The sequence below is a fragment of the Scatophagus argus genome, chromosome 6 (genome assembly GCF_020382885.2).
Source record: "Scatophagus argus isolate fScaArg1 chromosome 6, fScaArg1.pri, whole genome shotgun sequence".
Classification (NCBI taxonomy): Eukaryota; Metazoa; Chordata; class Actinopteri; family Scatophagidae; genus Scatophagus; species Scatophagus argus.
In genome coordinates, this window is record NC_058498.1 from 17,245,616 (window position 1) to 17,317,704 (window position 72,089).

General features: G+C 43.0%; 1 protein-coding gene across 1 annotated transcript; it reads left to right on the forward strand.

Annotated features, from left to right (window-relative positions):
• Positions 1–4,055: 4,055 nt before the first annotated feature.
• On the forward strand, positions 4,056–29,612 carry midn (midnolin). The gene is made up of 8 exons (XM_046391403.1): positions 4,056–4,459; positions 6,748–6,976; positions 8,688–8,775; positions 8,913–8,975; positions 17,973–18,527; positions 19,950–20,073; positions 20,345–20,668; positions 27,576–29,612. Exons 1-8 carry the CDS (start codon positions 4,384–4,386, stop codon positions 27,836–27,838), a joined length of 1,722 nt encoding a protein of 573 aa, XP_046247359.1. The 5' UTR covers positions 4,056–4,383; the 3' UTR covers positions 27,839–29,612.
• The last annotated feature ends 42,477 nt before the right edge of the window (positions 29,613–72,089 follow it).

The following is a 72,089-nucleotide window of genomic DNA, read 5'->3' on the forward strand; positions in this document are numbered from 1 at the left end:
CCATCCCAAAAATTGAACACTGATCCCGCTCCACATTTGCCAAACTATGACCAAATTTCTTCGAGCTATAAAAGTAACAAAATCCCTAAGCACAAATTCGTTTCTACAACAAAATGTACAAAGAAATGGGTGTTTGTGGCTTGTACAGACAAATCCTGTACTTCAGACTGTTGTGTTCTCTTGATTAAAACTTGTGCTCAGTAACTTCTCTCCTCAGTACAGAACAGCATTTTGGAGGTGACTTGTATTTGTGCATGTATTCTTTTTCTCACATTGCGTACATTCACTTGTACTTGGGCAGATCTGTGTCTTCATATCTTCACGTGTTTGCATGAATACATTAAATCTGTTGCAATATGTGATGTAAGGCTGTGCATCTGTGAATTTCACTGACAAATTCTGCACTACACACCATATATTTGAAGTGTCAACACATGTGTGTTATGTCCTCCCATGTGCCATTACATGTATGATCACATCAAACCTGTGATGTGTGATATACGAGCTCTTAGCAATAGCCAATTACATAACTGCTTGCCGAATGACGAAGTCTATGTGATGAAAAGTGCCATTATGAAATTAAAGTCGTCTGGAAAAGTGGCATTGTGAAATGAGAACAGACCTGAAAAGAAAGGACATTTTGACATGCAAATGACCTGAAACAGAAAAAGATCAAAGTTTTAAGAAAATGGTTAATTTGAAATTCTTTCTTTGAACTCTCTTATTTTGGTGTGTATTGACCACTAACATTCACACACGCACACTCACAATCTGTCACATCTCTTGCCACATAACCTAGTGCCCCCATTATCGCTCACTACCAGGAACATGCTATTTCTGAATCTAGTTCAGTGTCTCTTAGTTTGAAAAACACTCTACTATCTCAATTCAGTCTCATTCACCAGTCTGCCTGTACAGACCCTTCAAATGGCTGAACGTCCATATAATTCAGAAACTTTATCCACTTACAGTAACAGGCACTTACAGGCTGTAGTCAATATCATCCCAAAGATAACATAAATTAGATTAGAGACACAGAATGATTTGGGCCTTATTCAGTCAAATGGACAGTAAAGGCCGGGACAGGAGTGCGTCGGTCCAAATCAATACCCCAAGAAGGATGGACATTACATCTTTAGATTGCTGCATTTTTTTCTCTGCCTTCATGTTAGAATTACAATAGGTGAAAAACTGTTCCAGCACACACAAAGCAGCCACAACACAGAGAAACGTAAAGCACTCTCCATGATCATAGATCCAATGTGCAGCATCAATGGTAAGATAATTTCACTTTTTCAGGTGACGAGACAGACATGAGTTTTACAGCATGCAATGACGATGTAACTTACATCAGACGGGTGGTACCTTGACTAAACTTGTACCCTGCATACTTTTCCTGTGCACGAGTGTGTGAGTGCACATGTCGAGTTACTTCAGAACCACCTTCGCACCTGTCAGAAAGAGAGAAACACTCCTCGTGATATCAGTTTTACAAGTATTAATTCACATTGCGTGTATCACCATGCAAGGAATGCAGGAATATTTATGTGTCAGCTTCCTGTGGTAGCGTTGTGAAGATGCCGTGGCGATGGCTTGTGAGGTGTGTCTGTCCCACTCACAGCCACTCAGGGTGAATCAGAAGGAAATGGTGGCAGGAGAACAGCAACGGCAGGCTGAGTGCGTCGGGCACGGTTCATTTTTCTCCCGAGGCAGAGGGCGGCCCACTTGTGACTTTGATGGATAGGAATGCTGCTCACCCACACAGACACACACGCCCACACATGTCCCACACACTCAGTCTCTCGCACAACAACTCACACGTTATTGCTCACACATGGACCCACATACACAAAATCGGAGACGGGCTCACATGCAATCACAGACAGGCTGCTCTGTCCCACCAGATCTGATATGTGACGAGAAATGTTTACAACCCGCCCACACAGCCTTCCTCCCTTGTCAATAAACTCTTCCCAGAAGTGTGTGTGTGATGCATTATCATATAGTTGCATATGTGGGTCGCTCTTGCCCCCTCCATCACAGGCTTAGCCATGTGCATCCTTCTGCAACATGCAGCACGCAGTGAAAAACATTAGATTTTTAGGCTGCGTGATGACAAATCTGTGCATTAACACAGTTCTTTTACTTAATCACAATGTGATTCGTCACATTAGCACAGACAGAGTGAGGGGACACGGTCTACTAGCTAATGTGGATCAAAACGAATGAAGCACTGAAAGAAAGTCTCCAGTCAAAATATCTAAAAACACAAACAACATCAAGATCAATATTACATGCAGTGAGAGTTTGTCAGAAAACATGTCAGATTGTCAGCTCAACTACAAGGTCTAACTGGGGCAAATGAGGTCGGGGGGTTCTGCGTGATCGGAGCTCTGTCGACAGCAAGACCTGCTGACGAACACAGCCAAGTCGTCTCATGGCTGAAAGCAGAACTTGACTCTCAAACGGGCAGAATGACAAACATCCCTGCACATTAGCTTCTACTCTGCAGCAACATCTCACAGGCACACACATCTACCTAATATGCTCCTGCCAGTGTGACAAGTGTCAAAACAAACTATGGAGCGAGCTTATTCAAAAGCGCAGCATTTGACTCAAACAAAGGGTTGTGTTACAAGTAGAGCAGGGAGTTTAACCAACGCCTTTCACTGACTCAGCATCTCTCAGAGAGAAACAGATAGGAGACTGATAAAGAGAGAGAGGGAGATGTTGGGGCAGGGCAAAGACAGGCCCCTTTGTTTGCCTGTGGAGTCACACACACACATACCAGGATGATTCAGTTCTCAGACAATGTGACAATATGCTGGTGGGGCACAGCATACCCTGCACAGTGGGAAGGAGTGTGTCTCTGTAATCAGACAGACAGTCTGTGCTGGTCCTCAGGCTGGAAGGAAGGACAGTTCTTGGCTGTTGCATATTTGCATATTCTCTGAGGCAGAGTCAGCTGCTTTTCTTTTCTCTTTGACACATTGCACAACATCTCTCTTGTCCAGGAGGTGAACCTTTTTGTGATGATTATCACACATCTGATCTACATGGTTATAATCTCTGTGTATAGGCAAATTGCAATAGTTTACCCTAACTTACAGTATATCTACAATCAGTACAAGTCCTGGGCACGTTTTCACCTAAGTAGCATTTTTTGCTTCTCTTACTCCACTGAGGGAACGACTGCACTTCTAACACCACTGTATTTACTTGACAATTAATGTTACAAGACATTTTTTTTGGATTAAAATGTCACAATATTACAAACCTAGAAAATAATTATAATATGCATTTTTTACAGCAGAGGAAGGAGAGAAACTATGGGGAAGTGTTTTAAGACGTTGGAATGACGGCCACCTGAGCTAACTGCAACGTGTAACTGCTGCTTAAACGTTACATATACCCAATAATAAATCTGATAGTTTTTTTTAAAAAAAATGAGTTCTTTTGCCTTTAATAGTGCAAACTAAATTCAAATTTAACTGATAATATGCCACTTTTAAATGCAGAATCCAAATACCTCCACTACGGTCTACGCGGGGATGCGACCAGCAGTAGGGTATGTGTATATGGATATATATATCTATGATAAGTATGTGCTGTTACAAGCACATGTCAATTTGCACAAAAAAGCAGTTTTTGACAAATGCTCATAATATTTCCCAGCAGCGTTGTTATAGAAAGTGCATTTCCTCAAACACAGAAGCAAATCCTACCGGTAAAGTTTTGTTTATTGATGTACGTGCTCTCGTATCCAGGGAGCCTGTTTACCTGCTCTGTTGCCCGGTGACATTTTTCTCTATGTCGTCAAAGACTGGCAACACCCCACATACAGCCAAAGCGTTCGTTTCATTAACTTTTTTTAAGGTGGTAAACAACAAGCTGGTGGTGTTTTGTTTCAATTCAGATATCTCCCCCCTTTAGAAGCCTCTCCTGCAGCTCGGAGAGCCTGAACATTGACACAGTTGGATATCTTTATCTGTCGCGGCTTTGCGTAGGCACATTCTTTCCCACAGACGAGGACACGTTGAACGTAGAGGCGGATACAACGACGCAAGGCCACCTTAAATTAAGTGCTGACATAACAACAACGCTACACTCCACCCCTGTCCGAGGGGAGTCTGTTAAGAGGTGTCTCACCTTCTCAACCACACTCTTATTACCAAGAAAGACGCCGGTGTAGAAACAACACGCCGAGGCGTCTTACATAAGTGCGGCTTCTTATTGGTCAGCAGTTTCGAGGTCTGGTGCGTAACGCCACGCGCTGGACACGCACGGCCCTGTGAGAGAATTTACTGAGAAAACATTGTGGATATTCAAGAGTTTGGATTTCTATCTGCGAGGCTTCTGTGTCACTGACTGGGTTTATTTTACATGCGAAAGCTGGGGAGACAGACTGGAACACAGCAGACCACAGCGCGAAGCTTTACAGTTTTCGCCACGATAATTGGTAAGTGCACTCGAATATCAAGTCCAAGTTGTCAGCTCTGACATTTGAACATTTTAGCATGTTAGCTGCGACGTTGACGCCTTAAACAAGTTTGACATGAGCTTTAATGCGTTGGTGGGTGAGTAATTGATTGGAGACAAGTAGTCGATCGCGGATCGATAGAAGCATGTTGTGCAGTGATAGGGTGAACCACCTTCCATGTAAATTCTGTGGACCTGATTAATTTAATGAGGCCGGCATCGACGACAAGAGGATGTCACTGTTACTGTAAATTATAATTATTAGCTGTCTGTACGTCTTTGCTGATGTTGTCCATTTAGAAGCACAATAACGACCTTATTAAATGATAATGCAATGATCACAACCGTCATGACTCTAATAAGAACGTTACGACTGAGCTTGAATAAATAAAAATAAAAACAAAAACATATGAATTTATATTTTAAATGTTTGTTGTAAAGTCCGAACTGAATGATCTACCAAGTAAACTATGAGTCACTTATAAGTTTTGATAGCCACAGTTTTCCTCCTTGACCACTGGGTGGCGACCGAGTATCTTCTTTTTTTATGTCAAAGCTCCTACTTGTGTGAAGAATCTGTCGAGGTGGACGCAGTCTGTGAAGATGCACACATCGTGTTTTTAATCGTGTTTCCTTTATCCGGTTACTTCCATCTCCTGTCGGTGATTTCTCTCCTGTGAGAGTGTTAATTGCTCTCTAATACTGGGAAGCATGAAGTTGTGCAGCACCACTACAGTACGGATGAACACATTGCGTCATGTTTCATATATGTCATTTGCGTTTACGCATTTGTTACCGGCATGCGTAGGCTTACTGCGTTTATTGCGAATTACCCGGCATCCTTCTTCCCTAAGAGAATACCCTTTCCAATGTGTAATTTGCATACTATTCGCGATCGCTGGTTTCTGCTTGTTGCTGAGGTTAGGGGAAACAGGATGGCGTCAGCACTATTAATGTTATCACAGTCCGCCCGATAACTTAGATGTACCAACGTAGACTGTAGCCACCGGTCTTGATACCAAGTCGTTAACATACCGACATCCACACTCGTGCTGTTTGATTACTGGGCTACTGTAACAGAGCCTCTGATTCAAAGTTTATATGCATAAAGGGTCAAACGTTCACTGGCTGTGATGAATCATTTGAACCACTAATCTAAATGTAGTTTATAGGTAATCTGTAATGCTCCTAAATATATCCTTGGACATATAAAGTCATTTAGTTCTTACTGTTGTGTAGGCTAGTTGCACCTTTAATGGTGACTGCACGCATTTTTTTGACCTCGATCAGATTAAAACCGTCTCTTTGAGTGGGAAGGTTGCTAAAGTGGAATGAATAGAAGACAGTTCGTTCATATAAATAGACGTCATGAAAATAAGTAATTCGTAGTGATAGCAAGAAGTAAACAAATGGTTCTTCTTGTTCTCCGTGGCTTTAGGCTACTGTGGTATGGGCACGTATTTTGTTCTATCCTGTAATTTATTATGAATGGCCTCAACTCGCCTGCCCTCCACGTGGGTGTGGATCTCTGCTTGCTATTGGCTGAGATCAGCAGCGTCCTGAAGGAGCTCTTCTGTGATTGGTCGGGAGGCCTCGGGTCTGTGGGCGTATTTTATCGATGGTGGAAGTGGGATACTTTGTGACACTGTTCATTGTCGATATTTCACTGGAGCTGCCGTGGGTCTGAGAAGCCTACGCAGCGGAGAGCCTCTCACTACTGGCCGTATGAGGCTTTGCAGCTTACGGACCGTGTGTTTTGTCACCCAAAGCTTGCAAAAGCTTACAAAACACTGAGGGGAATTTACATTTTTTTTTTATTAGAGCTCCGGGTTTTTTTGTTTTAAAGGTACCGCCTGCGTAAATTAGCGTCCATGGCATTTTTGCTGACATACTTGCGTTTCTGCCTGGCGTCTGCCCATCTATGTAGCATTTAGGAAGACTTTTGTTTGCACGTCGGGAAGGGCAACAAAGAAAAAGATCAAACAAAGAGAAAAGCGAGCCTTATGTAGTTGACTTTCCTTGGGGGGAATATTCTCATGATATCGACCGGAGAGAAGACGGACTGGCTTTTATGCTGACTCTCGGAAAGCGAGAGAAAGGAGGCACCAAGAGCTAGGGAAAGAAAAGGAGAAAGCTCTTTGAATGCTGCCTTCAGTTTGCAAGCTGAACACGGGACGGTAGCCAAAGCGACGGATTTGCCTCACCATCCACCTCACCCTCTTCACCCCCGGCTCTGCTCGTCTTGTCTCTCCCCCTCTCTGACCACAGGTTATCGGATGGACCAGCATCCCAGCGCCCGGAGCTGCACCAGTCGCGGGGCTTCTTCCTGCGAGGCCGTCCAGACTGAGCCCTCCATGAATCTGTACATCCACTCCACTACCGGCACACGCTTCGAGCTCTCCCTGCCCCTGGAGGAGACCGTGGAGGGACTGAAGAGGAGGCTTTCGCAAAAACTCAAAGTACCAAAAGAGAGACTCGCTCTTCTGCACAAAGAAACGTGAGTAAAGCTGATACAGTCATTACTGAAATTTGTTTACCAGAAGTGTTGTAGTATTTATATATGTGGGTAAGGATCATATCAAAATTCGTTTACGCTTTTTGTCCTCAAAGACCAGCCTGTATCTGTACTACACACTGAGAACATGAGCCGTAATGTTGAGGCTACTCCGCAGATTAAAAATGTGGATAAACCGAGTTCAGGTGCCTTTACCCTGCGGTGATATGTTTGAATCTATACTTTGGATTTATGCGTAGTTGAGCTCTCGGGAGCTTCTCAGACAACCTTGGCTGCTCTGGTCATCAATACATTCAAGGAAACTACAGACCATCAGGACGCACGATATTGGAATTACGCATAGGGGACGCGCCGGTCACTGGAACAGTATTGACGAGGCGATCTGCAGACTTGCATTGATTTGTGCTTCCTTCATTAAAAATACCAAAGCCTGACTGAATTACTAATGCTGCGGGAATCAAACACGTTAAACATTTAGGAGTAAAGTCACAGGACTTGGTAGCTTGTAATTTATTTACTTTGCCGGCGCTCTGCACGTATATGTTGTTCATCTTTGGCATGTTACTGTATAATAGAGGATGCATGTATTCTGTAGTTGACCGAGGCTGTGAGTGTGATTTCACGTAGTTACATGGTAATAGCAGGTAGCCTTGTAAGCAGAATAACTCCTTAATGGTTTCAGTGGATTTCTTGGTGTGAGTTGATGGCTGCCCGGTTTCTCAGGAGCTCAGAAAATGCTGCTGTAATAGCACATTGGGGCAGAATTACACAGGCGAGGGAATAGTTAAAACCTTTATGATTTAAAACCAACTGCAGCCTACAGTATTAGGTGGTTCACAGATGAAGCAGACCCAGGTTAAATGAGCTAACAACAGCACAGGTGGTGTTATGCAAAAATGAGAAGGGAGGCTTTAGTGCATGCAAACAGTCAGCATTGTTTTTTTTTGGCCCCCATCCCCTCCCACCTATTGTAATCACCCAATAAATCTCATCATCCTTTAAAACCTGAAACCCCCTTTTTAATCCCCCCCCCTGCGTCTCAAACTGGAGACCTACAGCAACTCAGTGTTGAGGGCCTTTGTTCAGTTGCATGGGGTTAGATTTGGGTCATGCCTGTACAGCAAGCTGTCCTAAACATCCTTCATCAAACTGAAGGAGGCAGAGAGTCATAGAGATACTTGTAAAAACACACAATTCTTTCAATGTGCTGCAGAAACCGCTCTGCACCAAACATTAAAAAGTAAAGTCCTGGAAATGTGTTCTGCATTATATAGCTCAGCTTTGTTCAGATAGCTGCCAGCATTTTCTGCAGCTCAGTGTCAACAATAGCTACTTGTCATAGTGTTTATCTTTTCTTATAACTGTTGTGGTTTTGAATTCAGTTTGGAGTTTCTGCTCCTCATTTGTAAAACTCAAAATGCCAAAAGAAAATGCTTACCTCCACTTAGGCAAGTGGCAGTGGTGCCAGATATCCACTGTGAGCAGTTGTCAAGCTCCACTATACTTGAAATTGAAATATGACAGCCCAATCAATACTTCTCTTTCATGGAGCTTTTCACCCACGGCTCTTTTCCAAACTAGTTTTGAAGTCTGTCTGCCCCCCCCACCCCCTTGGCTGAAGGGTGTTTGTGAGTCTGAAGAGAGAAGATATTGTCAGCACAGTCTAATTATCTTGTTCTCTCTAACCCTGCAGGCGACTAAGTTCAGGCAAACTCCAGGATCTAGGCATCTCTGATGGGAGCAAGTTAACACTTGTACCAACAGTCGAAGCAGGATTAATGGTAAGGCTCACATGACTGTGACTCTGATGTTATTTTAGTCTGCAGTCCAAATACTTATAACAAATACATACTTTTATGTCTGCCTCCTTTGGTCAGTTTAAACTGATTTTTAATGTCCTTTGGTTCTTTCTTTGCAGTCTCAAGCATCAAGACCAGAGCAATCAGTAATGCAAGCGTTGGAGAGTTTAACAGAAACTCAGGTAAGAGACAGTTTCTCTGTGTTGATACCACAGTGTCAGACTTAGTATCCTGCCATGGTTACAGTCTAAGCTGAGCTTTGGGAGTTTTGTGTGTGTGTCTGTGTGTCAATATATATGTGTGTGTGTGCATGGTGGATAAGGGCAGTATAACTTTAGTAAAGTACAGGGCAACACCCAGATATGTCAGATACAGAGAGAAAGAGATGAGATGAGCATGCTGCACAGGCACAAACCTCTCTGCTTGTCTAATCTCAGCCTCTTAAACAAGCCAAGCTAGACATCCAGCGCGTGCTGTTAGGATATAATAAGCAGCAACACCCTCCAGTATCCTAGTAACATCTGTGATAGCGTGTGTGTGTGTGTATATGCTTGCACGCCACTGCAGGAAGCCAGGACGAAAGCAATACAAGAAAGGCCTATTTGTGAGCTGCTGAGAGGACCACCACATAACACTCATCTCCACCTTTATGTTTCCACCTTTATCTGTAATCTCGCACCGCTTCTTCTATATTTTATGCTCTAACACACACATTCACACACACATGCACAGACAAGTTTCCAGGAAGTGTGCTGTGGCTGCATGAAGTTTGAGTGTAGTCTCACTCACTCATAAATAGAGCACTGGATCATCAGATGGCGGCCTTCTCACTCATTATTAGCATAGAGTTCCTGGAAGCTTGGCATACGTACACACAGCCGGAGTGTAGCATACACCCTGTACTTACGGTGAAACAACGCTCTGGGCCTGCTGAAATACAGTATACATTTGAGTCATTGTTGCATGACTCACAAAAATGATCAATAGTGAGAGTAAAGTGAAAAAAGGCAAAGAGTTCTCAGCACTGGCCGCAGTTAGAGCGCGAGCGAGAAGAGAGGTGATAAGGCTGGCTGCACACAGACAACAGTGTGACGTATAAAACACTCTGCAGCTGACTGACTGACTCAGATCAACTTCCTTTTGTAGTGTTGGGTAACACTGAGATGTACGTAAGTGCATCAGTGATGCTCCGCTAGCTGATGTCAAAACAGCACAAGATGGTGAAACCGGACTCCGATGTAAGGAGTTAAATATGTCAGCCATCCAGCCGTTAATTTCTGATGAATTCGTCCAAAGAATGACACTCTGTAGTCAGTCACATTTTTCATCAGAGGATGTGGGCTGTTCAAAGATAGCAGAGTGTGGTTTGGTATGGCTTCATTCCCTGCTGATAATTTTATGGTGGAAATCCTGGCCTTGTTGTGTGTGTGAACCCAGCATGCGTCTCGTAGCACTGACAGCAGATGACTGCATGTGTGTAGGTGTGTGTAAGGGAACGTCCTCATGTCTGTTACTTGATGTGTGTGTGTGTGTGTGTATGTCAGAGTGGTGATGGACTGGATGTGAGCACTGCCCATTGTAAGGTACACCTTTGCTGGGCAGCCATGAGTGACTGTCATTTTCACCAGAGGCAGATGATAATTTGATCGCCGAGCTGGAAGAGCAGATTTCTCACTCTCCTGCCTGTGTTCTCATTACTCTTAGATTCATTATGAGTCAGATGGTTTCATTTTCTCAAGAACTGCTTACTGTACCACACTGTTGCATTCGTATTTATTGTGACAGAACTGTAATCCTGCAGTGGAGATAGAAGTAATAAAGAGAATAGCAAGGGTAAAAGGTTAAAAAAAAAAAGCATAAAGCTGCTTTAGTGTGTTTTTATCCAGAGAAATTGATTCCTCTTTATAATTCATGAAGTGGAATGGAATGATATAGATTGCAGAGAGATTAAGGATCTGGGTAAGATTAGAAAATAGGAATAGGAATACAAAAGACCCCCCCCCCCCCACACACACACACACACACGCACCCACACACCCGACTCTGGGGCTATCAAAAATCAATCAATGCACTTAGCTGTTAAAAGTGTCTGACATGATAACTGATATGCCCATACACCCAAAAATAGCCTCAGGGTGGAAGTTAGCCTAGGTGGTCATTGAAGAAGCTGGTATGAACCCCTGGACATTTTATAACCCTTCTCCACCCACCTTTATTTTGGTCATGTGAGATCTCAGTTCCAGATGGGATGTTTTTCTAGGAAGTGTGTGTGTGTGTATATTTGTGGATGACAGGGTGAGCGGATCATCTTATGTCTTCTCCTTTATCAGGATTCTGGGGGAGTTCACAGTCAGCAGCTAGCTGGCCAACCAACCGAGCAGATCATGACAGCCTCCAGGGTTGTTTCAGACTTTAGTGGAGCAAGTTAGATAGAAAATGTTTTATGGAAATGGAGCCCCGGCAATTATCGAAATGGGTTTTCTTTTTCCTTCGCTCCGTCTACCCCTTTTCCCCATTCTCCCTCTCGTGTTTCTGCTTAACAGCTCTCCCAGGGCACTATAATTTAAATGTGCTGTGGTTTGCAAGACCAGCTAGCTTCCTCAGTTTGACCGTGATGGCTGGCTTCTTTAGCAAGGACAATCCTGGTTGCCTTAATTCCTCCTCTGGCATCTCACTAGACTTTTTGCATGACATCTAAGCTGTATTAAGCCACTGCCTCCTGACAGCCCATCAAAGTACAGTTGTCTGCTCTACTCTCTTCTCATTCTGTCTGCTATATGGAGGTTGTGTCTACAGCTTACATATGCACTCATGCACACACACACACACACACCAGAATTGAAAGGATATATTTAAGAGGATTTCTGATCCTGCTCAGAGAATGAGAAAATGTGTGATCCTTGTAGTAAAATGAATGTATACTTATGAGACAAGCAGTGAAAGGGAAATGAAAGCAATATACTCCATTTCTGTGCATATAAAAGCAGTGACATCAGCTCTCCATCTATTGATCTTGGTATTTGACAAAAAGAGAAGGATTATATGTCGCCCTCAGCTCACAGGGACTATTTGCTCATTGATGCACATTGATGTTAGAATAAAAGCCAACCAGGCAGGCAGGCATCACCCTTACCATCCCCCCATTGCCCTTCCCCCATGCAGCCACCTCTTTGTTCCTGTCTTAAAGCATGAGCACCAGACCTGCCCAGCTGACAAACCCTCAAACACAAAACAATGATTGAGGGTCACTCTTTAAGTTTGGCTCTCCCCCACAATCCCCTTTCATCCCCCTTACATCCATAGGCGTCAGTTATACCCAGTTGAGTGCAGCTACAGTGGTGCATACTGGTTTCAGAATCAATGCACAGCCCAGCTGGAGCGATGCTCAGCAGGCTGCAGATTGACAAATTTCGAGGAGGCTGTGAGAGGAGGCTGTGTGTTGCCATTCCATATGTTGTTGCAGAATATGCTTGCATATCTGCTCTACTTTTCTTGCTCCCGCCGACAAGCACCTCCTGTCCTCACTCACTACCCCCCCCCCCATCCTCTAGGAACGATATGGCACAGTTTTGTCATTGTGTCTTGAAGCAGACAGATGCAAACTACTAGAATCTAACAATCTGTGAGGAGTCACCTCTGGGTCACCCTCACCTCATTTTCCTCTTTCTGCCTCCCTCTGGGAGTGCCACATTTGGCCAGACAGGTGGAGGAGAAAAAAAGAAAGGGGGAGCTTTGCTACGAGTCATACTGTGACTTGCCACGTCGATGTGTGTGTGTGCAAGTGTAGATTTGAGGTAATGGGGAGGGGAGATGATATATGCTTGGGGTAACTCACAGGTGAAGAAATACAGGGAAAAGTCTTAAGAAAGGAAGAGAGATGACATTTGGCTCTGGCAATGGTGGAAAGTGTTGTGCATGCCTGTGTGTTAAAACAGCTCAATGCAGATAGTCAATGTGTTTCTTTTTCCAGTCCTGCAGCCCTGTATACCCACCTTATCTAGATGCTATTTAATCAGCAGGATTGGCATTACTGGAAATCATTGGAGAGTGATTGTATTGAGGATTTGTGAGTGCAAGGAATTGAAAAATGCATCAGTTTGTTGGTCAATATGAGGAGATCCTCCCCTCTTTATAGCATGCAGCTCCCTCTGTCCTTCCCACTGCCATTGAAATGAAGGCTTTTTATATGCATGCAGTATAAGAGAGGCAGCCTTTGGTCTTTAGAATGGTAATTTGCTTTTTTGTTACCTAAATGAAAGCTACAGAAATTAATTTGTTGCTGGATGTGTAAATCAAATTGTGTATGCAATAAAAGACAATGCTGATCTAAAGGCCTATTCTTTCACTGCTCATGTAAATCCTGGCCTTGAAAATTGCATTAATAAGCTGATCACGCAGTATTTTTGCACCTGTGTAATCCCCTTTGTGATGCTTAAATGCACAGCAGGAGGGGGTGCTGGGATGGGTGGAGGGAATCAAGGTGTGCTGTGGGGCAGTCAAGGGAGAGATGGATTTTGCAGGGGATTTCATTGTCCTATTGTATATATGCATCTGCTGCCCGCATGTGTGTGTGTGTGCATGTGCCAACATCCATTTTTAATGTCTGCGTCTTTTGTGTGTTCCCTCGTTCAGCAGCCAGGGGAGTCTTATTTCTCCATATTTGAGTCGTGACCATCATTGTTTGCCATTCCCTGGTGACACTAAGCTTTTGTGATTCAAGTAGCAGGCATCGTGACTAGTGGGGCTACTGTGTGGGAGGATGGAGGCCAGGAATGTCATGTCTGATAGCCACCACCAAGTCTAATGAAGTCAATTACGCATATGCTACTTGTGAAACAGGAATACAGGGGTGAAAAGATCTAGGCAGATACAGTAAGCTTTATAAAAAAACATACAGACGAAAAGGGAAGTTCACCGAAGAAGGACAGCATGCTTTGCAGCTTTACGGTAGCCTTTTTTTTTTTTGACTGCCACACTGCTTGCTGTCTTTCCTTCTTTAATCTCACTCCTCTCCTGCCTCTCCATTTGCCCGCACCCACTTACTTTATCTCAAACAGATGAGATGCTATTTCCTCAGTCCTTTTTTTGGTGTATCCCCAGATTTGTCCTGCTGGGTATAGAAACTGCTCATCGTTAAGTTATGCTGTTCTCCACCAACACAGGATTCTGATTGATTCGTATTAGTCAGCAGGTAGAAAAGGCATTCGGTGCAGTGAGAGCAGTGTGAGAAACAATTGGAGCTCCATGTAGCTGACCAGTTGTTGGTGCAGTTGGAGTGTGAGGAGGGGAGCTGGAATCTGATCATCCTGAACTTTGCCATTCTGATCTCTCTTTTCACTCAGCCGATCAAATTCAGTGATGGCCAGCTGGTCCTCTCTTGCTCCTTTCAGCTCCTTCTGTTTCTTATCTGGCAGTATGGGGCCTTTGAAGAGCCCCCTGGCTGCTTTTAGGATTTGGAGCATGATGCAAGTCATTGATTTTTTTTCCCCTTTCTCTCTTTTGAGAGTGTGTTATTGCATTTTTAGCCAATGTGCATCTACACAGAGACTATCAATTGTGTCCTGGTGCGATCAAAACTATCAAGGTCGATAGGTGGGTTAATAAGCAGGTTTTTGAATCGAACCTTTTACACAGCGGTTCGACAGGTGAGCTGCTGCATCGGAAGCAGAATGGCTTGAGGAGACTGTTTCCTCCTCTTGAGGCTTCCTTCTCTCCACCCTCCTGTCCCGCCCTCCAATCCTCTATCCTCTTTGCTCTGGCACAAAGTGGCTCAGTTGTTCATGAATGTCAGCTCAGTGCTGCCAGCACTCTCTATCTTTCCCTCCCTTTCCCTCTCACCCTCTCTCAGTCTCACTCCCTCTCCCTTCCTCACTCACTCCTTATCTCCCTCCCTTAGTTCGCTTAGTGTGCAAAGGAAGAGCGACTGCAAATGAGTTCCTTGAACCACAGGGACCCCAATAAATAAAACTGTCAGCCAGAGATGTCGAAAGAAAAAAAAGAGGGAAGGAGCCAGAGGCACACTCTCACTGAATATTTCATCACCCACCACCACTATGACACCCTACCCCCATCGCCCGCATCCCCCATCCCCCCTCACCATCCATAATCCCTCCACCCCTCCTCCCCTGGCTGCCCCTTATCATATTCTCCCCCATCGCTGCATAGCGACCAAAGCCTCCTGCTAAACAAAATATCACCTTCCGGACCCTGACAACTAAAACAAAATGGCTGATGGCGCTGACTTTGGGGTCAGTTGTTAAAGAGGAGCAGTGCTGGCATCTTAGATGGACCAGCTCTTTATCAACACCTGTTTGCTGCTGAATAGACATTGCTCCTGCCGTTCACGTTGATTATAGTCACCTCCGTGTGTGCTGTTTTCAGCAAACCCACATCTTGTTCTTCAGGCATGAGCTCCTTTTCTCTTTGCATAGCAGTGCTGCAGCTTCAGAAAAGAAAAACAACGAATGCCTGGTTTCTCTCTGTCTGCCTTGACACAACTAAAATGGGGCCCTCCACTCCCCTTGTCTCGTGTCTCTCATAACAAACCACAACAGACCAGCCGTAAGAAAGCTTGATTCTCTGGCAGGCCAATTTGAAGCCTACCATGTGGTATTGGGAGCTCAGTAGGAGTACATGAATTTCATCTTGGTGGTTTTGAATAATCCACACTAGTCATTATAAGGGTAATCAATCCTCCTCTCTGTTTCTCCTGCTGTCACTCACAGTCTGCCTTTTTTCTCACATGTGCATGATAGAGCAAAGGCCCTGTTCAGACTTGACATTAGATGGCATCTCGGGTGATTCCTTCAAAGGAAAGGGATATAAACAGCTATGACTGCTCTCAAAATGGACTCTCACTGGGTTTCAATATGTGTACTGCAGTGTGAACACAAATGTGTCCCTGACCATATTTAGACAGATTCCCTTAGGTTGATTTGCCTTCTCCAAACAACTGTGACAAGGTGTGGAAGTGCTGTGTAGCCACTGCAGTCGTCTCTTTAGCTCTCTAGCTGTAAGTTGTTTCTTCACAGATACAATCAAATGTGAGCAGAGGAGTAAAATCTGATTTCAAGCAGTCACTCGTCAGTCACGGATTGTGATGCCAGATGTGCACTGTGACCTGTCTCAACTGGATGTTGACACAGAGTGTATATATGTGGATACAGGACTAGAGAGCTGAACGGTACCATAGACAAACAGAAACTCACACCTTGTGTTTTACCCATCTCCCTCCCTCCCTTTAACTAAACACTGGGTTGATGGTCTCCCTCAGGGCCTCTGACTTTGTGTGCCTGTTCCTTTTGTGTGTGTGTGTTGTGGGTTGGCAAACTGCCGACTCATTCTCTTGACAGCTGTCAGTCACAGACACAGTCACCGTCTCCTCCCCCACCTTTTCTCTTTTGTCTCTCTCCCCCCCGCCCACTTTTGGGATTCTGCCTCAGCCTGAAGTCTCAAACAGACACACACACCCTGTTTATCAAGTGACCTTTAACACATGTAGTTTCCACGGGCCCTCTCAGGTAGCACCCTGCCCTGCTCTCTTTCTCACTTCACACCCAACCTTGCCGAGTTTATTGTCTTACCACAGTGGTGTAATCATGGTGGGTGTGGACTTGACTATCAACAAGCATTGATGACTGAAATTACAGTCAGAGAGGGTTGAGTTTCTGTTTACCCTGCAGCAGCTTTTATGCTGATTTGTGCTGCTTTAGCTGTTGATTGTTTACATGCTGAAATGCAGCCATCAGATCATCCCAACCCCCTCGTCCTTTCACCTGCCTCTCCTCTCCCTCCATCCTCCTTTCCACACCATGTCAATACCGATGTGCAAAGGTCACCCTGGCAACAGAGAGGCAGCGGTCGATAGAGAAATAAATAAGCAGAAGAAAAGGGAGCAAAGTGATGGAGAGCAGAGCCTGGCGATTCACAGGGTTAACTACAGGCCAACATCTCACAAGCACACTCCAAAGGCTCCTGGTCTGGGGGGAGTTAGGCCTCCGCTCTTCTTTTTCTGTCTTTGTATGTATGTCTCTATTGTTGTTTTTTCAGTTTTATCATCATTCTGTCTTTCAATCTCCTGTCCTCTTTTTGCTTCCTCCTTCCCTTGTGTAGTTTATTGGTGCTGCTTCTGTCTTCCTGTTTACCCCTCCCACCGGCTCTCTTTCGGGACTGAAGGCACACAGGCTGCAGGGTTTTGTTCAAACCTTTTTGGATAGAGGTGTCACTTTGTATTTGCTGGGTGCTGTTTTTTTCTGTTTGCTTCTATTTGGGGAGACTCTGAAATGTCGTTACTGCTGAGTCTTCAAGACCCAAAGAAGCTTTCTGACCCCCGAGTGACTCTCACTAGAAAATACACACATCCACCTACACGCATCCACAAACTTCAGCAACGAGTGGCAGCACACAGCAACAAAGTCGCAGGCACGCAGGAAAGGGACAAAAGAACTTTTGTTGTTTAGTGTGAATCCTTCAGTCAAATCGTGACAACTCCACTATCCAGTGTGTACTTGTGTGTGTCCATCCGGGCCACGGGTGGGTCAGTGAAGGCCTCTACAGTTGGCTCCTGTTAGCCGTTGCCAGAGCTCCAAAAATGGGCAGCCTTTCCAGATCCGCTGCAGACAATCGGCCATTCTGTGTTTGGTAGGCAGGCGGGGTGTATTTCCTGGACGTGGGACTGATTTTTCAGGCCGCGGGCCAGACAGAAGGGTGGCCTCTGTCTCTGAGCTGAATGACACTGCTTACTAAGAACAGACTGAGGGGCAGTGGGAGGCAAGCGAGAGTGGGCTCTGTTTGTATGTGTTTTCCAATAGGTCTCCTCATCCACCACTCCCCAGCAGATGTAAATAGGCCAGTGTTACAGAATAGTGATTGATTGCATGATGGGCTAATGTGGTGTGCCTGCGTATCTGTGAAAGAGGGATCTCAGAGCTCTGTTGTGTGCATTTTAACTGCCATCCATGGTGCAGACTGTTCATTTACAAGGAGTGAAGTCAATATGCATGGGGGAGTTTTCCTCACAAACACTCTGCCTTTCAGCACAGTACCTCGATGCAGGCTTTATTTGCAAAGTGTTGCTCACCATATATTGTTAGATTCTGTAATTCGTAAAATCTACTGCATGTTATTGACTTTTCTGTATGTCAACATATAAATTTAAACTCTCTTTTGTCTATGTGCAGGTCAGTGACTTCCTGTCTGGCCGCTCCCCCCTCACCCTGGCACTGCGTGTTGGTGATCACATGATGTTCGTCCAGCTCCAGTTGGCGGCGCAGCAATCCGGCGGTCCCCAGCTTCAGCACAGACACCTCATTACCCGGGGCAATGCAGAGACCACAATGGGACAGCCCACGGGTCAGCCCCGTGTTCCCCACCCTCACCCACACTCCCATCACCACCCCCATCATCCACATAGTCACACCAGCTCCCACATGTCCCAGCCTCACCTGGTCCCTTCCTCCCCCTCTTCCCCAGGCTCCCCCTCCTTCCCCCTGCCCTCCACACACCACCAGCCACTCCCTCCAATGTACCATCAGTCACCCTCCTCTACTCACTGTAGCCCACCAACTCCTCCTCCTCCACCCCACTCCCCTCGTCCGTCTCACATCCCCGGAGGTCTTTTCCGCTCTCCAGCCCATCACCATCATCACCACCACCACTACCACCAGAATTCCTCAGGCCAACCCAGCCATGACATCGGCCAGGCCAGCCCTGTAGCCCCAGTCCTCTGCCCTGAGGTAAGCCTAACAAACAATCAGTCATCAAAAAAACAATCAAAACATTCTTAGTAATCCATATTTTTATGTTAAACCTTTTGTGATTAGTCCTAGCTTAGTGAGAAGACAAGCACACATCTAAATATCTAAAGATAATATAAGGTGGTGCAGAGTGGTAGATGGAGGTAAAATTGCTTAACTTTTACAAACTGATGTCATCAGACTCATTTAGCCTATTAATGAATGAATGAACAATTCCGACCGTCTGACATGAGTGCTATGCACAACTAAGTCAACCTCAATTAGATTGATTAAATTAGTGGGATATCCCAGTAGCATGAGGGCAAACCCGTGGTTTACTCAGGTCTGGAGAAGTTCTGTGATATGTGTATGAGTGCTTCCAAACCACAGTGCACTTAGTCATCACTGGAGTGCAGCCTGCTTCCCAGCACATACAAACAGGCCAAAACACACACAAACCATTTTGGGCACAGCATCCTTATGACCTCATCCTGCCCACTGAGACTTACGAGCAAAGAGAGGAAAGATACAGAGCTTAAGAGAAAATGATTCAAAGAGATGCAGATTGAATGAACTGGAGGAGGTTTCTTGCAAAATCTGATCATTAAGCTCAGTGTTGTTAGCTATTTATCATGAACCTTTACAACCACTTATTTAACCTTGGATAACTCTAAAAACAGCTGCACACCAACACATATGTACAAACATGCTCATTTGTCTCCACCAACCAAATCTTCTGTTTATACTTTCTCCACCTCCCTGAGTTCCAGCCTATGGAAAGTGAATAAGAACCAGATGTCGGTGGACTATGTGGGAGACGCGGTTCACAATAAAACGAGAAACATAGGCCAGTTTAGTTCTGAGAAAACAGACATGGCTATTTCTCATTAGGCTTTCAAATGCATGACACACAAACACAGACACAGGCACGCAAACTCCAAGAACTTTGCTTGAGCTTAGATTTCAGTTTCAGAGTCAGTTGAGCGATCTGTGTTAAGGTGGAGGTGCGGAAGCAGGACTGCAAAGTTTGTCCTTTGTCAGGTTTGAAAAAGCTAAATATCCTGGCTGTTCTGAGGTTGTACTATGGTAGAAATATCAGGTTGTCTGTTCACTGGGCTTTCGAATAACCATGAGCCTTTGCCGCATAGATTGCTCACATTGTGTAAATAGCATTTACAATACTCTGAAGTAAAGGTCACTTACAGAGCTCAGGACAGAGCTTACATTATATAGGGTAAATTATACAGGTATATAGGTCAGAACATGACTTCTGCATTTCACAGCTCACAACTTAAGCATGAAAGTCATTTGATGTATATGTTAACACAGTATGAGCTGTGGACTTTCTTTGTTTTTCTTCATACAGATTTTGTACAGATGTGTTCTTTTCACACTTCACACTGCATATTTTTTTTCATCCAGGCTAACTGCAGCACCAACAGCCCCAACAGTGGTACCAGCCCGTCATCGCGCTCCCGTAAACCTGGCGCCATCATTGAGAGCTTTGTCAACCACGCTCCCGGAGTCTTCTCAGGGACCTTTTCAGGTGAGAGGATACTGAGCGACCATTAGGATTTATTTCTACTCTAAGCATTACCTCTGCACTCATTGAGATCCGGCATAAAGGCTCTTTTATCAAAATTAGCATGCTTCACAAAAATGCCCTGAAAATTAAACACAGGCTCCTCTATTTGGTCTCAGGGCCTGTTGTGGGCATCTGTGTGTAGAAAAGAACTTAAACACTTTGACTTTTACGCTTTTTTTTATTGAAAACTCAATAGTAATATATTTTCCACCTTTCATACTCCCTGTCACAGGCACTTTGCACCCTAACTGCCAGGACAGCAATGGACGTCCCAGACGAGATATTGGTACCATCCTGCAGATACTCAATGACCTCCTGAGCGCTACACGCCACTACCAGGGCATGCCCCCCTCGCTTACACAGCTCCGCTACCAGACCCAGTGTGGTTCACCCACCTCCCCATCCCCTTCGCCGCCTCCTTCACCCCCGGTTGCTGGCATGGCGGGCCTCTCTGCCAAAGCTACCTCTGTGCCCACCGGCAGCCCTAGCAGCCCTCTGCCGACTCTTCATCCACTGGTGCAGTGCCAGAGCCAGATCCGCATGTGCAAACCCCCAGGTGAGTGACTGTACAGCACACTTCCTCTGCTAATACAAGCATGTCAACCCATACACACACTAAGCCACTGTGCATCCCTTCAAGCAGATGTTCCTGGAGTTGCCACAGCTTTGGAGGAATGGGTGTGTGTGTCTGCGTGAAATGACTGCAGTCCTGAGCTTGTCATTTCTCTGAGCTCTGCTCTTGAATTGTAACCTAGTAAAAAATTCATTGTCATCTTTGTCTTTTTGGTTTCTATTCTCATTGCACATCCTGGTTTGCTGTCAGTTCCTTTGGGATGATTTTGCATCGTTGTCTTGTTCAAGCACATATTTCTGTCGTTAAAATACTGTCAAAGCAAGAACAGGGAAGTCAGATTAACAAAAACAGTTGAGCATACATCCCTCTTGGGTTTTGAGGCAAAAGAGAAGAGGAAGAGATGGGGGGGGTGGCGGGTGGTAGGTCTCCTCAGTAATGCAATACAAGCTTCTCCAGACCTGTTCCGTCAGGCTTCACTTGTCAGGCAGCAGAGTCGGCTTTGTTTTTGTGCATCAGTGAGATAGGTTTACCCCTTCAAGCCTGGGCTGGACTATGTTTAGATTAGATTAGGCTTTGGGTGGTTTAACCTCCCTCTTAAAGACGGGTTGCATCTGAAGCATGTATGGGCCGGGGCTGGACAAACCTCCACATACCCATGCCCAAGGGCTGGGCCGGGACAGGTGCTGGAGGTCAGCCGATACCGTTTAGGGACTGGCGTTGAGTGTTTTAAAACCTCCTTTCCGTGCAGAGACACAGGATGTTGAGTGTCAGACAGATGTCCAGAACAGATAACACTGAGTCAATGTTGTAAAGTTAGACTGGCTGTGCTGAGAGAAACAGCATTGTCCTCTTTTGTGTCCTTATCTCCAGTGGAGGAAATCGAGCTAGTCTTTGGTGAGCTGCTGGTAAATTCAGTTGAATAGTCTGGTCTTGGGGTATAGAGATTAATGTTTAATGTTTGTCTTTGTTTGAAAAAGCAAGAGCATACATTTCTATTGTCATACTGTCTGGCTTTGTCCCGTTTCATGACCTTCTGTTGCAATCAGAATGGAGTGTTTTAGTTGGGACAACTGAATACAGATTGACTGGGAATGTCGAGTATTTCTTTGCATCTCCTTGGGCACTCTTACAAGTGTTCAGTGAACAGTTGGAATAACACAGGCTTATTTTCCTAACTCAGGGAGGACCTTTCCTTCACTGCCCCCACTTACAACCCCCCCCACCCTCCACCACCACCCTTCCCCTCTTCTCTCACTATTGTCATCTCTCTTCGTCTGCACTCATCAGCCTATATTGCCCCCCCCCCCCATTTGCTGTCCAGAAACAGCCTTGTCTGTAAAAGCCATCTCTCCATCTTCCTCCTTCTCTTTCCACATCTGTGTTGTGCATCAATACGTAGTCTGTGTTAATTTGGCCTTTAAATAGACTGATTTATTCCAAAAGGCAGCTCTGAAAAGAATTTGCTTTGTGAAGTAGAGGGCAGTGAGAGGCGGATGAGGGGGATTGTTAAAACCACAACACTAAGCCTCTATTCATCATATGGGTGTTTATATCCTGTCCATCAGTGTACCAGCTGCCCACTGATTAACCAAGGGCGAAGTTAAAGAAAAAAAAAGAATAGCCTGTCTAATGTGCGTTTCCTTTTCCGTACAGTTTCCTGCTCACTATGTACACTTCCAGAAAGTGATGTGAATGGGTGTCCCTTCCCAACCAAGCACAGTTTGGCTCATGGAGACAATGAATGTGCTGGTGTGTTTGTGTGGACAGAGGCTGCGTGCCTACTTGTGCCCCATTCTACATGGTGTCTTAAGGACGCCGATGACTAAGCGCTCTCAGGCAGTCTTATCAGCCGACACCTGATGGAAGACTTACTGGACTTAACACAGCAGCTTAACGCTGTTTCACAGAAACTTGCCTTCATTCAGCTACAGGAATAACCTGCACTTCCCATCTGCCACAATGTGTGTGTATGAGTGTGTGTGTGTGTGTGTGTGTGTGCAGCGCAGCCACACTTCATGTTGAAACAGCTTCTTGAAAATGTCACATAGCTTGGCTGTCTCCGGAGAGCCTTTACCCTTTCCACTGCAAGTTCATGTGCAAGGGTGAGAAGACAAGCGTAAATAAGAAGCTTGAACATCCACACATGCGTGCACAGGCAGTCACAAAATGCCTGGTTAAAGGCTTGGTGGACTGGCTTGGTTTCAAGGCTTTGCTATGCAGTATTGCTGAGTTGTGGGGATTTGTCAGCCTAGGACTTGTGTTGGATTTAAACAGGAGGACTTTGGGATGGCCTGGCAGGCTGATTGTTAGCTGAATTCCTTTACTGAGTAGGGTGGACCCCCCCAGCACCCCCTCCAGCCCTTCAGCCCCCCTGCCCCTTCAGACCTATTGTGCAGGGGCCAGAGACAGGGGCTGCATACAGGGCACCAGGCTGAGCCATTGTGGGGCAGAGGAAGGGAGGGCTCTGGTATTATAGGCCTGCCTTTTAGTCCCATTCCCAATGCAGCTGCCTTAGTTCGGCACAGACCCACAGAGAGGGGCAAAGTTGGCTTTGAAAGCTTCTCCAGCACCCCTTTCCTCTCTTGTGTGCCTTCCGCATCCCTTAACCCCCTCCAGCCCTCTTTCGATTTGTCAGGTCACGTTAGCTTCGTGCTGGCTCAGACGGGGCAAGCCGAAGGAGGAGGGAGGGAGGGAGACACAGAGAAACCTCACTGGGTCCTGTATTTAAACCCTGACCTGCTTAGCTGAGGCACCACGCATTATCCACTGGTAGGCTTTACTCATTTACCGTCACACACAGGGGTTTGGTGTGACACACGTGTACCTGCAACGCGGTGAATGCCCCAGCTATGCAGCTCAGCACAGAGCTATCTAACAAAGCCAGCCAAGCACATCAGGTGCCCTTTCATTGTCGGCGAGGAGAGCAAGAGAGAGAGAGAGAGAGAGAATGCAAATGAAGTCTAAAAGTCATTGAAGAGCTTGTGTCCCTGCAGGGCCATCAGTGCCCTTTCTCTGGCTGTCAAAATGCTCATGTTAGCTCTGCTTTGATTGGTTCCTTCACTTTATGACTGATGCCATTGGTCTAATTGTTTTTTTTGTTGTTGTTGTTGTTGTTTTTTTATGTTGAACTCGATAGCTTGTTTTTTTTCCATATAAGTCAGGTTTCCCAGATTGATGTCTAACATGTGCTCTAGAGTGCTTTCTCATCAAGCCGTTTACCTGTTGGCTTTGAGCTAAGAGTCCCTCAACGCCTGACTGTGAAGCGTCAGAGAGATGTTAAGTGTTTGGTTTGAGCGTTGATGTTAGATCTACTCACTTTTGCCTTCTCGTAATTATGATATTGTTCATACTTGGTGGTAAATACAAAACACACAATGACTTGTAGTTACTGTTCACATACCAACATAAAGGAAATACTGTGATTATTATCGTATTGGTTTTGACTATCTTAAGCCATCTTAACTCAGAGAATGGTGAAAGGGTAATAGTGGAGGAAACCAAGGCTGACTTTGCTGCAATGTGATTTTCTTTCCTCTTCTTCCTCTTCCTCTTTCTCTATGTCCACCCCTCCCTCTTTCCCCTCGTTCCCTGGATGCTGAGCAAACACAATGTTCTCTCTGCAAGATCACAAGACTTATCAAGGCAAACAAACAAACAACAGCTCTAAGACAACTGCAAATGAAGGCCAATCTTTATACAATCAATAAAAGGAGAAGCTCCTTTAATCTCCCTGTGCGTCCTGCACACTGCAGCCCTCCTCCCTTTTTCTCCACCTCCATCCTCTGCCTCTCCTTCTCCACCCACCCACTCCTCCCACCCTTCTGTGTGCTCCCTATCTCAGTCCTTGCTGTGTTGCTGGGCTGGGCTCAAAGGCAAGGAAAACTGACTGACGCATTGATTATTCATAGATCACCCCTTCTTTCTCTCTCCCTCTGTCGTTTTTTTTTCTGGCTTTCTCTGCAGTGCTCTGTGTATTTACAGGGCCTGTGTCAAAGTTTTCAGTTTGGGGATGGAAAAACGTGCTGCTCAGGGTTGAGTCTTAGTGCGATCGGCAGGCCGGGGAGTTGTTAAGAGAAAGAGGAGGGAAAGGAGACCAGCATTAACTTCCTCTCTCTGTGCCCTTGACCTGTCTTCTGTTTGATATCTTCCACTGCGCGTTTCTAAATAAAAAAATCTGTTGTTGCTTCATCCGTCTTGTCTGTGTCACGCAGGGTCGCGTATGAACCTGGCTCTCTGATTCTCTCCCCCTCATTCGTTCCTTCTTTCTCTTAGCCTGGGTCCTCCAAGGTTATTGTGCTCACGTCAAACTGTAGTCTCTGCATCCAGGCCATGGGCCAGCGTGCGTGTGTGTGTTTGTGTGTATTGTGTGTATAGTATGTCCTTCTTAGCCAGCCCTAATAATAGCCCCACTGTCATAAACATAGTCTGGAGATCCTTGCGGCCAGCTGTGTCCGGCCCAGCCGCCCAGGGCTCCGGTAGTGACGCTGATGAATGGCCACACACACACACACACACACACAGAGTCTGGTGTAGCTCCAAGCACATTCTCAGAGCTCTTGCCAAGCCAAAGGCCAAGACCTACGGCACCACGAAACTGCACTTCAAAATGTGTGGTGTGTGTATGTGTGTGTGTTTGTTCTTGTATATTGTTGAGGATTCTTATTAAATGCTGTGAAAAATCAGGATAATTATTGAGTGGACTACCCTGTTAAAATGCAGAAAAAATTTAAACTGAGACACTGAGAATTTGTAGCAGACAAACAGATTTTGTAAGTGGGCAAGTGTTGGCTTCGTGCCGTTTCATTGTGTACAGCCATATTTCGACACAGCCGAGGGGCGGTTTCACTGTTGGCTTGTAAGAGCAGGGGAATAGGGAGAAGGAGAAGAGGGAGGACCAGAGGGGGAACAAAGCCTTGCGGCAGTGTATATGAATGTCACATGGAGCTAAGGCAGCAGAACAATGGCTCTAATGTAGGAGAACCCCCCCCCCCCCCCCGCCCCCTCGATGGTATACCCACTGTTCTCTGGTGATGACACACTGCCCTCACACACAGCGTACACGGCATCTGGATGCACATACGCTTTTTATAGGAGTGGAACATATTGGCAGGAAGTGGAAAAACCCCAGTATGTCTTAGTAACCGAGTGTAATGTGAAGAAGTAATCTCTCTTGTTAACTTGGTGCCACTATGCATATCTTTTCAGCATCGAGGTTGCATGATGGCAGTTTAGTTCTTTAGCATGCACTGCCAGACTGTGGTGAATATTTATAGCTTTGAAAAAAACCTCTGCACTGCTCGATCCGATAAGCAAATGAGGGAAAGAGGTAAATTAAGCCCACACAGAGTCCGGAATTCATTCCGATGGGGGGGGTGTGCAGAGGAGGGCACGATCGATTCGGAAAACTGCCACCTACGGCTGATCCTTTACCCTCCACCCTCTTCCTATGTCCTTTTTTCTATCCCCCTCGCCCCTGGGGGAGGAATTCCTTAACCCTCACCGCCACCCCTTCTCCTCTCCTCTCCTCTTCCCTCTCCTCCTGCTTCCCCTTCTTCACACTGCCCCATCTTGCTGTCTCTGGGGAGACATGGGGCAAGAGCTGGAGGAGGAGGAGGAGCGGGCTTGTGTGTGTGTGTCTGTGTGTGTGTGAGAGAGACGGATGGAAGGGGTGGGGGAAGAGAGAGAAGGAGGTGCTGTGGGGGTTGGTTGGGTCAATGAGCTGAGAGAGGGAAGCTACAGCCATAATAAAGAAAAAAATAGCAGGAAAAACCCAATCTCTCCCTGTCTCTCTCTCCGCTTACAATTTCCATTCGCTTGCATTTTCTATTGAAAGCCAATAGCGTTGTCCTGGGCCTGAGATGGATGGCTGCACTAGAGCTAAGGTTTAATCAATAGGTCTTTTTAATTTGCCATCGATCCACGTTAAAAGCTACTGCGGCTGTTGCTGCTGCTGTTTCTGCGTGTGTGCTCGCACCTGTGTGTGTGTATGTGTGCGTGTGCGTGAGCCTACACATTGTGTATGTGTTTTTGTGTGAATACATGATGTTCTCGAATGCGGATTTGAGTTTCTGTGTGTATGTGCGAGTGTGTGTGTGTTTGCATGTGTGTGTTCTGGTGTGCAGCACAGGCAGAGATGGCCGCTGTGCTTCGGTTTATTGACATTCTAGCCCATTATTTAATTATTTAATTCCCAGACAGATACTAATGGAGCTGGCTAATAGATTGCGGTTGCTTTCCTTTCCTTCCAAGCCCCCGAATATACGCATAAATTGAATTAGGCTTGACTCAGCCACTGTAGGAAAGCATTCGCAGTGCAATGCAAGGCCTTTCCCCCTGAGACCGTATTCTCCTATAGGCACATCAACAGCTAGAGATGCACTTAGTAGCACATCCAGTCACTGAGGCATGTCATCTGCAGTTACGTGTGCAGATATCATAGGCAGCTGTCAGAATGTGTTGTCTCTGGCTTGTGTGTGTACGTTGTTGGCCTTGCTATTGGTTCTCAAGGAGATTCAGGTCTTAGAAGGCCCCCCCCACTCAGCGATAAGGGGATGAAATGACACTGAGGGGGCTAATGATGCTCAGTGGGGGAGGTTAAGCTGCAAATTCCACATTGTGCACATGGAATGAGTGTGTGTGTGTGTGTGTGTGTGTGTTAGAGCCAATAGAATGATCCTAGCATGGCCATTATCATCAAGGCTGTGTTGCTTTATCTGCCTCCTGCTAAGCACACACACTAAAGCACAAACACACACACACACACACGTATTGACATTCTCCTCAGATCTACCTTATAGTTTAGTTAGTGTTAATTCTGTTCAGTGTAAATTAACTTGTCAACATGAAACACTTGACTGACGATTTTCGGCCTCTCTTTTCCTTCGTCCAGGTGACCGTATTCGTCAGACCGAGAACCGTGCAACTCGCTGTAAGGTGGAACGCCTGCAGCTGTTGATGCAGCAGAAGCGCCTGCGCAGGAAGGCCAGGCGGGACCAGCGTGCTCCTTATCAGTGGCTGCCCAACCGAAAGGCCGGACGCAGCAACAGCAACAGCAGCATGTCCAGCGAGGGCTCCCTGGACCTGGACTTTGACGATTCAGTGTGGAAGCCAGACGTTAAGGCTGACTTGAAGTCTGAGTTCGTCATGGCTTGAACCATCTGAGCCCACATGCTATGGCATAGATTCAAAGATGTGGAAAGCATTGCTTGGGATTTACTTAGAGATATATTTTGGGAGTGGATTGAGAGGAGGTGACACAGAACTGTATCTTGTGCAAAGAAAAAAGTTTGTCCTTGTGTGACGTCACTTGGAAAAAGAAAAAAGGCTCCCTGCAGACTTTAATCCCATTCTGTCATTCACAGCTGACCTTGTGAAAAACAGCAACAATAGCAGCAGGACTTTTCTTTTGATGCTTGGATGTGGACAGGCAACAGTCGGACTTATCAGTGTACAAGACTTTTTACAGTACGATTGCAGAGACCATACCTGAACTCAAGCATAGCAGAATTCAGTGGGTGGTGGTGGTGGTGGTGGTGGTATTTTCAGATTTTGTTTTGGAAGATTTGGTTTTTTTTTTGGTTTTTTTTTTAACTGCGCACTCTGGACAACAATGAAGAGATCCACACTGGACTTTTTAACAGAACAGGAGCACCAGAGGCCTCAGTGTTTCCTAATCACAAGAATGGCAGAACTGCCGAACTATGGATTATTCCAACGGGCATTCTTATCAGTCTCAAAACTCACCAACCAGAGTTTAGTTTTTACCTGTTACGGGGTGGTTAACCTTTTTTTTTTTTTTCATTTTGAAACATATTATATTTTATAAACAAAAAAATATGTAGCATTGTTCACAAAGCATTCAGGTTTTCATATAACAGTTCAACGTAGTTGTTGATTTGCACATTTCCTTGATTTAACAGCTGGTCAAAGTGTGCAAGAAGGAGGAGGTGGGGCCTGAAATAGAATTTAAAAAAAATTAATATGGAAATATTGATATCAACCTCAGTGACATAGGGTATCGATAGGAATGATTAAAAATGAAAAATGAATTAATATTAACAGAAAGTGCTTTAGAGGATTTTAAAATCTTTAAAATGTATATGGGAAAAAAAAATCTATTTTTTATTTCTCTTCCTATCTGCTGTTTTCAAAAAACAGCAGCCCTTTGTGGCTTTAGTCAAATCGTTGACTACCAACAAATGCGTACGTCCATTTAATCACTCATTAACCCGTTCACAAATTGTAGTCATCTAGCCACAACACGGACATGGCAAGATAAATTTCATCCAGCCCACCTTCATGTCTTACAGACCTGAACGGACTTGTTGAGGGTTTGTATTAGTTTGTGTACATAAATGCGATAATTGGCAATGGATTATGAGGGTGCGTGTATGTTTGACTGTAGTGTAAATTGGTTTAGATTATCCCATGTTTTTGTCAGAGTTGTCTTCTCCTGCATAACTCCTAAGTTTCTCAATATTCTGAAGATCATCTGCACTTGTTGCATGGGTCACTACTTTATATCACAACAGGATAAAACATCAAATTCTAAGTTGGTTTCCACTTCTAGGCCCATTTGATGATACCTTTACCACAAGTCCTAATATTAATGACTATTTTTTTATTGGCAAAGAGGGAGAACAAGTGGGATCTGTATCCAGCATCGTTATCTAGTGCCTCCACCAGGACATCCATTGACATATCAGGTTAGGCCTTTCACAGTTCCGCTGCTACACATGGGGAGTTCAGTTTTACGAAAAACTCAAGAGGGGAAAAAGTGACTTTTCTTTGCATGCAGAAGTGTGAATTACACTGATCTTTTTTTCTATTGATGGAAGAAAAAAAAAGAAACTGGCGCTGTGGGAATGAAGGTTAACAACATGCATGAATTTGTGAAGAAAATAAACAATGCTGCTTTTGTTGGTTAGATTTTTTTGTATTTTTTACTTTTCAATGTTGGAGCAACAGTGTCCTGCTAAAGTATTACGACGCAGAACCAAAACAGATGAAGTTAAGTGTGGACTTGCGTCTTGCTCAGCACTGAACATTCCTGTTGTGTGACAATGAAGATGATGAGCAAAGAGCAACTGACTCTCTCTCTCCTCCCCGAACACTGTTTTTACCCCCCATGCCTCTCAAGGACCCAGACAGCCTACGATCTGTTTAGCCACCTCCCCCTCCTCCCAGCCTGAGCGCCAACCCGGAGGCTCGTGTGGACATACTCTCGCAGGGAACCAACAGACCAGCGGATTTACAGTACTGTCCGTCAAAATGTACTCTAGAGAAGGTCTGTCTCTTTATCTGTCTGTCTGTCTGATCGACCACCCTACCACAATTGCACTCCTAGAGATTGCAGTGAGAGATTACCTTTTTGGTGAACCTCATCGTTTTTTTTAAGTGGCCTTACCTTTCACTAAAAAATGAGACACTTGGGGACAATGGGGGCGGGAATGTTTTTTTTTCTGTTTTTTTTTTTAACTTTCTGTGTGCATCGTTGTTGGACTTGTTGTCATAAAGGCACCATTTTTATCACTGAGGACACTGGGCATCTGTTGTTTAGTGCTTTTAGCTGGTGGAGTCTCTATTATGTCAAGGCTTCTGTGCCTTAAAAATGTTGCCCTTGCTGTGTCAGTGTCAGACTTTAAGCTTGTTTTCATTGGTTGATACACAGGACCGTAGTACTCGCAGCCACAAGAGTTGTAGATTTTAGGGGTGAAGCTTGTTTGAGTGAATCAAATACTATTCAAAAGTTGGTGTTCCTCAAATACTGTCTTTGTCCCATTTCTTCATTGTGTCGCCATGCTTGTTGGTCTCCGTTGTCCAAATCTCACATCCCTCTTAACTCAGTCCTCCCAACAAACTGCAAAAAGCTGCAAATATGGGTAACTCGTGTTAACTGAGGAAGTTTACACCACAGTACTTTTAATATAAGAAGCAGCCCTGATTCAGAATAAGAAAGGTCCTCTGAGGACTTCAGACTACATGCACTTCCTGTTTCCTCTTATACATTATTAAAGGACAATTTATCCCCTGCCCCTCCCAAATTTTATTTAAATTTTTTTTTTGTATATGTATGAACTATACTCTGTGTGTGCCTCACTTCTGTGTGAAACTCAAAAAGATGAAATAAAAACAAAAAAGATGACAAAAGCATTACAGAGAGGATAAAAAAACAGTATGTTGGTGGAATTCTGATCACATCATTTAAGTTGCCTGTTCTTTCTTGTAGCCAACTATTGAAAATAACAGGATTCAAGAATACAATTTACAATGTTCTAGCTCTAGACCGGTGTAGCACATGTGTGACTGTATTAATTTATGAAACCAAAATGGTAACTGTGAATTATGTATTTCTTTGTGCATTTTTTTTAAAAAGCTGGGGAGAAGGTTGTCGGGACATAGCAGCAGCTGATGCTCGTGTCCAGAAAAAAAAACGTTTTGTTTTTGGTGGAATATAATGGAAACAAAACCTGTTTCCAGGAAAGAAAAAAAGGAAAAAAAAATGAGAAAAAGAAAAAAAAGAAAAAAATATATAAATATATTTTTTTTCTTAAGCAATACATTTCAGTGTGACTTGTGATAGAACATTTTCTTTTTTAGGTAATAAATAAATAAAAACAATTGAGTACGTCAGGTTGTCTCTGTGAGTATTCATTACTAACCCATTCAATAACATTGAGTGAAGGCTGCTATTCTGTCTTATATTTCATGAAAGAATCTATTTCATGAGGTTACATGATATGAGAGGCATAAGAAAAAACAGAGAAGCTTAGAATTGCATTGATAAAATATTGCCTTACCCTATATCAAAAGCTAATGTAATTGATGATTGGACCGAACCATCTCGGCTGGCAGGGGGGTAGACAAGGCCTGTAAATGAATTGCTGTGGGGTTCTTGGGTAGCGGGAGGCCAGGGGGCCAGAGCCTCAGTATGAAGTCATTAACACAAGTCAGAGAGGTCAGTCAAAAAAAAAAGAGTGGCCCCGCTGATCTGATCCTGATCTGAGTACCTCAATACTGAAATCAATCATCACACCAGATTTGTGTTTCGTTTCCTACATAATACATCTGCACAGAATACTGAAATTCAGGTGCAGTTTTCAACCATCAACAGCAGTTTTAGTCCACATGTAAAATGCTACACAAAAGATCCTGTGTGTGTGTGTGTGTGTGTGTGTGTGTGTGCATGTGTGGGTGGAAGGAGGTTAAAGTGGGGAGGGTTTCATGAGAGTGCCAATACAAATGTTCTCCACGTCTGTGAGCCCAGCTCAATGTGAGACAGAATATGGAAGTGGAATGACAGATTGCAGAAGGAGAAAGAGCCGCGCCTCATGTGAAGCCCGCTTCCTGACACATGTACTCACAGCAAAAGGTGTTTTGAAGCAGCACTTGTAGCACCCTGCTTCACGAGGCTGACTGCAGAGCTTGACGTGGAGCATCAAGTAACAGCTGAAAGAGGATTGAACATGAAAGGGCAAACCTACAGTATGTCAAAGCATGGCTCATGTGGGGTGCCAGTAACATGGCATACACACTAAGAAACTGCAACATAGTACGATGACAGCTACTGCTTCTGCTCTAGTCCACTTACACTTTATGGACAGAAGTATTGCGATGCGGCTGTCTTTCAGACTTTGGGAAACACTCCAAAATCTTGTGGAAAGTCTCCCCAGAAGTCCCCAGAAGAGTGGAAGCTGCTATAGCTGCAAAGCTGTCTGTGTGTGTCATGAAAGTCCCTGCTGGTGTAATGGCCAGGTGTCCCAGTACTTCTGTCTATATAGTGTACACACACTGACATAATAAACATTTTTTAACAAGGCAAAAGTTATTGCGTTCAGACACATTATGGTTGCTTTGCTGTAGAACAATTTGTTCTTATGCAAACTGCAATAAAAGAAACTTCTTTATGTGAATAAAAGAAGTCCATTTAGCAAAGAGCCTCACATGACTTTCATCTCCAAATTGCTGAGAATACCACATTAAAAAGCAACAAGTTCAGTCGGACAGGCCAGGTGCCTCATGTTGTTTAAACCTTCTTTTTGACAATGCTCAGGGACTAGAAATTCTGTTTGCCCCGTAGTCTCTTCTCAAGACTGACCTCTTTTTCTCTTTCTGCAGAGCTGATTCTGGTAATGAAAGCCTCCTACATAGTGGCCTTCTGCACACAAGCAAACACACCTCCGCTCTGTCCGTGGCCTGTGGTGAAAGCAGGGCCAGCAAAGTTTGATAAGGTAAGCCTGATGAAAGGGGGAATATCGACGAGCGCTCGTTCTTCGATTAGTCAGTGCTCATGCATTTCCCTGAAACCACAGGCACAGACGGAGAAGAATGCTAAATATGAACCAAAGTAAGCTACTTTATCAGCTTGCAAGATAAACCCAAACTCTCTCAGGTTAATTCAGCATCTGTCACCTTGTTATTCAATCTAGTAGAATGTTGGGTGGCAGCTTCTGTTGACAATCACTGTGATTATTTTTAACATTGAAAGCTTTTTTGGCATTAAGCTACAAAGTATCTGACGTGGCCTCACACATAAAACAGAGATAAGGACTGAAAGTTAAACTGTAAATGGTCTAAAGAGAAACACTGATTAGGATTTATAAAGAACAAGACCTGTAAAATCTTTTTATTATACAAACGGAATAGCTGTTTTGTAACCACCTTGTCTCTTGCTCTGAGCTGCTCGCTCATTTCTTTCTACTGAAGACAACAGTCTTTAAAAATAAGTCACAAATATACGGTTTCATTTTTATGTTTTTTAGGTTCAGTTGTCTCTTAAGACACCTGGGCACTGTAGACAAGGTGCAGTGTCCATGTTCATGGTAATGAAGGTACATGTCACCCAGTGCAAAAACGTGGTTCATTTGTTTTTGATACATTGCCAATACTTCACAGGGGAAATTCTGTGTTTGGTTTTGTCTTTTTGCAGAATTTGTTGACCATAATAAAATTATTTAAAAATGCCTTATCCCATCAGTGTGAATGTGTTGTAATTTTATTTTGTCTTGATACATGACAAAATATAGCACAAGAATGAAAACATGAAAAAATATGAAAACAGCCACATGTTACAATGCCAGTATTCCTCTTTTGTTAAGACATTTTCTCTCCCATTTGTCAGTTAGGTGAAACTCAAAACAAAACAAACCACAAGTGAGAAAGTTGACACACTTTTACAGGTGTACCTAACAAACCTCTCTTGTGCTGATTGTGATTCTGTGCTTTTTGACTATTTACAGCTTTACATTTTACTGGATATAACATGAGCAAGAAGCAGCAGCAGCACACTGAGAAATTCGCAAAGCTTCCAGTCATACTGCAACTATCAAGAGCCTCTTCTGAGAAGTCACTGCCTATTTCTGACTGCATCTGACTGTCAGTCTCAGCCTCCACACTTATCTGCTGCTTTCTGCAAGCTTGCCGTCTGTGAATGTAACTGTCTTTAGAGACGAGAAAGAACAGAGTGAGTGAGAGAGAGTGACAGAGACAGGCAGGCAGACAGAGAGGGAGAGAGACAGAGAGAGAGAGAGAGAGAGACAGGCTCAGCTGCCACCGCAAACTGAAAGCCTGTGGCTCTGGGATAGAGAGGAGTTCCGCAGAGTTGGGGTTTCACACGTCGCTGTGTGATCTAAGATAAGGCACACTCAGCTGTATCCTCTCTTCACTCAAAAACACCCATACACACACGCATAACGGAAAATATTCCAGGATGTCACGCTGCACGAAAGCGAGTAGATCATATACCCTCTCTGTAATCATGAAAGGTCATTGTATGTGTAGCTACAGAACTCTGTGTCTCTATGCATGTATGGGCTGTGTGTGTGCATGTACATGCACACACTGATTTGAAGCCACTGCAAGATAATAAGTTATATTTTTTTTAAAAAAAAGTTTTCAAAGTTTTGAAAAGCAATTAGATGAATGCAGGCCTATTTACTGTAAAATTGTGTTTTCCCGTACGTCTGAAACTCTGAACGCCCCACAGCTTCAGCTTGCAGAGACAGTACGTTTCAAAGGAAACCCTTAGTTTTATACGATTTTATGCTTTGCTTATTGAATGAAACAGAGATGTGCCCAGCCTTTTTGCTTCCTTGCTATAATTTATATGACAAGATTTAATATCTGTATGCTAAATATGAAGCTAAAACCAAGACAGTTATCTTAGCACAGCTTAGTCTAGCACACAGGAAACGGACACACTGCAGACACAGCTCTATCCAGTTCACTAATGAACCATTATATGGTTACGCCATTATACCTCCATCTATAAAAAATTTTTTTGGTGCTTTGTGACAAAGTTTCTTTGAATTTCAATGAGCGTAAGCCAGTTGTAGGCAAACACACAAACCCATAGGAGACTATTATTATTATTGCTGTAAAAAATGTAAATCTTTAGTCTGAAAACTGCTTTTCAGATTCTGTCGTTCTTTAAAACCCATCATTTCTGCATTTTATTTTCATGTATTTCGGTCTCTCATTTAATTGCATGCTTTTATCATTTTACGTATGGACAACAAACACGCTCTTTGGTATAATGAAAGCCCCATCTGCACAGAAGTGTAATGAAGCAAACACACTGAAGATGCATTATCTTCAGATCAGGGCATAAACATCAGCACTCAGCCTACAGCTTCCTCCTCTCTAAGACCCAGGGCTGTTTGCATGGTCAGCAGGGACCTTGTTGTCTTTTGTCTATTTTTGTTTGTTCCCTGCACAGTTGAAAGAGAAGAATGGCTTTCTGTTTGAAACATTACCTGATGGATATTTATGCAGCTGTGAGGCTGTGAAGAGAACCTTTGATATCTTTTTCAGGCTCTACACACGCACACACACACGCACACACACACGCACACACAAACATATATGCAGTTCCTCTGTGAAACCCTTAACAAGCCATCACTGAGCCACTACAGGACAAGTGAACACACACATGTGCACATTACATTGGAAGGTGTTCAGCTGTCTATCCCCATCAGTCTGGAGTTGACCTCAGAGCTTGACCCCATGACCTGAGGGGAAATGGCACAGAGGTCATGGTTAAAATAAACCCAGGAAACTGGGTAAACAGGATGTGTACACCCACCCAGACATATGGCACTCACTAATCAAAGCCCACTGAGACAGGAGAAAAGAAGTGTGAGTCTTCATGCGGACACAGTATTCGTACTATTAGTACAAACCTACTCTACTGTAATATAAATGGATCAAGCTGCTTAGCAACAGAGAGAGTGGTGTCTCACTGAATGTATGGTAATTTATTTTAAGACCAAGACAAATACTTCTGAGGAGGAATTGTAAGTCATTGCTTTAAAGTCAGTGGGGTTTCGTGTCACCAGTCACAGACAACCAGGATGCACTGGTAATGGCACGTTTCAAACTGATCGGTGACCTATCAGACATATACCTACTACCTGCTATACCTGCTATGACTTGCAATGCTGCGTCCGTTCACAGGATGAATGTCTATATGTTGTTGTAGTTAAATCTGCACTCCTTTGAGGTTTTGTGCCACAAGTCAAATCGTTTTTGCTTTCTTTTCAGCAGGCAGACACACCAGTATTATCATCCTGTGCGATACAGTCTTTTGTCTTGTGAGGCGGTTACATTGATAAACACACTGAATTGCCATTTTGGTTCAATTTATTCACGCATCCTGACATTGTGTCCATGTCAGCTAATTTTGCTTAGCCTTGCCCATCATTGTCAGTTGATGTTAAAGCTGTGGCAGCGGTTGCTACGTGCAGTTAACTCAACATTTGTCAAAACAAATAAGCTATTTTTCAAAGACTCATTAACTTGTGTAGATCACCATGTGATCACCATGTGAAAGACACAACACTGGACATAATTGATCCACTGAACAAATCAGAGATGTCTGAAAATAAATTAAATCTATGCTAACATGCTGTTTTGGTGCAGGGTGCTATGTGTCATTGTTGCTTCAGAGTTCAAGTCTCTTCTTGTCCTTGGAAACAGCAGGCAACAAAACAATGTCACCTCACGGTCCATTTGGTAGCTGTTCTGCAGCTCCTTATTGTCAGATTGTCGTTCAGCAGACAAAGTGCTTCTGGTTGTGATGGTGTTGTAAACTGGAGCTGATCAGTTTGTCAATCTTCAACTATTTTTAAAATTCAGACAAAAACGTGTTTGGACTGTTTATAATTACACTAATAAAATGAGAAGAGAAATAGGGAGAGAATAACAGGTAACAGTCATTTGTCTTTTTATTTCTCATCATAATCATGGATCACTATTGTATTATTGTGGCAGGTCTCTCAAACCTTTTACGCTCCCTGTGTGTTGGGTGCCCACACACATTACTCACATGCCTCTGTACGCTGAGTGTTGCTGTTTCTCACAGATTTAGCTCTTAGGAGGTTGATGGCAACTGTCATATGTCAAATGCTCTTTTTGTTGGTGTCCTCCACATCTCTCTCTCTCTTTCCTCTGAGAAGAAGATCAGGTACCTTTCAGCAGTTGCTCCAGTGACCTTTAGCAGCTGTTGGGGTGAAATTGGCTGAGCATCCTTTACTTCATCCTAGTTCTCTTCATTTTGTCTGAATCTGTCTGCCTGTCCCTCCCCCAACTTACAGATAGATAGATAGATAGATAGATAGATAGATAGATAGATAGATAGATAGATAGATAGATAGATAGATAGATATTTTATTGATCCTGAGGCACCAGGCAGGTTTCACATGGAGCCTTGGAGCATGAGAATGATTTTAACCTGAATGACATTGAGGTATTGAAACACTGAAGTCCCACATGGCAACAGCACGTGTTATTTTCTGTTAATCTTCTGTTATGTCCTCTGTATAAACATGACACAAAGCATATCTCAGCACAAAAGAGCTCTGACAATACAAACATCAACCCTGTGTAATCTATAATTATACAGAACAGCCTGATATGGCAGCAAACAGCAACCCAGGGCTATTAAAGCTGAACTGGTCTGGACAGTCCAGCGTTAACACAGTACAAACCTGGTCTCATCTACAACAAGGCACAGTTCGGACTCTCCAGAGCCTTACCTACAGTAGATACCCAGGCTTGTCGCCTAATTAGGCTCATGTCTGAGTTAATTGTGAGAGGTGTAATGTTGCTCCATGCTGACCACGTTTCCTGTACAAACGATGTGATTTCTCACGCTAAGCAATGAAAAGGGCAAGCCAGTGTTTTGGATGCCTTCCAACAGGTGTTCACTGTAGCCAGAGCAGGCCTGTCATGAGGGTGGGAGGTAGGCAGAGACAAAATGAAAGAATGAGTGCAGGGCTGATAAATGTACATTTTCGCATCTTCCTCCTCTTGCCATCCCTGCTCACCTCCTCAATCCCTCCTGCCCCACTTATTCCGATAACCTTCCATCCACCACTGGCCCCCCATAAGTGAATGTGGCACTATGAGTTATGAAATGGCTTTACAGTGTGCTGAAACAGCTGAGGTCATAAATACAGACAGAGTGCACACAGCCTTGTGTGCTGAATGTAAATGAGGTGGCCTTTCTGCAGCCGGGAAGTGAGCCATGCGTGATCTCGTCTGCTTCTCCTTCCGAGACGCCAGGCAGGGCAGGGATCCTGCTAATGAGCCCAAAGTATGTGGGACAGTAGTCAGTGTTTAGTAAAGGACAGAGATGCTTTTGAGGGAGCCAAGGACCCAGGTCCTCCTTAACGTGAAAACATGTCCGGACAGCTATGTCTCTCTCACTCTTTCGTCAGTCTTTGGGCTCTCTCAGTCTTTCCCCCTCTTTCATGTTGCCTTGCAGAGCACATAGCGAGGAAACACCGGTTGTGTGCGTGGGTTTAACATAGTTTCCACTGAGAAAAGGTGAACTTCATACCTCCTCCAAAAAAAGAGAGACTCTCAAATGCAAGCAGGACAGATAAAAATAAGAATGGCTCTGATAATGGTTGTTTGTTGGACACCAACTTGTTTCCAAAAAAGAAAATAGTTTGCTCTCATGCTGTGTAGTGCGATGTATAAAAAGCCCCAGCATAATTAACATTAAGATCAAGTAACAGACTCAAACCTAACCTAACTCTTTGTTCCAACAGTCCCTTGAAATCCCATGTCAAGTAGAATAGGCATTTACATTCCATTTAACTGTAAGTGGAGATAATTGTGTGCAAATGGATGAAGTTTCCCAGGGCTGATAAGGAGTGCGCGCGCGTGTGTGTGCATGTGTGTGTGTGTGTGTGTGTGTGTGTGTGTGTGTGTGTGTACCCCATTAATGGTGTTTATTTGACTTTGGGGGAAGCCCTGTGCCCATTGTTCATAAAACCCCATATATGGCAATGTAAACACAGCGCTCCGTAACAGCATGCACACAAAAATGAATGAACACAGGAAGACCCACTCTGGCAGGAAGTGGCAGCTGCTGCCATAGCAACAAACTGAAACCCGAAGCAGCGAGGGAGAGAGACTCGCCTTTCTCACTGTCTTGACGTCATTTCTAGTACACTAAAAGGCAGCAGCTGCAGAGCACACACACACAGCAAACAAAGACTGAGGGAACTTTTTGAGTACTTACAGAAAAATGATAAGAGACAAAATAAGTATTTTGCATTTTTGTCTTTTCAAGAAAATTTTTGTTCTGGAAAATCTCCATGTGTTCAAAAAGCAGCAGTGACAGCATTAACAGTAATAATAGCATATTATCAAAAGTGTGACGACTGACTATGCAAATAGTCTCTGTGTTAATGCCAGATTAACAATATGGTCGGGACACATTTTTTAATTCTAGCACTCTCGTTTGTACTGTTTAACGGTGTGTGAAATGGGTGCACTTTTATTGTTGACATCACCACTATTTAATAAATCTGTGCTTCTCAGCTTTGACTGAGAATGCAAACTAGCATGATGCCAACATGAATTTACCAAAATGATAGAGAGAATGTGTGAGCAATCAAATAATTTTGTGAAATTATGTTGTGTGGCTTAAGAGGACAACGGAACAAAGCAATTATCTCCACCAGCTGGAAGGGTGTTGAAGATGGTGCAAACTGGGGATGGAGGAGGACTGTGGGCATGCATGCATGCATCATGCATTAGGGATGGAGAAAAAAAAAGTGCCAGAAGCACGTGTGTCATGCTGTCAAATTTTTAGGTCATGGCTCAAATAGACTATGTCATAGCCTGTGATGCCTTCAGGGCTGAAGCAGTTAACGTTTTTCTTTAACGATCTGTGCAGGAAAGCCTTTTCAAAATTATTTATAGCAAAAATTACCTATAAAGAAGCTTTTGTTCCCTTGACTAAATATATTTTCCTTTTATTTGTCACTCTGCCAACTCACTAACACCCTCACCCTACACCACACTCCACTACACCACCCTATCCTAACTGACTACTACATACTGAGTGTTGCACTAGTTCCTCTACCTCACTGCTAATATAGCTAGCCTACTGCCTATCGCTGTACGCAGTATACTGTCCATTGCACTAGTGATTTATAGTTAATTTAACATCTGTAAATATCATTTGTAAATTGGGTTATAGTTTCCGCCTACACTGGATGCACATTTAACCACATATCCATCTGTATAGTATGTTCATAGTACTTAGAATCTCTGTATATTATGATAACTACCTGTGTATCATGTTTGTATTATATCTGTAGCATAGACACCTGTACATACTGTAAATTATTGTATATCTGGCACTTACTGCTTATTGCACTTCTGGTTAGATGCCAAACTGCGTTTCGTTGCATTGTACTTGTACATGTGTAATGACAATAAAGTTGAATCTAATCTAATCTAATTTGTACTGATCGGTCATTGTTGCCACAAATATAAAACACAGAATTTGATAAATACAAAGCAGGAACATTTTAAACCAACACACATGGTCTCTTAACACCCTGGCAGATGACTTGTTGTCATTCAAAATGGGAAGTGTCCTGGGCCAAGGAAACAACTCCCTCATGGCCTGGCTCATCTTTCCCTTTCTTCCCCCACCACCTAATTAAAAACTCTGCATCCATACAGGTTTATCCGACTCTGTCTCTACAACAGCACCTCACTCATTAGCTGTAGTCTTACCCTTTATAATTAGCTGTTGCTTCTTAATGCTGCGGTTGTATATTAGAATTGAGGTTTAAAGAAAGAGGTCAGATTTTGTTTGGCCCTCAAGGCTAAATCCATAGACAGCAAAGCTCTTTTAAAAGGGGGTAAGGGAGGGAGTACAAGTGTGTGTCTGTGTGTGTTGATGTGGGGGTGCTCATAATGAATAAGGCACGTGCAAGAGGATGGGGGCTTAAGAGGAGGTGTGCATGCATGCAAATTGGGGAGGGCTGGCCTAAACCCTGAGCCCAGCACCACTCACATTAAGCCTGTGTGGTTTGTATAACGAGAGGCTTTGCTTCTGTTACATACACACACCTATGAAGAAAGATCATTTCCCCCCCACCTTTTCAACGCCCCAAGCTTCCCTCTGAAAGAGGGACAGGTGCTGGTGCCTCGTGGATTTTAAGCTCCTTAGAAATTGTATTCCTCTCATTAGCCTCTAGCACCACCACCCCTCCCCCACCCACGCACACACAACGTTGGAAACTTGGAATGTCAGGGTTGTTTTTCCAGGTCTGTCAGAGGTTATGATTTATGATCGTAAATGTCTCAGAAGAGCCATGCATTGAAACATCTGTGCCTGTGGCAGTCAGTAGGATTCTGGGGTGTCAGCATCTGTGTTGCCAAATCGAGCTTTTGTTGGAGCCATTTTACTCAATCTGTTAGATTGGTGGTAGTCAAAAGACAGTAAAATGTCTGTTTGGAATATTTATGTTGCGTGTGTACAGAGTCAGCCAAAGTAATGTAAACACACATCAGGATAAAAGGGTAATGCCATCTGTTGGGAAAACATTGTACAACAGTACACAGTGTTATCGTAATTTGATCAAACTTCGAAAGAGGTATCTATATGTATAGAAGTACTTATACAAATTAAATATTTATGCATGTTTTTCTTTTCCTGATGTGTGTGTACATTATTTTGGCTGACTCTGTATGTATATATGGATATGTTATGTATCTGTTTGAATGTTAAGGTCAGTGAAGTGAAACAAGCCAGAGCTGTAGCTGTGTATTTCTGAAAGTGACTGTAAGCAAAAAGAGAAGAAAGATGGAGGGATTTATTTTTCCACCGTGTCACAGTTATAAACTACTTAAACAGTTATATAAATATAACAAGAAAAAACATAAAATTAGCAAAATATTATATTAATATACAATATGATAATATGCAATATTACATTATATTACATTATATGTTGATATTCAGCGGTCTAATTCAGTGTACTGGCAACCATATCGTCAACAAAATATGATTATAAAGGGTTAATTTCCTTCCAAAATGTAATTGCTGTCTAGTTCACACTCAATGGCAATGATTTTTTCCCATCGAGAAAACATGACTTACTTCTATGTCATATACTGAGATCACAAGTCGACTGGTGTGGATAGTTGGGTAAATGAATCTTTTTCTTTTGTTCATGATCAAATTTTTGGTTTTTCAATACTGGAGGTTTGATTAACCAAGTCATCAAGTCATTAGCCTCTACCTACATGTGTAATACTAGATTTATAAATGGTGCCTTCTGACATTGATAAAAAAGGCATTATTATTTTTTGTCTTTGTGGAGCATTAAGTCATTTTCAGGATGTTTGGTTGACAGTGCTGTTAGAGTTTTTAAAAATCAATGTTTGTTATAGACATTTTCTTTCCCCCATTAATGATGTCGTGTATGTGCCAGGAACGTCCAGTAACAAAGGAGCTGTGAGTGACACATCACCAGCCCTCTAGTAGATACAACTGAGTGTGATCCAATTGTCCATGGTAGGATCAGTGGATCATCCAGGACCCTCCTGCTATGCTGCCCTCCCTCTGCCTCCCCCAAAACAGTGTGAGGCCTCTGGTACAACAGGAGGGTGATGATCAATAGGGATTTTGTGTGTTTGATTGTCTGTGTGTGTATGTTTGTCTGCAGTGGTTGTTTGGTGTCTGTTTCCCAGTCTATTTGTGTGTGTGTGTGTGTGTGTGTGTGTGTGTGTGCATGTTTGTGGATGTTGTGATGGGGGGGGGGGGTGGGTGGGGGAATGTCTTTTAGTGCAGTGCTGTGGTTGTGACTGATAGGGTGGCGGGCCCCAGCGTGTGGGGGCCCAGGGGACCAGCTCTGTATTGGCGGACTCTGTGGAGAGGCTTTCTGTCCCCCCATCGATCCCAACATGTCAATTAGACAGATTCAAATAAATGTGCCCTCCACCTCAGCAGGCCGGCCATATGCAGAGTCTCGCGTGTAAACGACACCCACACATCAGCCCCCGTGTCACTGGAGCTGGGGCGATACCAATGGGCCTTCTGGGTTAGAATTGACCGAGAGCATTTCCGCTGCACAGATTGTTTTTCACTTTGACCCTGGCCTTTGCTTGTGAGCAGTCAGACAATGTGTGTGACACTGCAGACATCATGTAGGTGAACTACCATTTATGGCTGTGACTTTCCTTTTGGTTTCTTTGAAAACCAACTGCCATTTACAAAAAAGAAAGCGGGGGAACTGTGTGCCCCAAGCTTGTTTTTGTTTTGCGAACAAAAAAGATAATTTGCTGAATAATAGTGTGAAACCCAGGTTGTTTTTGGCAGGTAAAAATAACAGAAAGCACAGATAAAGTGCAGTGAGGTGTTTCTACTGCTGCTACCATTTTAAGAACATATTATTGAAAAGGAGAAAAAGACTTATTAGACAGCTTTCATGTTTGATTAGACATTCATGGAACACAAACATGTAGAAGAGTTCACATTCGCATACAAATATTGGTACTATAGTCACGCAAAATATATATCACTGCCGCAGCTGCTGGCTGCAGAGTTATTTTTAAGGGAGAGAGAGTGATATCAATCTTCTGTGGTATCAACATCTAACTCTAGATGTAGAGTTAACCACCACAAAGCAAATAAGCTCATCTGCCAAAATGTTGAACTTCTGCTTGAAGGTTAGCTTGACATGCAAGACTACTGTATCTGAACACACATAGACACAAGCAGACATTTTACGAGCCCAGATGAGACTATAAAGTTGACTGTGTTCAAACAAGCCCACCATTAAAGAGACAGATTGGGGGTGAAGCCTCTTGAAGATAATGACAAGGAGAGAAGAGAGTGACCCCCTGACTGGAGGTGATAAACTGATCCTACCTCAGTCTCCTCTCCTCACTCCATCACCCCATCCTGATGCATATTCATTCCTCTCCGTCAGCCCTCTAAACCCAACTCTTCACGCCTCCTTCCTCTGAGCAGACACCCCTGTGAGAGGACAGCCCCCCCTTCTTACCCCCCCCCCCCCCCCCCTTCTACTGATCAGTAGGATTTACTGTGCACTCGTCCACAGTTCTCAGCCAGTCACACACGCCCTCTGGGTCGATCCAGGTCGAATTCAATTTGTAAGATATTATGTATTGATCCCTGTGCACCGTGCTGCCCCCCACCCCCCCCCAACCTCTGTGCAGCCCTGGCAGGCACTCATTGACCCACATGCACGATTCCTAGGATCATCATCATCACAGAAGTGTGGCAGTCTGCGCGAGTATTAGGGTCAGTCGCCTTAGGCCTTTAGTGGTGACCCTCTGTTACACCTGCTGCCCAAGAGCTTCCACACAACACCCAAAAACTGTAAGTAAGTCTGAGCTTCTGATGATGGTGCCGCTTGGGTTGAAAAATTGCAAACCAAAATATCTGTTGTGACAGCTTTGTCAATGCTCAACAGGATGCTTTTATGAAAATTTGTCAGCGTGAAATGTTTGGTTGAATTAGTCCAGTTTTCTTGGCCTTTGATAAAAGTATATTTTGACAAATGACAGATGGATTTGCCTCTGTTCTACCTATTTTTACAGCTTCTCTGCGTATTTTTATGAACATTTGATAACTAGACCTAACAACACTTCCACAGGCTCTAAATCTTTCAGATCAATAGTTCTCCCCCAGTCTCTCAATCAAACCCACAAGTAAATAATTCAAATTGAGATAGTTAAGCCCCTTGTGAGGGAAAAAAACTCATTGTGATTTGGACGTGAAATTTACGGGCATAACATTCACTGTGGTGAACTGCGGGTGGGGGGGCATGTTAAATTTGGAGGTTAAATCATTGAGAGCTTTGACTGGATGAATTGGGGTCTGAAAAGCTTTTATGACTTTCCTATTACATTAACATCAAATATTCAGGAGGCTCCAGATCACTTTCCCATTAGGCAGCTTGTGGCGTGCACTGTTGTCATAACAAAACAGTCACTGCACGTTCAACCCAGCGCCTAAACCGACACACGTCAGCATAGCTTCAGACCAAACATATTTTGGTGTGCTACAAATGACTGACACGTAAACAGAGGAGTGGTGGTCCTGCATGGCTGACACAGATAAGAGAAATAAGGTCACATACTTTCAGGGGAGAAAGCGCTACGCCAAGGTGAGCAATGGCCATGACATTTCACAAACTAGGCTAATTCCCCAGAAATTTTAGAAAGGGCACGTTGCACATTATTGCATCACGATGGTGATCATGTTCAAAGCATATCAGAGTCACTCTCTTTTTTCGCCCTGCAGCTCTTATTTTTTTGTGCACGATAACGTTCCTTGTCAGAGCGACATAAGCCATCACAACAAGCACATACATAAATTACCACGCTTCACGCTTCATGCTTCATTCTAAAACGAAGCTCGGAAAGTACATGTTATAGAAGTTACTGAATGGAGTAAAAATCTTTAAAGAACATATGTGATTTAAATTCTTATCTCTGCCAGACACTTCACAGAAATCCATTGTCTCAAACTGAGGACATGAGAGACTCTGTGCATACACATGTGTACTGAAGTGGGTTGCAATGCATCCATGGGTTATTAGCGTGTGTGTGTGTGTGTGTGTGAGAGAGAGAGAGAGAGAGACAGAGAAAGACACAAAAGTCTCATAAGTGCCTGTGGGGCGAGTGTAGGACGACGCTGTGGAGTTTCCTCGTCAGCACGTGGGATTCCCTCTGTTTACCCCTCCACTTCCTGTCCCAGCAAGGAAGCATGAAACACTCTGACTCCCCTGGCAGGAAACACGAGACCGCTCTGCTTTGTGACTCACATTATGACCTTCAGCCAAACCCTTATCACATGACAGTTTTAGAGGTGCCCAGGGGGAAATTTAAATGATCTAAAAATATAAACGTGCATTTTGAGTGTGAATTTGTGTATCTCTTTCAGTGTACAGTGTGTCTTTTGAGAAGACAGTTTAACAATAATACACTACTGAGGGCTAAATGGCCTGCAAAAGATATCACTTAAATGTAACCTCACTGGAAACACAACCTCCTAGAGGCTGAAGGCACTTAGAGTTTCCACTTAGTTTGTCTACAGTGTTAGTTTGTATCAAATAGTGTTTTCACCATCTCCTTGGAACTTTGATGTTATTTCATTTAAAGACTGAGACATTTAGTATATGGGACTCGATAGTACAGAGGTGAATATTGTTGTAATAGTGTGCCTAATTCTTATCTGGTGAAATATCAATGATGACAACAATCACTACTATTTCATCTTTGTAGTTTTCTATCCTCCTCTGTGAAGATGAGAGACTGCTGTACATCACTGTGACAGAGCAGAATTAAAAACACTCATCACAGCTGTGTGAGCATATCGACAAGTGACAATATAACAAAAGTCATCAGCGTGCCATCAACACCTCAGTGCGACATAATTACTTCACTTTTAACACTGTACTGTAATGAAAGAAGGAGTAGTATTTTTGTAACATGTAAAAAACTATGCATTTAAAATTTTACTTGAGCATAGATGTCCTATCAGGAAAATGTGCTTAAATTACCAAAAGTAAAAATATTCATTATGTAGCAGAATGATCCATGTCAGTGTTTCATCATTGCATTAATATCCCTAATGCATTAGCATATATGAAGGATTTTGTTGAAACTGGTCAAAGTGGTGTTAACTTACCCTACTTCTTATACAGCTGACAGTGAATCTAGCACAGTGCAACATATTTTGATGCTTACTTATGTTTTATATCTAAAGTATCCAGTAACAGTAGCAGTAAAATAAACCATATTTCTCTCTGAAATGGGATGTATAGTAGCAATGTAGCAGAGGTATAAAGTAGCATATAATAGAAATAGAGGTTAGAGGTTAAATACAAGTACTTCAAAATTTTTCTTAAGCATAGTACTGGAGTAAATGTACTTGATTACTATCCACCACTGTATGAAGGTAACAAAATCCATCTATTTGTATTTACTGTACGGACATGAGTGTGACAACAGTCTCTTCAAGTATTAGATTTAATGGCAGGATGACACTCAGGTTTGGTTCCAAGCTTCCCAGGTTTATTGGCATAATGTTTATTTATCTAAGGCATGGCTTTGTGAAAGAACTGCTGAGAACTGAGAATTGCTCAGGCTCCGTTGGCGTCCTTTAATTCAGTGAACAGTTACAGTAAAATGTGAAACAGCCAGACTGAAAACTCCTCTTTACTTCTAAAAACTGCCTGTGATAAAGGACAAAAAGACACTGGGTTGGAATGAATCCGCTGTCTCGTCTTGATCTACTCAGAGCGTCATCCACTGTTATATGTCCATGTTTTAGTCACAGATGGTTTGTCTGGACAAAAACGAAGAAAATTGTTTAAATAACAGTAAGTGAGCACATTTGCAATTAATATCCAATTAGCTAGAAAAACATTTGCACAAGGAATTTGAATTTGAGAAAATTATTCACCAAAACAATTACTGAATATCAAATTGAGAGAGAACAGCAACTTACTTCTAAAGGTTTCCCCTACAGGCAAGTCAGACATATGCAGCTCTTTAAGGTCCTGATGAAAAACTCCAATATCAGCATATGTAGATTTTACAGCCTCTGGCAAGTGTTTAAACATAATTTAATACTAATTTTGTGTTATTCATTTAAAAAATATATATGGTCATTTGTTACATCATACACTGATTATGGCAATTTAATGCTCATTTATCCGTCATTCAGAACTGGGATTGTTCAGTTGCCTCTCTAGTTTGTGATCAGTGTAGCAAAAAGGGCAGTGATGATGATCGTCATCGTATCGTTACCATGTATGTTCGTTAGACCAAAGCACTGACAAAGCAGTTTTCATGCTATTTCTTATATTATCATGCATCTTGGTATTTGGAAGGAGTTATCAGAATTATTCACCAGTAATAGGTAGGTATTTTTGACATTAGAAATTGCTGTAAAGAATACAGATACACCTTCATTTACATTTCCTTAGCACTGATAGTTAAACCATCCAGCATTTCAAGGAAATGTTGGTAGTTTTGCAGATGCTTAGTCATAACTATATGGCCATTAAAAAATTTGACCTTATGATGATACTACATGAAAAGTCAGAGGGTCACTAAAGTACACCAATTCATCCTGAAAGAGGACATGAATGTCAGTATAAAACTGAATTTGGTATGTCAGATTGTTGTTGAAACATTTCACTCAAAAACACAAACACCTACTTGTGGTTGTGATGGAGGAAAAGCCAAAGGATTCATAAGGGTTCAGCCTCTGGGAATCAAGAATGTCTGTATCAAATTTGCTGAAATATTTAACGGGATAAGTGAAAAATTTGACCACATCACTCAAGTCAGAAGCATTTATTGTCCGTGAATACCTGTACCAAATTTCATGGCGATTCATCTAACACTGATCACAATGTTACACTCCGAATATGCTGCTAGCATGCCTAATAAGCAGAAAGAGCTTAGGAGGGTCAGGAGTATAGGAAGAATCATTTCTATTTTTGGAAATAGCTAGGGCATCACACTTATTTTCATTTTATCTTTATTCTGCTTTTCTTCTTTTCATCAAAAAACTACTCAGCAAAACCCGTCAACGATGTCACAATGTATAAGCACTGACTGAGTGATGACTGGCTGTTGTTTTTCTTTCTGAGTCGTCTGTCTTGGAAGTGTTCTTCCTTCCTTCCTCCCCTCCAGATTTCAGCTGTGTCTGAGTTTGGTGTCATGGGCCAACAGACAGAGACGGGGCCCGGCGGTGAGCCTGGACTACATCAAACGCGCACCAGACGCTGCAGCCGGAAGACAGTCAGGAAGCGTGAAGCTCTGCTTGGCTCTGTCACTGTCTATCATCAAAAAACTGACCTAGAACTAACAGTGTTGCATAGACTGGGGGTGTCATGCAGGTGGGGAATAAGCAAACATTCAGTCTGCTTTTTGTCAGCATGTTCTTCTGTTCAGCCTTTTCTGAACTTTCTGCTCATGGGTGAGGGAAAATGAGAATATCAGAATTGATGTCAAGTGGCGACTGTATCCTCATTCATCTGCAATCCTTTCTCTTGGTGCAGGGCAATTACAAAACACAGTACATGCCAATTTTTCCGAAGGAAAAGGTTACTTTCAGAGGATGAAGATAGACTTTCCACTTGACCTGTGTATAATCAAAGAGCATAACAATGAAACCAGGTTCTCTCTGTGGTTTTCCCCTGCAGCTTTTTGACATTTAGCAGAGCTGTCTTCCGACTTAATGACTTGTGAATGAAGAAAGAGGAAAGGTAACATGTGCGGCTGTTGTTGCATTCATCTTATCTGTGCAGCCATCAGTCATTCTGATGCTGATTTTTATGTTAGCAATAGACACATGTAGAATAAATTAACGGGTTTTGTCCAAAAATTAAACTATTTTCAATGGCAATGGAAGAGAAATCTTGACACATGAGCCTTCAAAAGTCATTTCTTTTTGAACTGCATTTGTTCGCAAACATTTCAAAACTCCTAACATATCAGACTTGAGCAAGACCAGACAGGATTTAAACCAAACCAAGCTAAACTAAGCCGATCCATGACTGGAAGAAACTAGCCCAGGCTGGACCGGCCATCTGATGTCCGTCAGTCTGCACAGATCGTCTCAGTCAGTCTGGAAGTATTGATCTCCCTGATTGATCTAAGGCTCTGTCCATCTGCCTGATCCAGACCTTAATGCCACAGAGTACACAGGACGAAGAGGTGGGGAGGGTAGAAAAGGATAGTAAAGCAAAGATAGACAGATAAGAGCACAGATAGGATGGTACATCAGGATCTGTAGGGGGAGTAGGAGGGGATCGAGAGGGTCTAGTCAGTCTAGTCTGGACAGCTGGCGTTGATAACTAATCTGCCTTTGCTGGCGCTTTTTTGTAAAACATGAAACCCGGCAACCTGATAGCATGAATTAATAAATGAACAATTTCTTCTTCAATGGGGCCCCTTGTTCCATAGGGGTTTCTTTGCACAGACACAATAGACACTTAGAGGGGCCCACAGGGGTGTTCATTCCCTCAAGCACTAACTACACACACCACTGCATGACTGAGAACCACTTGATCAAATAATAACACCAAGAGCTGATATCCACGCTCATGTAGCCGTCAGAGTAATATGCAGTGTGGGATCTGTGAATAGCATTTGGGAGGGAACCGACTGCTGCTTCTCTGTTTCTTTATTCAGTTATTTAGAGGAGGCCTAATAAGCAGTGTGGGTGGTGAATGAGGAGCCATTAGCTCAATAGCTGAATGAAATGAAGCTCTAGCCTCCTCTTGCTTCTTTGCTTTTCACCCCCAGCAATGGGAACACCTGCACCGAGACACAGGCAGTGGTGGAGGGCTGGAGGGACAGAGGAAACAGAGTGCTGGGGTTAAGAGGTGAAAAAACCTCGGTGAGCGGAAAGGTCGATGATTAATTTCACTATTTGTCCCTTAAATTTAAGGATTTAGTCAGCAGTTGCCTAGCTTATCTTAACATAAAGACTGAAAACAGGCAAAACCAGTTTGCCTGTCTTTGACCCGAAGGCAAAGAAATCAGACTACCATCACCTTTAAAGATCACGTGTTAACGTCCTATATCTTGCACGTTTGATCATTTTAGCCTACTTATTTTTATGTTTGTACTAAATTCCCTGTGAAACGTTGTTTGTACAGTTATAGGTGTTTTTAGGCAAATTTTGTGTAAGGGTACGTGCTTTAGACACCTCTTGCCATTTGCGCATATTCGACCACTCGCCTAATGTGTTCGCAAACGGCCATCAGTGCTATGAACTGCCAAACTGTAAGCTAGTTCTAAATCTATGAAGCACATTCATAAAGTCTAAGGATTTTTGCAATTTTTTTGCTCAAGCTGAAACAATCATACAAAAGTGTCATTTTACACCACCCTGGACAACATCGTTCCGTCGACGCTGTACGCCATCATGCCATCTCTTACATTCATCTCATATCCTGTCTTTCTTCCTTTTTTCTTTTTTTTAGCCTAATAAGGCTAAAAAAGTTTTAACAAGTCTGACACTAACATGTTAAATCAAAACACATTTAAAAGAGGTGCTGATGACAGTTTTTATTCACCTTTGGAAAGAGCCAACATGGCTGTTCCTCCCATTTTTTTGTCTTCCTGCCAATCTAACTGACTTCTGACCGCAAGAAAACCAATACGCGCATTTAACAAAATGTCAAACTATTCCTTTCAATGCACATCCCTTGTTTGTTAACGTTTCCTGGAAAGAACACTCATCCTAGATGATTTGCAACTGACAGCTACAGTTGATGTAACGGACGTTGAAAGGTGAAAAGAATGAGACCGAGGCACTGTGGGTGCTGAGTGAGCCTGTCAGAAGGCTGATGTATGGGAGGGCAGATGCAGTGAGGGAGAGCTTGGGGGCAGGGGTGGGGGTAGTTGTGGGCTTGGCTGAGGTAAGCTGGCAGGAGGGTCATAGAGGAGAGGAGAAAGAACCAAGTGAGAAGAGCAGAGCAGGCATGCAAGCTATGTGATGATTATCAGAAAACACAGGGGCCGTCTGTTCTCCACCCAGCCCGGCCTGGGAGGCACATGGGGCTGCGTCCCTAAGCAGGTGTGCAGGGCGGGGAAGCACAGCAAAGCACGGGGGGAGGGGTAGAAAGACAGTCAGGGAATTGGAAACTATAGTTTGAGTGAAGAGAGAAGAAAAGACAAATTGGAGAAATACAGAGGTGAGTATTGATAAAAAGACTTAAAGACAGACATGAGGCCTTGATGACATCATGGCTGCGAGCGATCGTACGTGAGATGAGAACAGAGGTCAAAATAGGTGGAAGAGAAAGGCATGCAGGCTTGCGGGAAGCTATCCTGGTCATTAGCGTGTCTCGCATGGCTCGATAAAGAGCTCAGAAACTGGAAGACTGTATGCCTTCAAGCATTCGCCTGTATGGTTAGATGTCAATATAGAAACAGCAGCATATCAGAGGAATCAGAGGGATCAATGGAGAGGAAAGATAAGTATAAGTGGATCACTGTGACCCTCTGCTAACCCTTCATCACCGGGACACACACACAATATGTCGCATGTCCCCCCAGACGCACACTCTTGCTCTATCAAAAATACACATGCATGCACACAATTGACCTCTCACCACACTTGGTTATTGCGACATCAGCTTGAAACAGTTTTTTTTTAACTTTCATTTTTTTATATTTCTTTCTTTCTTTCAGTCACGGCATATTGCTCCGATGTGTATACAGCTGAAGTGAAGGAGAAAAGTGTGACATACGGTCACATGCAAAATTTGAATGGCAGTCAGTAAAAGCTATTTTAGATCAACTCTTGAGCAGATTTGTACATTTTGAGGTTTTGATAAATTCTGTTTTCCTTTTACACCACCCTAGTTATACTTCTAAAATCACTATCATGATTGAAAAAGCACACTTCTGGTCCCATGAAAGCTAAAAATGTACTCATGACAGCACAGCTGTGTTCTCTTTCTGAATGTTCTAAAACTTTGAAAGGGCAAATAATTTGCTTGTGACTCCACAGCGCAGCATAATTAAGCACAGATAAATCAGCAGAGATCCGCCTCGGCCCTGCCTGCGTGCATACACATATACACAGCCATTGTTGCCTTGTCAGCTGCTGCTTCTGGTAAAGAGCGCAGACTGTGGGAGTGCAGGGACATTTCTCGCTAAGGGAAGTAGTGGGTTTTTGTGGTCTCGTTTTAGCCCTGCGTGTTGAGAAATGGTCGAAACGCTGCTTTCATTTCAAGCCGAGAGGCTAGCAATTACATTCTGTGTTTCACGTGACCGAGGTGCATGGCTTTTTATGGCACCGCCGAGGCCCTCCAAGGCTGATATGCCAAGAATGAAAAATAAAGAGTGAACCCCTCCTCCTGAGCTCCTCCACCAATCTGATCATCCCTTTGCACACATTCGAATAAACAGACACACATGAATGCACACACACACATACACACACACAGTTGGTTTCTTGCCCTCTGAATGGCTTCCAGCCCCATATGCTCACGCAGCTCATCTTTACATTTAACAGTCTCACAGTTTAATGAATACCTTACGCTGGAATGAATGGATTCACCAATAACGCTCCAAACCTTCTTAGGCTAACATGGCCTCAGCCCGTAATGCTGTTATTGTTCTCTGTTGTATTTGCTCAATTGAAATAAAGATCAATATCCAGAGACAATAGATGACCAGCAGTATCAGATGAAAACAACAAACACTCATTTAATTGGTGGAGAGTTGTCGTTAATCTACACCAGTGTGTGTGTGTGTTTCTTTTGCGTGTGTGTGTGTGTGTGTGTGCCCCCATTGTCTGTGCTCACTCTTGCTTTTTCTCAAAGTGCTAGCGCTTTTTTTTTTCCTCCTCTCCCAACAACATGCAGTGCATCTTTTTCTGGTCAAGGAGGACGTTGATGAATTGCTGCGAGGCAACCTGCGAGGTACAATTAAGATTCCATCAGGATAAAGGTAAAGGTAAATTATTTACATTAACAAGAACTCTGAGCTCACCCAAACATTCTTCCACAAATGGAGAAAAGAAAGCCCCTAACTCCGAAAGCTGGGGGAGCAGGCTTCCCTAAATTGTTTGTGCTTTTAATTAATGAGTCGGGCAAATGTTTGTGTATGTATGTGTGTGTGTATGTGTGCGTCAGGCGTGTTAGGGTGGGGCGAGACTACTGAGGGGAGGTAAAGAGAAATGATGGGGTGTACGGTGGAAGAAGGACTGCTCACTGGCTCATTAAAACGGCCAATGAGGCACAGACTACAGATAAGGTGTTTCCTCTCTTGATGCAGAATCAATGAAATGATGATTAACAAAACAAAGTGTGTTAGCATTGAAAATAGTTCAGTAATCTTTATTTTAAACAAATTAATGTTTGTTTTGTATGGAGGAGTCTTAAGATTAATAAAAAATATTATGGCGTTCTACTTCTGTGTCTGCACTTTCTTTGTAAGAATATTTTATGCAGGATTGGATTGGAACTCTTGAGCTGCACACAGCTGACCCCTGTTACTTATAATAATTTACAAATATATCATAATATATTGTAAATTATCTTTTTAGATTAGTTTTAAATATTTTGTAAATAGATTTCTCTGTCAGGTCCTGTCCAGTCCAGGGTGTACCCCGCCTCTCGCCCGTAGTCAGCTGGGATAGGCTCCAGCTCCCCGGCGACCCTGACGGATAAGCGGTATAGAAAATGGATGGATGGATGGATTTCTCTGTCACTTGGAGGCAGTGGAAATAAGCTCAAAGTTGCTATAAATCTCTGTAAAGCTGAAGGGAATTGAATGATATTCCTCTGTAGGCTCCTCACTGCGAGTGACCTGTTTCACAAACACGTTGTAATGTGATCCATTGTTCATATAAAAATGTTGGTCATAACTGCTTTCAGTTCATTTACTGGCTACAAGTCATTGAGAATGTTATCGAAAGAGTTTTTGCTAGTTTTCCAACTTATGCGGTCACAAAAATAATAAAACTCTCCACACTTAGGAGAGAAAGGGACACAGGAGAGACACTAATATGGAAGGAATCAGAAACATAAACATATTTATGTGAAAAACAAAAAAATCACAATGAAAAGCTGTCTGAATATGAAACATTGATTTTGGACTGCATTTGTTTGACAGTTTTCCAAAACAAACTTTCCCCCCATGTAACATTTGGATAGCATTTCTAAATTGACAACCTGCATTACGGTTAGGTTTGTTTTAACTTATACATGCAAACATTTATGTGCCTCCTCAAATTTCTAGTGCTGGGCTGTTTCCTTTTGTTTGCATTAGTGAACCACTGAGCGTATTTTGGCAGCGTGCATACTGCAGCTACTCTTTTTTCATTGCTATTACAAAAAGGGATCCCAGAAAACTGCAGCAAACTGTTCAGTTCAATAGCATGTCACAGCTCAGTCATCTCAGAAAACACTTACTCTCCCTGTTTGCCTAAGGTAGAACAACAAGCAAATTGAATGTTTGTCCAAACTGCAGCAATTACTTAATAATAAGTAATAACCTACATGTGTCTGACATTTTACAAAAAAATAGGAGAGTCAGAGAAAAACGAACACAAATTTGTGTAGCAGAACAATTTTCTTCTTTGTTTCTACTCAATTAATTATCTCATGACCCCTCTTATCCTGTGAGTCCTTGGAGGCGGACTGACCCCTAGTGTGGGAATCACTGAATGAAACTGTATTTAACTGAATAAGAAATTATTCCCAACTTGATCAGCTACAACAGTAAAATACTACTTGTGCAAAAAAAATGCATCACCAATATTGTGGCCCTGACAAAAAAACACTCACAATGGACATTTTATTATACTTAAAACATACAGCTGTACCTAAGCAGGATTTTGAATGAAGGACAGTTATCTGTTATGGTGTATTTTCACACGGGTGACACGGTGGTATAGTGGTTAGCATAGCAAGAGGGTTCCAGGTTTCAAATCCTGGTCTGGGCCCTTCTGTGCAGAGTTTGCATGTTCTCCCTGAGCCTGCGTGGGTTTTCTCCGGGTACTCCGGCTTCCTCCCACAGTCCCAGAACCATGCACATTAGGTTAACTGGCAACTCTAAGTTGCCCCTAGATGTGAGCGTGTGCGTGTGTGGTTGTCTGTCTTTGTGTGTCAGCCCTATGATTGACTGGTGACCAGTCCAGGGTGTACCCCGCTTCTCGCCCATATTCAGCTGGGATAGACTAGATAAGCGGTATAGAAAATGAATGAATGGTATTTTCACACTGCAGTATTACCGGTAGTACTTTTATCTATGTAAAGGATATGACTACTTCTTCATTTCTGCAGCCTCCTATAGCAGGTGCAGTGCAGCTGTGTCATATGTTTTGCTTTGTGAAAATTCTATAAGGTCTTTTAGAAGTGAGCAACCCTCACTTGGAGTTTGTACCCAGATATCCTTCATCACTGTTGCTTGATTTACTGTCAGAATGACGCTGAGTGCATGACAACATGACTCCTCACAGGCAGAGATGCCCTTGCCTTGATGAGATCAATCAGACAAATGCCTCAGTCCTACATCTGTGTGTGCGTGTGTGTGTGCATGAGTACTTACACGATACCTTGCATATTTGCGCAGCTGCGTATGTTTTTACCCACCAATGTACGTGTGTGCCCACACACGCTCAACATGGAAGTTTAAAAGTGTGTGAGTGGGTGAGAGAGAGAGAGAGAGAGAGAGAGAGAGAGAGAGAGAGAGAGAGAGAGAGAAAGAGATAGTGTGTGGGTGGGATCCGTTTTGACAAAGTTCCCCATTTTTCAGAAATAATCACTTGTTCCCGTTACGGAGAGAGAGCTGTGTGACTCCAGGGCTGCTGAGAAGGCAAAGCTAGAGAAAACTCTTGTTCTCTCTCTCTCCTTCTGTCTCCCTCCTTCTCCTGCTCCTGGTGCATCTGACCCTTGTCCTTGTGGCTGTTAACGAGGGGGTGTGGCTGTCACTGGAGGCGTTAGGGCTAAATTACCATATTAATTAGCTCATCCTTTGACCGACAAACATAGAGCTGAAATGTCACCACACTCACATTGGCCATAGGAAACACAATTAGTGGAAGTCATTATTGTTTGAGCAATGCCCCATGTTTCTCACTCCATTTCCTGTGTCCTCCATTCCTCCCACTCTTCAGCTCCTTCTCCTGCATTCTCAGTCTCAGGTTGGCTGTTACAAGCTTTGCTTCTTGTTTGCATTGCAAAGCTCAGATAGGAGCCATGTGAGTTAGTCACACAAGAAGTTTTCAGTTCTCACGTGAATGTGCTGCTTGGGTCAGCATGCTGAGCTGAAGGAGTGGCCTTTTTTCACAAGACTCAGAAACAGCAGTGAGGTTTCACTTCCCCATACTAATGATGCCATGCTGAGCAAAACAGCAGGGACCTCTTTTCTGACAGACGTGGTGTGCTGTCTGTGAACCAGGCAGTGTCTCTATCGTGACCTCACCCTGAGCATCCACGTTTCTCTCTGCATCAGTCTGCTACCCCGCGTACATACATGCTCACACACACAGCATGCCACGTTTTCTACCAGAACCACTGATCACACTTAAATAATATTGTTATTATTAATGCAGTTAGTTTTCAAGGAAACATGATTCTTATATGATTCTTATTTTCAGCGGTGAAGTTTGAATTGACTACAAATGATGAAAATGACATATCACCCTTAAACAAAAAATAGGAAGTTAGTGCTCAGAAATCTGTCACAAATGCACAGAAGCATTCCCGCCTAGGCTTTATGCTGGACAAGAACACGTTATGGATGGAATATGAGAATTAACAGACCTTCATTACTATTGTCATTTTTGTTTTAATGCAATCAGATCAGATATGATAACCACGTTCAAACGTAGCTCAATTACTCTCCCCTCTCAAAAGGTTATAAAATGAATCCAAAAAATAATAAACCAAGTTAATAATAAAATGAATCAGTTATGTACATATTTGTGCAACTCATTCAATTTGGTAGCAATTGCTTACAGTAGTGAAGACTTAGATGATAACTGCAAAGTTTGATACTGGTGAAAAAAGGAGACACAGATTTGATGTCGTCTGAAGGCTTCGCCACTGGAACAGGACTGGGAGACTATGCCAGCTATGTGGATGTCGTATGTATATTTCTTTTGATCCAAGACTCTACAGTGCACACCCCTTGCAGAACCATTCCTCTTTTGAATCACCATGTCTTTGTGTATTCCTGGTGCTGGCATCTGATGAATAAGTTAAACCAGAGGCGAATGAAAGGCTCAGATGTCCTCCTGTGTAGATCTGACCCTGGACCGCTACCTTTATGTTCTTCTATGCTCTCAGAATGCTCTCATCACTTTGACATCAAAGATGCTGTCCAAATATCAATCTCTTCACATTGTTGGTAGCTGGGGGTAACCTTGGAGCTTCCTATGCATGCCTGCAGACCAGGGTACATGTGTGTGTGTGTGTGTCTGTGCATGCTTTTGTATCCTGTGCCCGACATCTCTTTGGTATTTGTATATGAGTTTATGCTTGACAGAAAATGTCTCTTGTTGTCTCCTAATCTGAAGCAGCCAGGTCACTGTCTCATTAAACTAATGAATGGGTAGAGTATTTCAGACCAAAAGTTGGTTAGAAAAGGGTAGGATGTCACTATACTTTGAACCAACACATTTTTCTCCAGTTCTATGTGGGTTTGATGTTAACTAGGTCTCTATTGGCCTGCCCTGTACTGTGGTGTCCAGCCATCAGCAGTGTGACAGAGCTGAGGGATATGAACATGATGGATGCTGGCAGTCACGAAGAGAAATGGTAAGAATTTCACCGTCTAAATTTTGTTTCTAGATAAATTTGGCTGGCATGGGAGGAAATTGCTAAGTACCAGTAGTGGAGGAAGTACTCAGATCTTTGACTTAGGGGGTTGATGAGCTGTGAAAGAGGTAGTTTTGGTGCATTTGTAGAAAATCTCTTAAAGTTATAATGTAGCAAGTACTTCAAAATTGTACTTAAGCAAAGCGCTCGATGAGAACGGACTATATTGACTATGGACTATACGTCATATTCCATCACTATTATTGTAGGAACAAAGATTTTATTACTAATACGAGAATCAGAATTCCTTTGTTTATCCCAGAGGGGAAATTCTTTAAAGAATGGAAACTATGACAATAAGTTAAGCTTTAATAAGCCTGAATTATCCTTTAACCTGACTTTCTTTTTGTGGAAGTTCATGTGTTTATGTGTGTGTCAGGTTTAAATCCCTTTCAGCCTCTGTGATATGTGCGTTCCAGAGGAGCTGCACACGCTACTCTTCATTGATGGGATTCTTAGGCACTAATAATGACATTATTCACTAGTGTACGCGATCACATGTATGAAGTCATGTGTAATGTGATGTGTTTGTGTGCATATGTGTGCTCTCCTGGGGGCCTTCACTTGGGCCCACCAGTGTAAGAAGTGGGTCAATCCCACTGCTCTGTGTGAGAGTCAAGCAGTGACAGGTCTATGAGAAGCAGCGAGATGGAGGAGGCGCAAAGGCCCATGTGAATCAGAGGCAGCATAACATGTAGCATTCAAAACGTCGGCTAGAAACATGCAGCATGTGTGTGGCATATACACTGCACACTGTCTGCGTGGGTGGACTGAGCAGCGAGCTAATCACATGTGTTATTTGTATGGGGTGAATGCGAGGCTGCTCAATGGAATTTGTGAGAAATCTTTCTTTGACCCTGAATTTCACTTTCACGCTTCTGCACTCGACGACCTCTCGCATGTGGTGTGATTTAGAAAGGTTTTGAAGGACAAGTCAGCGGGGCCGAATGAGAACCCCTGAGAACAACACGGTGGTGTGTTGAACGGAAATATTTCATAATGCAATAAAAAGTGATTGTTTAGCTACTTCTTTTTACTTCCAGATCATATTGAATTTATTAGAATTTTTGAATAGAAAAATTTTTCAAATTTGACTTAATTTCTTTTTTGGGCTTACTGGATTCAAATTGAGTTTCACGTAGTGTATATATTAAGCAAATCTGATACTACAGAGCTGTTAAGTTCAGAGTTATGGTTCTCACTTTGATTTTGTTTGCACAGTGGGGGTGATCCTCGTTTCTTCTCTCTCCATCCCTAATAGAAGATGCTGTTAGAAGTCTTTCTCCCATGGGAAGAATGTGACAGATCCCACATTGTTCACTGTTGTTTGTCTCCCCTTGAACAGAATGGCAGAAAAAAAGAAACTTGGAATTACAAAGATCACATTTTCATCCTCTTTGATCTGACGTGCTAAGAGGGGGGTTTTGGTGAGTTGGAGTGTGTGTGTGTAGGGCGCTGACAATGTTTGCATGAGTGTGTCCTGGCAAAGAGTGGGGAGAAGAAAAAGAAAGTATATGAAAGAAAGGGACATTGAAAGCGAACACTGTACGGAGGAGGGGGGACACAATGATGTGAAACTGTCCTTGAGGGTTTGAGATGCATAAAGGGAGGAGAAGCTCTATGCAGGGAGAGTGGGCTGTTTATTTACTGCAAAGAAGCTGTCTCCCTCCAGGGCTTTCCAGGGGAGCTTGTCCCCATCACTACCTCAGCTCCTGCACCCCCTCCCCCCCCAGCTAAACCTCAAGTTAAGCTCCATCCAGCCAGGGAAAACAGCAGAGAGACAAAAAGAGAGAAGAGAGAGACTCTCCTCCCATTGCCCGTAGCCGTGTTCTCTTCTTCCCCCATCTGGATCTGAAAATGGGGGAAACCACACAGCGCCTCTGCCTCGGCAGCAAGGAAAACAAGCAGGCTCCTAATGCCAAATAAGTGCTTATTAAATCCCAGACAGCCTTGCAATTGTGCTGTGCAGCCAGTCAAAATAAGAAATTGTTTGTTGTTGGTTTATTCAGCCTGCCTCCCTCTTATTCCACATGCTTTCTTAACCTCCTTCAAATCAGCCTAGACTTTCTGTTTTCTCTGTTTCATTCTCCCACTCCTTCCTCATCTTTCTGTTTGTGAGAAATGATGTGTGGCTGAGGCAAAAACATGGGACATGACAGCCAAGCAGCAAAAACATGCAGATGTGACAGCACTGAGAGGGCCACTGGAGGGCAGAAAGAAGGAGGGAGTATTAGGGAGAGAAAATGACAGGCACAAACAGAAAATCTAATAGAACTGAGACGAGCCTTTGCAAAAAAAAAAAAAAAAAAAAAAAAAAATGTGCAGGAGGGAAAGAGAAAGAGAGAGCCTGAGGGATGGAATATTTGGAATAGTGAAGGAGATTGTTACTGCGAAGAGGGAGAGGGAGGGAGGCACGGGGTTGGGGTACACTGTGAACAGCAGATTGTGGGGGCGCATGTTGTCGAGGTGGCCCAGGTCCCTGGTGCCCTCCTGTTTCATGGCTCTCACAGCCTGTCAGTGAAAACAGCCCAGCCATGTAGACAGCTGTGCTCAGGAGGCTGCGGGGGCGAGAGGAGAGGAGAGGAGAGAGGAAAGAGGAGAGAGGAAAGAGGAGAGAGGAGAGGACCTTTGTTTTCCATTTTGCTCCTCATTGCCATCAATGTCCTTGTTTTTCTCCTAGCTCACTGTATATTCATTCCTCCAAAATTTTTGGCCTCTGCCATGTCTGTTCTATTCATCTGCAAAAATACCACAAAAGAAACAAAGGCTTCGGTTAGTATTTAACAGCCTTGACAATATTTACATGTCTGTTTCTTCACAGTGCGTTTGTTTTTGCCGTTGTCAGTCAAGTCAAACCATGTAGTCTGAAATGTCCTCTTTCTTTGTCTGTGCCCCATATTAACCCACTAGCTTGAGGCTACAATGCGTTTTGGAGAAATGTAACGTGAAACACAAGGATTACACTGAGCAATAGATCAGATTAGATTAGATTCAACTTTGTTGTCATTACACATGCAACAAGTACAAGGCAACGAAATGCAGTTAGCATCAACCAGAAGTGCAGTAAGCAGCAAGTGCAGAGATATACAGTTATATGTATGTACAGTATAAGGTTAATACACAATAGACATGCAAAACTCACTTGAAATCAATCACACATTTGTTCAATTGATCATTATTGGCCCTACACAGTCCTAGCCACAGACTAATGGGATAGATTCATCTTAACCCCCACAAACAATACATCGCCCAATGTGGAGACTTAAGAGAATATGACAGCTTCTCATCCAGAGCATCTCTGTGTATTATTCTCTTTTTGTGTTCACATCCCGTACATCAGAGGGATCACACAGATCAATGCTCTCCTCTCTTTCCTTTGAAGGGACAAGTGCTGTCCCTGAGGTGTACACCCCCCTTACCGACACTCTCCAACCCTCATGAAGGCCTCCACTTACCTCTCCATCTCCCTCCACCTCCTGCTCGGTTCACTCAGTCCTTCCTGCCATCATTTCCTTGTTTACGAGCCTCTCTCCTGGAAGGACAGGTTAATAGAGGACCTGGCCCGGCTCAGGCCCGCCTGGTTCCCATTCGCTCCATAATAAGACATTTCATCTCCTGCCTTACTGCGTGCTCGCCAGCAGCAAAAGCTCTCCCCAAAAGCACTAAGTACCAGTATGAGTGTGTGTTTGTGTGCGTGTGTGTGTGTCCACACTCTGGTCTCACCTGTATGGTGGCCTAAAAGTGCAAAACACAACCACTACAAGCAAGGAAATAAACAGAATACACAGTGTTTTTGCACTCATTATATTTAGGTTGTGTATGATCATGTCACAAGTGACCAGCAATGTCAGGCCTTCTGCCTGCAACTCAATACAAGACATGAATAATTATTTTCATTCCTCAGGACATGGAAATCGTTATTGTCAAGTCAAGTGGTTTTTTATTGTCATTTCAGCTGTTTACAGTAGTACAGTGAACAGTGGAATGAGACAAGGTTCCTCTAGGGGCAGGGTGCTACGCTACACTACATTTTGCCTCAGCTCAACTACATAACAGCTGGTCAAAGAAAATGTAGGAAAAGAGTGGCAGGAAAAATCCTCCAGATTCTCAATTCATAATTTAAACAAGCTACCAGCACTTGAAATAGAAAATGCAAAGTAAATGCATGCAAAGTAAATAAGTTCCCTATCAGAACTTAGTATGTAAATTAGCAGTTCTTCTCTGATCATACCCACAAGCTTGTGAAGGACAAGAGAGAATGTGTATGTCTCATCTACTCTACTTTATTTCAAAGCCACACATTTTACCATTAAAATGTGTGGCTCAGAGGGAAGATGGCAGCACTTTATGGTGTACAAATGTAGTCTGACCATCTGGGAGAGCATACACTAAACAAAAGTGATTGTACCTTACTATTACCTACCACTGTTCCAACTCAGGACTGTTCATACTGGAAGATCCTCCATAACATCAGATTATGTAAAAAGGTTTTATTACTATTATTATTTACACAGTGGTTAAAGGCAATTTAAAAACTTTGTTAGGGTTGGGGGGAAATGATTGCAATTAATAAAAAGGCAAACTTGACAAAAGTTTGGGCCCACCAGTGGGTCAAAAGACAAACTAACTGCAGGGTGCAAACTTCAGTTTCCTGTACTTGCTACAGAGTCATCCACCACCTTGACCTTAACAGTCTTACTTCTTCACTTCACTACATATGCAGTATACTGCTCTCCACTTTTGAAGCTGAAAGTTGGCATAGTACACAAATGATCCACTATGGCTGTGATCTCAATGAGGTACTGGACTGATCATACACATCCATTCAGAATTAAAAATGAGACAGATAGTGAGTACCTGCCTCTCCCTGTTTTTGATATAACACATTTTGTGTCTGTGTGTAATGTTCATGTTCTGAAATGTTACGTTTTTCACCTCAGGGCCACCGTACTACAGCCCACAATTAAAGACAGAAGAACAAACCAATGAAAGTAGCCCCCAGCACACAAGGTTGCCCTGTAAATCAGCTCCCAAGGACACGATAACAACCCCCTGAAAACACTGAAACACAAGGACTGTGATCTTTTTACTGGGGGACGAATGAAAGACAGGAACTGGAGAAATGGGGAGCCAGGGCTGGCCTGTAATGCTGGGCTCTAGATGGTTTAAATCAACTTGACTAGCTGAACTCTAAAAGAAAGCCAACTCCCTCCTGTCCATAGGGAGTCCAGGGAGACTGTCCAGTAAACAATGTCCGCCTCGCCCTCTGGAAGCCCAGGAGGGAGAGGAAATGGTATGTCCTTGGGGCTTCAACTTTGACCCCCCTCCCTGATGAAATATGGGCTCTGCCCTGTGGTGTAGATTTGTTTGAACTCAAGTCCCTAATGGGCAAGTCTGTGTGTACCTTTTTCATTGTGCCTTTGTGTTTGTGCACTGTGTTGTGACTTTGTGCATTGGAATACAGTTATGTGATTGGAAATACCTCAAAAATAATGACCTGCTGGTTTGCTGAGTAGCATGTTTGAAAAGAAAAAAGACATTTTGACATTTTGGGTCTGCCTTAAGCATGTAAAAATTCATTCTGTGAAAGAGAATAAATTGGCAGCTTCCTACGAAAGAAATCAAACTGTTTTTTTCAGAGAACTCATGTTGCATGTTATTTGTTGTGTTAATTATAAATCTATGCAATTGTGAGCCCGCTAGAAGAGTACTATGGATTTATTATTTGGTGTACTTTGTGTGCTACATTGTGTTTTTGCAAAAGGAGTGAGTGACTTAAAGGGTAAGAGGAGTTACAAGAAATGTTTACACAGGTTAAAATGATGCCTTCATAAATGTTCAAGGAAATGACCTATGTGTAATATCAGTTCCTCTGTTCATTCGTATTCGATATGGTGCTTGGCACATGATCCATCAGCAAAGCACAATGACCTTTACCATACTGATGAGCAGCTTCTCACTCTGTGTTTCAGATAAGGGAGGATTTATGCCCTCTGAAACAGCTTTATATGGAGTTGAACAGTGACATTTGGTGAAGATATAAAGGCTATTTTACCCCACAAAAGTCAGGCATATAAGTCAGTCTATAAAACAGACCATTCTGTGCCAAAAGCACGAAAAAGCAGTATACAGATACATGAAGGATTTATGCGGTTTTATTTTGTGAGTTAAAAAGTCTGTTCTTTAAGCAGTTGTAAAAGCAGCACCTGGTGTTATGATTTGATTTCATGTCATAGCATATTTGGTGCTGCCTCTGCAATGAATAGTCAAAAATTGGCACTGAGATTCACTACAGATACTAAGCAAACATGAACAAACAAGCAGGATTTGAAATTTTCCACTTCCCCTCAATTCGTCCTGCTGTGGCTGTTAGCTGAGGTAATTAAGAGTCATCTCTGTTTCCATGGTAGATCTGAAATACAAGCTTGTCTTTGCACAAATTGATCTGTAGGATGTCCCTCATACTGTGCCTGGTGTTCCCTTAATCGACAATGCATGTGTTTCCATCTCTGTTTTTTTAAATTTCAAATGATGGATGAAAAAGGAGGCTGCCTTTTGCAGATGCAAAAAGCACCTTCACACTGTGGATGGCAGCCACAAGTGTCGTAACCTAGCAACCAGGGAGTCGCTGTGTGTGAGAGAGTAGAGGGGCTTCCTCTTGAAAAAAAAAAAAACCCTCTCACACTGATTCTAGTTTATTCATGTCTTTGTTTGACCAGCTATTTTAGGACCTTTGAGTATTTCTCTTTCACCCAAGGATACATTTATTTTTAGCGTGATGTCATGCTTCCTGCTTTTTCCTTCTGCCTGCTTCAGAGCTGAACCCGTTTCTATTTCTACTGTGCTGCCTGCATCTGTTCCACAGAACCACATGGGAGGATGGATTTGTGGGGAAAAGGGGAAAGGGAGGACTGTGATGGTGCTGGTGTATTTCTGTGTGTGTGTGTGTGTGTGTGAGGGGAGGAAAGATGGGAGGAAAAAGGATGAGGGGGGAGAGGTGACAGAGGGAGTGTTTTCCATCTGCTTTTTGGCAGAATGTATTCTTTTTGTTTGAGGCTCTGATGTTCGACAACATGTTTGTTTCTGAATATGGTTGTTTCACCATCTGGGCTATTACCTATCACAGAACATTGTCTTTGTCCTTGTTTACACTACATTTGTGCTAGCTGTGTGTGTACACTCACATTAGACTTAGGCTGGTCTTGTGTGTCAATTTGTATTGACGTTGCCTCGCTGCTAGGCCTACTGTTTTGATGAAGATTTCTGTTTTTCAAGGGCTAAGAAAAGCACTTTTTAAAAGGCAAAGCTGGAGACTGTCAACTAATCCCATTAAAAGACCAAAAATGCATTAGTCCATCTGTCAGTAATTTCTACTTTCCAACTTCCCCTTGTATATCTGTGGCACTCAGCCTCAAGTCCATTTTCTTCCTACCTGATACATAAACCATTGCACTCCTGCAACACTGTCAAACTAACAGCTGACACTCTTTCAAAAAAGTATCAAATTCGACACGGCTGAACAAGCGATATTATCTTTTTTAAACTTGCAAATTCTGCATTGCCCATCGACATTTTTTTGGACAAATGGAAGTCTGAGGCACAGAGAAATAAGACAGATCAGACTCTGGATATACAGGTAATACCTGTTAGTAGAACACATTTGTTGCTGGTGATGAAATTTGTCATTAACAAGAGCAATACAGAATATCTCCATCCTTTATTGTTTACTGTGAGACATTTTTGGAGTGTATCTACATCCAACAAGCAAAATAACCGTGCTAATCCAGTGAGGGTCATGTGTTTTTCAAAATTAAAATTAAAACTGGACATACAAGGTTTTCATACAAGGTTTTAATGTGAAACCTGCTTGTGCATGTGTATCTTCTTGTGTTTGAATTATTAATTGTCACGTATCCCTCTCTGTCGTGTTCACAACACATACAAGGATGATCCTTGAGCCTGAATGTGAACTGATCACCCTCCTTTTCGTTTCATTCTCTCTGCATTCCTCAAATTTGCATAATCAAAGCTATGATCATTTACACGATGGCATAGGTACAATTCATTTCAGTATGAAGTCACTCCCTCCCCCTGGCTGAAGTGCTGCAGTGCTGGTCTGTGTGTCTGTGGGGAACGATAGTGAAAAAATAAATGAGGAAATCATATAGGGGGGCTCAGAAGCTGATGTGTAGCTCTCTAGCGGCAATGTGATTTTACTGTCGTTGGCTGGAGAAAGGTCAAAGCAAAGGCGCATTGAAATGGGGGAATAAATAGGCAAGCATACTGCAGTGCATAGGGAGAGTCGGCCTGCCAATGAAGTCCCAATCTATTCCCCTCACGCTCCCTGTTCACTCCCATTACAGACCTCATCAGCATCAAATCCCCACTAGCAGCAGCAGCACGCCCTCCCCCACATACAGTATGCTCTCTTTTTCTTACTCATGTGCACACACACACACACATACACACACACACACACACACACATCCACCTCATTTGCAGGGTTTGCAAAAAGGAGGCTATTTGTTTAAATCTTCTGGGCAGTCTACTGCGTTTTTGTGTCCATGTAGGACTATTGTTCCTAACCCTAACCTACTAATAACAGCATCCATTCAGACTGTCACCTCAAGTTTTCACAGTGGTCATTATCTACAAGCTCCAACCAGCAATCGGAGTCGATAACAAGCCTTCATTCCCCAAACTACCAACTTTTTAGCTTGACGTAAACCTTTATTGTGTAAATTTCTAGCATACATCTCTGTAAATAATTTCAAACCAATGTAATCCAAAGGATACTTGCTTAAAAAAAGAACAGGATAGGAAGCAAAAACATATTCCTCTCATGAGAATGTAATTGTTGGTTATTTGCCTTATGATGATGACCGGCTGGAGGTCGTAGTTTTTATTAACCACTACATCACTGCCCTCTCTGCCCCGTTCCCCTGTCCTCTCTACCTCCTCCCTCCCTCTCTCCGCCTCCTCCTTCCAACACCTCCCCATCACAGCGCCCGAGGCGGTGGACCGATACCTTACATCCAGACATACACGCGACCACCTCGGCCTCACAGGCCTACACCCCTCTCTGTCCACCTCAGCTCAGTTCAGCTCAGCTAACATGACAGGCCAGGCAGATGATGATAAATGCAGAGGAGGAAAAGCAATTACTGGATCAGTTAGGTGTAGTAGGGAGTGCTCAGGGCACTCATTACCAACAGTAGAGTTTGGGATGCTCACACAATCACACACATGTGCATCTCCACTGGATATAATGTATCAACAATAACCGTTACGTCTGACAAAAATTGTTTTTCTTATTTTGTTTTATGCTTTCATTCATCCATGATGATCAGAACAATTCATTTATTATTATCAACTGAATTAAATGCTGCAGCATACAAACATAAAGAATGATAATAAAAATAAGATTAAAAGTGGCAGGCAGATGACAAGGACATGTTACAGTGCATAGCATGAATAGATTAATATCAGTGTGGCAGTAATGTGGAGTGCATTGATGATGTGAGCTATACAGTTGTGTGACGTGCCATCTGCACACCTGTCAAAGCCGAGGAGGCCACATATATAGATTATAAGCCAAGAAGGATAAGGCAGCCTTGGTGATTGACAGTAGCACTGAGGTTGTCATAGGGACAGCTGCAGTCCTTGCTGTCCCCTGAGGAGGATGTCGAAACACTAATGATAAGGGAAAGAAACATCCACACAGAGAGGGAAAGAGAGAGATTGAGGAAAAACTAAGGGATGTTTTGTATTTACCCTGCAAATGCACATACACATGCATATAAGCACAGACTCTCTTGCAGGCTAAAACAGAGGCAGCTGCCCGGGCTTGTGTGTCTGTGTGAGTGGTGGGCGGTGAGATCGCAGGTCAGGCCCACGCAGTCCCCATTCAGCCTTGCAGCATGCAGCACACATCGGCTACACAGGGGCCAGAATGGCAGACGGAACAAAGAGAAGCTCATGCATGCATGCAAAAAAACAAAAACAAAACAGCAACAACAACAAAAGACACACATATTGACACATACGCACACACAGGCAAGTTTCCTCCCCTCGCCAAAAATCCTCCCTGGTGCTCATTTTGCCTCTGCATTGCTGCCCCCTTTCAGTAAAACACATCATGATTGCTGCATCCTCGAGAAATTGCTCAGAGTTTGTACATTATCCTGATTAAAGTCAATAAAAGCACATATGATAATGCACATGCAGTGGGTTTATTAGAAAAGATTTCATACTACAATACTTTCCAAAAGGTTTGCTCGGCAACTAGCATTTAAAGATGTTCTTTTTCTTGTCCTGAAAAACTTTAATTTTTCTCTGACAGACTGTCCAGCCACAATTACATAAGAGTCCATGGATCTAAATTATGGGTTTGCTTTACCACTACACACAGTAAACATGTGATTATAAAAACAGCTTGATTCTGCTGGACATCTAATCACTGGTTACATTGTGGTTCACCCTGATATCACTTTCCTGAACCTTAACTGTCAGAGGAGGTGTCTGTTTGACTTTGATAATGGGCATGTTTGGTTATTTGGCTCACAGGGGCATTTTGTCACATGTCTGACCACATTTGGACTGGACAGGATGTTCTAAACAAGTTCATGCTTGAACGCCGCCGAGAGAGGATGATGTAGTGGCACTGTAGGTGGCAGAGATACACAAAGTCTCAAAGTGCGTTTGCGTGCATTTATTTATGTGTGTGTGTGTGTGTGTGTGCGTCAGCACCAGAGTGAATGTTTGTGTATATGGACGAGTGGGGGTGGCAGGGCTATAATCTGCTCCAAACTGCTTGCGGGCAGAGGCGAGGTGGGCGAGACAGTGATACAGAAAGAGAGCAAGGGATGGAGAGAGCGAGGGGAGGGGGAGGTGAGGACAAGTAAGGAGTTGGCAAGAGAGAAGAAATACAGACAGAAAGAAAAACAAGGAGAGCGGGAGGGAGAAGTAGAGGTGACTTGAGAGCAGAGTGGATTCTTACGGCTTACGAATGCTCTACAGCTACTGTACCCACTGTCCTCTCTTCTCTCCTACCCATTGTCATCCTGGGCTCCGTGGGCGCTGGCAAGGCAGCTAATTCCTCTGACATTTACACTGCTTTCTCAGCCCTTCAGTGACGCAAGCCTGGCCGCAGCCGCTGTCAGCACCCACAATGGCCTCAGGTGGATGGGAGATGGTGGATGGTGCGGATGATGGACTGCTCAACCCTAACTGGGGCCTAGCCAATGTGGAGGCCCTTAGGAAGACTCAGAGCCAAGGTCCTGCATATTGTGTTATATTATACAGTATGTCTTGAATAAAATAGGATTAGTGTGGGTGGCAGAATAAGAGAAGAAAACAGTGTGGAGGAAAACAGTGAAAGAAACTGAAGGAGGGGAAGAGGAGAGGGTGGGAAAAAAGTTGGAAATTGATAGTGCGAGGAATGTACAAATTTTTCACTTTTCCATGCCAAAGCATGCGCTTGGGTTTTAAAGTACAGATTTCATGAATTCATTTAACAATCAAGTAATTTTTTTTTTCACATAAACACTACAGCAACATTTTAGTAATTTGGCTTGTTGATCACCTTACCTGACCTCACTACACATCTCATAATCCCTTGCTGCTGTGTAACCTTTACACTGCAGTGCATCACTTTTAACAGTTTGCTTCAAAAGATGGAATATATCAAATGGAATTCAAATGCTGCGGATTTTTAGAAAAGAAATATACTGTAAATGTAGTAACAGTTTGGCAATCATAGCACACAAACACATGCAAAAGCTGAAGCAAAGACTCTTTTCCTGAACCATCTCAACCTGGACTACTGCAGTCATCGATTTGGCACAATGAACCCTTTTGGTAGGTCAAGAAAATGGACCTTTTCAAACTAAGATCAGCCCAAGGAGGTTGAGCCTTCATTGCGAGTGAGAACTCAGCCTCGGGGAATAAGGTAATGCTGTTGGCTGTCAGAGCATCTTAAAACGGCTTTGGGTGAACAGACTGGTCAGGTTATGGTGAGACAGAGTGACTGAGTGGATTTGTTATAATGTGCATTAAGAATGGTCAAGCAAGGAAGTTGAAATAAAAGCACACCGTTGAGGACTTTGCATTACACAAAGTTCAGAGTATGATGTTCAGACAGGAGACCACAACAGCTACAGAGACAATGCAGCATTGTTTCTCTGCTAGTGATGTGCAGATTGGTTGTGAGTTTATCCAAATCACCATGTGCACATATATCATCCAAACATTATTTTTCCAATTTAGGCACCAGCATCCGGATCCGGATGGATATTTCACTCCACCTCTCCTGGTCCCTTTAGGCTACATTACCTTTTAAATAATTTCCATGTAATTTGTTTGTCATGTGTTTTATTGATGAATGAGTGTTTTCTTCAATGATTTACTGTAATGATTGAAAAAGCTGCTGTGAGTAATTTTAAATATTAGATTCTAGTTTATTAAATTTGAATATATTAAGTATCTTCATGCGGAGCAAATAAGCAGCAAAACTAAAATCTGCAGTTATAAACTCAGCCAGATAGATGAAACGCTACAGACAAAAAAGTTCAACTTTAAGCTTCTGAAATATTTTTAAGACAGTTCTGATGGAGCTCAGGATTTACCATGAGGGAAGCTGCTTTACCCCACACAATTTCATTGTATGAACCTTGACTGTGTGTACCACCAATTAGAACAATGAACACTGAACACTGATCCTGCATCTCAGAAGATTTAAATAATAAATGGTAAATTATTAATAAATAAATAATTCATTAGACAATATTAACCATAATTGTAATGGCTCTTGTATTATAAATCCTAAAAAAAATATGCAAACTGTTTCAAATATATATTATAATTTAAATAATTAAACATAATGGGGACAGTTTTTCCTTGCCACTGTCTGCTTGTTCAGGGGTTCAGGCTCTGGGTCTCTGTAAAGCATCTAGAGACACTCTTGAGTGCATAAGGTGCTATATAAATACATTTAAATTGAAAAAATTGGAAATTAAATTAATGATTCCTGTCATTGTGATCAGAAAAAATGCATAATTTACATGGTGGGTCCATTATTTTTTGTTTTTCATATCATTCTGCAGTCTCAGTAGCATCCTAAACGTTTTTTCCATGTAACCTGAGGTAGGCCTCTGACGATGATGTTGCTTCATATAAAGTGCCTGCAGGTCTGTGTCTGTCTGTGGACAGTATAAGCACAGCCCAGAAAAAGACTTGTGTCTGTGCCAGTGGGTTTTTTTTGTTTTGTAGATTACAACCTTTATTTTAATGGCATATAATGACTATATTTTAGCAAATAACCAGTTGTTATAAATTGTTTAAAATGAAAAATCCATACATTACAGACTTCACAGTCATTACAGATAAGCCAATGCTTTAATGGTGGTTTGTCTACTTCCGACTGCAGCCCATATTTGTCTATTTGGCGTACTCAGCTACAGGACAGGACTACATAGTGATTAGTGTGTACTTTGTTGTGTGAATAGTTTTGGTGGACTCGCACTGAAGCTCACGTTGGTCTGCCAGTCCCTATTTGTGTCCTCTCAAAGTCAGAAAAAGTTCCTGAACACAGTGTGTGTGTGTGTGTGTGTGTGTGTGTTTGTGTGTGTGCCTGTGTGTGTGTGAGTCACGAAAATAGTTTTGAAAATTGCAATTTAAATGTAATTTAAACCAAGCACAATACTCAAAATTATTTTAGAAGTATTTTATTTATCCAAGTCATTTCATATATGTCT

Excerpts from the sequence above, each read along its gene's own strand:
- midn (XM_046391403.1), top strand. The coding sequence starts at position 4,384 with ATGCGAAAGCTGGGGAGACAGACTGGAACACAGCAGACCACAGCGCGA. Across the intron at positions 8,776-8,912 it reads CAGTCGAAGCAGGATTAATG|TCTCAAGCATCAAGACCAGA; the intron begins GTAAGGCTCACA and ends CTTTCTTTGCAG. Across the intron at positions 18,528-19,949 it reads CCCCAGTCCTCTGCCCTGAG|GCTAACTGCAGCACCAACAG; the intron begins GTAAGCCTAACA and ends TTTTTCATCCAG.